The sequence below is a fragment of the Vigna angularis genome, chromosome 6 (genome assembly GCF_016808095.1).
Source record: "Vigna angularis cultivar LongXiaoDou No.4 chromosome 6, ASM1680809v1, whole genome shotgun sequence".
Lineage (NCBI taxonomy): Eukaryota > Viridiplantae > Streptophyta > Magnoliopsida > Fabales > Fabaceae > Vigna > Vigna angularis.
Genome location: NC_068975.1, coordinates 21699947 through 21762556, shown reverse-complemented (window position 1 = coordinate 21762556; position 62610 = coordinate 21699947). Strand labels below are relative to the sequence as shown.

The 62610-nt window shown below is 35.3% G+C and overlaps 4 protein-coding genes, 2 long non-coding RNA genes and 2 pseudogenes across 7 annotated transcripts; 2 read left to right on the top strand and 6 right to left on the bottom strand.

The window, feature by feature from the left end:
* Nucleotides 1-2671: 2671 nt before the first annotated feature.
* LOC108341466 (pentatricopeptide repeat-containing protein At3g09040, mitochondrial-like) lies at nucleotides 2672-8054 on the bottom strand (annotated as a pseudogene).
* Nucleotides 8055-8163: 109 nt separating this feature from the next.
* LOC128197535 (phosphatidylinositol-3-phosphatase SAC1-like) lies at nucleotides 8164-11942 on the bottom strand (annotated as a pseudogene).
* Nucleotide 11943: 1 nt separating this feature from the next.
* On the bottom strand, nucleotides 11944-18924 carry LOC108342556 (uncharacterized). The gene is made up of 4 exons (XR_008249874.1): nucleotides 18779-18924; nucleotides 14062-14313; nucleotides 13259-13982; nucleotides 11944-12775 (listed from the first exon to the last, which is right to left on the bottom strand). It is a non-coding gene; the product is annotated as an uncharacterized LOC108342556 (long non-coding RNA).
* A 187-nt stretch (nucleotides 18925-19111) lies between these two features.
* Nucleotides 19112-35113, top strand: LOC108318789 (pentatricopeptide repeat-containing protein At3g09040, mitochondrial). 2 transcript variants are annotated; one of them, XM_052879029.1, is made up of 3 exons: nucleotides 19112-22886; nucleotides 34167-34524; nucleotides 34627-35113. In XM_052879029.1, exon 1 carries the CDS (start codon nucleotides 19672-19674, stop codon nucleotides 22483-22485), a length of 2814 nt encoding a protein of 937 aa, XP_052734989.1. In that variant the 5' UTR covers nucleotides 19112-19671; the 3' UTR covers nucleotides 22486-22886; nucleotides 34167-34524; nucleotides 34627-35113. The 2 variants fall into 2 exon arrangements, with proteins under 2 accessions (XP_052734989.1, XP_052734990.1); XM_052879030.1 differs by lacking the exons at nucleotides 34167-34524; nucleotides 34627-35113 and adding an exon at nucleotides 23527-24526.
* LOC128197378 (pentatricopeptide repeat-containing protein At3g62890-like) lies at nucleotides 24947-29547 on the bottom strand. The gene has a single exon (XM_052879031.1). It carries the CDS (start codon nucleotides 29517-29519, stop codon nucleotides 27195-27197), a length of 2325 nt encoding a protein of 774 aa, XP_052734991.1. The 5' UTR covers nucleotides 29520-29547; the 3' UTR covers nucleotides 24947-27194.
* On the top strand, nucleotides 33418-34801 carry LOC128193296 (ribonuclease 3-like protein 2). The gene is made up of 3 exons (XM_052879591.1): nucleotides 33418-33537; nucleotides 34175-34524; nucleotides 34627-34801. The coding sequence occupies exons 1-3, from the start codon at nucleotides 33418-33420 to the stop codon at nucleotides 34799-34801; spliced, it is 645 nt and encodes a 214-aa protein (XP_052735551.1).
* Nucleotides 35114-50588: 15475 nt separating the features above from the next.
* Nucleotides 50589-53194, bottom strand: LOC128197377 (uncharacterized). Its single transcript, XR_008249873.1, has 3 exons — nucleotides 53027-53194; nucleotides 50774-51121; nucleotides 50589-50670 (listed from the first exon to the last, which is right to left on the bottom strand). It is a non-coding gene; the product is annotated as an uncharacterized LOC128197377 (long non-coding RNA).
* A 687-nt stretch (nucleotides 53195-53881) lies between these two features.
* LOC108341965 (cell division control protein 6 homolog B) lies at nucleotides 53882-58654 on the bottom strand. Its single transcript, XM_052879027.1, has 17 exons — nucleotides 58445-58654; nucleotides 58286-58355; nucleotides 57983-58203; nucleotides 57606-57680; nucleotides 57437-57537; nucleotides 57214-57320; nucleotides 57061-57120; nucleotides 56838-56911; nucleotides 56644-56694; nucleotides 56400-56449; nucleotides 55705-55840; nucleotides 55289-55378; nucleotides 54892-54954; nucleotides 54709-54804; nucleotides 54487-54576; nucleotides 54264-54363; nucleotides 53882-54151 (listed from the first exon to the last, which is right to left on the bottom strand). The coding sequence occupies exons 1-16, from the start codon at nucleotides 58547-58549 to the stop codon at nucleotides 54331-54333; spliced, it is 1422 nt and encodes a 473-aa protein (XP_052734987.1). The 5' UTR covers nucleotides 58550-58654; the 3' UTR covers nucleotides 53882-54151; nucleotides 54264-54330.
* Nucleotides 58655-62610: the final 3956 nt, after the last annotated feature.

Genomic DNA, 62610 nt, shown 5'->3' with positions numbered 1-62610 from the left:
AAACTTAAGGTAAGACATCCATATTCCCTCGTAAGAGGAAAATAACAGGACTCGAATCCTCCTATTGCCTTACTCAGGCAAAAAGGAAATTTCCTTTCTTTTAACTACCGAGAATAAGCATAAATCTTCCCCCTATGAAACTAAATAATCATCCAAGACTATTTTAAATAACTTAAGAAACTATCCAAATGACAATTCAAAATAAATCCCAAAAATCTTGTTCAAGACTGTTTGTTGTAAATTCTGACCTTTGCTCAGTGTTTTACTCATAACTCTTTCTACAGAACTCCAAATGAGTTGATTCTTGTTTTGTTGGATTCTATATTCAAATATCTTTCATAGGACACAAAAATCGAAATTTTTGGATTTTAAGGTTAGCTGCAGTAAAATATTTAACATCAACATTTTAATTACGTTTTTCTGTAATTTCAGCAATGACCTTGGCTGACTATTTTGGTAATAACTCTATTTACATAACTCCAAATGAGATGATTCTTTTCAGTTTGGAATCTAGATTGAAAGAACTTTCATTGGACACCAAATTCATAATTTTTGGACCATTGTACTAACTGCAGTGAAATTTTCAAAATTGATGTTTCTCTAATCTTCTAAGGTGAGTTTACTTTCAATCTCTCTTTAGTTCAAGTTTCTAATTAAGATTGAACATATGGTTTACGTTACAGAATGAGTTAGCAACTCAATTCTATTTTTACTAATTGAATGAGTATTATACTCTACACTTAAGGACCCACATCTTTTGACAACTTACAAAATTTTCTACATTGAGAGATAAGGTTGGACATGTTTGATTAAAAAGGGAATTAAAAATTCATTCCCATGCCTATCTTCTTCTGAACATTTACGTAATGTTTGGTCATCCAAAGTTAGAAAGGTCAAATTTTAAAGAAAAAACACAATCAAGTTTTATAAGGAAATAATTTAAAATTAAGATATGACTCATTGAAAAGGAGAGGATCAATAATTCAAAGGAAAACAATTTCCTTCACTTATATTTTTTTTTTAAGCTTGTCGTGAGTATCCTACAACACCTCAATTACAGAGAGAAAAAGGAATTTGCAGCATACAACATATTGAGAATCAAGATCTCTTTCTTCTTTCACATTTTGAAGTCAACAACACTTCTATCAAGCTATATCATTCATTCAATATAATCTAGTTCACACTTTCAAAGTCAAGATGTGTATTTCAACCAAGTTCATGAGGTAAACTATAATTACATGTGAAGAAATTACACTATCATGCATGTTGAAGTAAAGAAAATGGTTTAGCTTCCCTACCTATACATGTCTAAAACCTATAGTAAAAATTTCAAATCAATCTCACGGTTGATGAGATGAAACTCTTAATTTCTCCTTAGTTGGTCCAGGCATAAAACCATGCTGGAAAATTGGCTACTTCAAAATGCGAAATCTATATCTATTACTTTATAACTTTAATTGATAATCTAAACGGTCAAATTCAAAATCTATGTCTTAGGAACCTCATATCAAAATTTCAGATCCATCCGACGGTTAAATTGACAAGAATTTATGTTTTCCTGAGGGAACTTAGTAACAGAAAATAAAGTGATTATTAACTTATTCCATCATGCGAGACTTATTCCTCTAAATACAGGCTTCAAAATAACAATCCGAACGGTCAAGGCAAAATAATATATCTTATGGTCCATATATCAAAATCTAAGGTCGATCTAACGGTTCACTAGGTGGGAATGTATGTTTTACCGTGGAGACTTAGTAGCAGAAATAAAGCAGTCATCAAATTGATCCAACATGCGGAATTTAATTCTCTAACTACAGATGATAAAATAATAATCCGAACGGTCAAAGCAATTTAATATGTCTTATATCCCATATATCAAATATTTAGCTACATCTAACGGTAAATGAAGTAGAATTGGACAGTTTACTGAGGTAACTCGAAAAATAGAAAACAATAGGAAACTAAGATTCACAAAAGTAGACAGCTAGCTATTGTTAATAAATTCCAATATGCTTAGATTCATGATCATGAAATATGAAATTGTAATATCTAAGAGATGGTTTAGCTGCCCCTACCTCTTTTCCAGCAAAGATCTTGAAATTTCAGAGTGTTCTAAGTCCCCAACTATTCTCCTTTCTTCTTCAACCAAGAAACCCTACTCACCCTCACGATTCTCTCTAATTTACTTAGTACTTTTGTTATGATTTCAGTGAAGAGGAGGATAGGTTTTTATGCTTGTCCTCAGCAGCCTACGATGTCGGATGGTTTCAAAAGAGGGAACCTATTGAAGTAGCTTCTTTATAGCCTCGAAGAAAATTTGATAATGAAGCCAAAAGACATTTCAACTCCTACGATGGAAAGTAGACTACCTACTGTGTGTGGGGAAAGGAGAAATTGTTTTGCATCAATAATGAAAGTTTATAAGTTTGGATGTCTCTGTGTTATGTCTTATTTGACTATTCAATTAAAAAAAAAAATCAAATTTTTAGATATTCAATCAAGTGGTATAAATTATTCGGATGTCATTGTGAACTTTGAACATTACTATGTAATATAGCCGAATAATTAAACTAATATAATCCTATAATAACACACGATTTTATGAATATTGTCACACAACAAGAGATTCTTACAACTAAATTATATATAAACAAAATAATATTGATCGTAATTATTTTGGGTCTTACACGACACCATGTCGTGCACGTCCCCGAAACGTGTTCGTGTCAGCAAAGTGTCGGAAGCGGGGAAGCGTGGCCTCCCAGCCGTCTCGGAGCTTCATAGGGAAGGATGAAATGTCGTCTGTCATTTGGCCTTAATTAAAAACGAGAATAGAAGGTTCCATACACAAATTGGATTTTACTTATAACAGAAGAACAAAAGAGAAAGAATGTGCGGATAGTTGAAAGGGAGAGAAAAGGGAATCAAATCGAATTGATTGATGCGCGTGAGTGTTACAGTGAGAGGGAGAGGCTACCATGGGCGTTGGAGTGTTTAGAGTGAGTGCCAGGGGAAGGCGAAGGGGAATGCCAGTGCCTGGAATGCCCTTCTTCGCATGCACTCCACCCATGGATTGCCCCAAAGTGTCCTTCGATGTTTTGCTTCTTTTCTCAACTCTGGCCATTCCCCTGATCAGTTTACTTTCGTCATCACCCTGTCCGCCTGTTCAAAGCTACACAATGTTGAGTTGGGGAGGGCAGTTCACTGTTGCATAATTAAGAGGGGTCTTCAATTTGCCTCCTTCTGTCATGGCGCACTCATCCATCTTTACACAAATTCCCACTCTATCATGATTAAAGAGAATGTTCCTTTTAAACAGCGTTATGATCAACAGATTAGACAATGGAAAGGAACGTAAGAAAAATCAACTGGAGAAAAGAAAACAGTTTTAAAGTGTATCATCAGTGTGCAAAGAGAGGGAGAAAAATAATCATCCATGGGTTCAAATGTCAAAGGCAATGACTGTGTTGGTATTCAATTGCACTCTCAAATACAAGATAATTTAGAATAATTAAGATTGCAGAACATACACGATCATTTAAATGAGGGACAAAGATGATGAGAAACAAGAACAAAGAACTCTAACAGGAAGGAAGAGAGAAACATATCATTGTGTGTCTAACATGAATTAGGAGCAATGTAAATCTTCACAGACTCTCTAATAAAGTATAACCTATAGAGGTATTCATTATAATAAGAGAATAAGAGTCTAACCTGGTCTGTTGATCCTCCTCCATCAATCCTTCCTTGGACAAATCACAGCAAATAATTGTTTATGGGGCTAACTTACAGAATAAACTGTTTAATCTATCCAAAGAGTTGAGTTTGAAAGACACATAGATGTCATGCAATGCTTGGAACATGATGCAAGCAGAGAAGAATGTGTACAAAAGTTCCCCATTAAAAGTAGATGAGGATGTAGATGTCTAGACATCAAGGCTAAAAGTTCATAACAAATACGACCTATAGCACAAACAGTCTTCATGTGATGAAATTTGGTTGAATAAACTCCCCAACACGTTATGATTTGGGAAGAATCAAATCCTTAAAACAACCTTCAAGTAATGAGATTCAAATAATCTTGACGTCCAATCACATAGAATAACTACATGTAACTAACCCAGGAAATCATGGAATGTATTGTCTTTAATTAGTGCCGTCAGGTGCTTTAATGCTAGTGAAATTTCATCACAGCTAGGATGTGACTTATCACCCGCAACAAATAGGTTTGTATTTTGTCCTACAATGATCTCGCTACAGCCAGGCATTTTTTGGATATCTTTTTGCATCATTGTTCTCCTCAAAGATCTAGCTTCATCCCAAAGTCCAGATGCAGCATACAAATTTGAAAGCAGCACATATGAAGAAGAGTTTCTGGGTTCTAACTCAATAAGTTTCTTAGCCGCTCTCTGTCCCCTCTTTTCATCCTCATGTATTCTGCAAGCACTCAATAAATTGGCCCAAATCATAACATTCGGTTCAACTTCTATTTTGTCAATGAAATCTTCAGCTTCCTTTAGAAAACCCCACCTACCAAGTAGATCAACCATGCAAGCGTAATGATCCCCTCTAGGCTCAATTCCATAACAGTTTACCATGATGTGAAAAACTTGAAAACCCTTATAAACCCACCCTGCATGGCTACAAGCAGTGAGCACTCCAAGAAATGTTACCTCATCAGGGGTAATGCATGATTGAGCCATCTCATTAAAGACCTTCAGGGTACTTTCTGCATAACCACTTTTGGCAAATCCAACTATCATTGAGTTCCAAGAAATCACATCCTTTTTAATAGTCAATTCATGAAAAACTTGAACAACACTTTTTACATCGCCACATTTTGCATACATGTCTACAAGGGAACTACCTGTTAACTCATCTAAGTCAAAACCAGTATGGAAGATTAGAGAATGTATCTCTCTGCCATCATGCAGTGAGGATAAGAGAGCAGAAGCTCGAAGAGCAGTAACAAAAGTTGCTTGGTCGGGTAAGATACTGTTGCCACGCATTTCCTGATACAAGTTTAAGGCCACATCACTGCACTCATTTTGGGTATATCCTACATTAAAGCAGTCCACATTACCGTGCTTTTAAGGTTAGAAAACTCCGAGAAAAGAACGCTTGCATCTGCAAGCCTTTGTGAATCCATATACATGCCCAACAAAAAGGCTCCTAAGAATTCGCTACCACATAAGAGACCCCTCTTTACTACAACACAATGGATCTGCATGCCTAAAATTACCTTTGCACAACCCTTACAAACATCTATGACGCTCACAAATGTAATCTCAGATGGCCACAGTCCCAGTATCAGCATCTCATGAATAAGACTAATAGCTTCTTTTATGTCTTTTGGAGCATATCCTGCAATCAGAGCATTATAGGAGACCACACTCCGTTCAGGCATCCTAGAATAAATTTTTTGTGCATCTTCAATGTCTCCGCATTTTGAATACATGTCAATAAGAGAACTTCCAGCAAAAAGGTTAGTTTCTAAACCCAACTTAACTGACAGGCAATGGAGTTACTGTCCTACATCTAGGACCTTAATATTTCCACATGCACTAAGTATGCTGGCCAAAGATACCTCATCAGGTACAACGCCGTCCAAATTCATTCTTTGAAACAAACTGAAAGCAACAACCTCCTCTTTTTCCTGCACATAACCAACAATAATGGCATTCCAGGAAACATGATCTCGGCATGTCATGAGCTCAAACTGCTTAGCAGCTTCCGTCAAAGCCCCAGCTTTGGCATACATATTTATCAATGAATTGTTGACAAATAAATTGGAGGTAAAACCCTTCTTGATAATAGTTGAATGCAACTGGTGACCAATTCGTACGTATTCAAAGGATGCACACGAGCTCAAAATGCTTGTGTAGGTAAATTCATCTGGGTGAACGCCACATATTGTCATATCCGAGAACAACTCCATGACATTACTTAAATAGGCATTTTGTGAATAAACTCCTAGCATGGTGTTCCAGAGAATCATATTTTTGTGAGATATAGCATCAAATACTTGGCGTGCAGCATCCAGCATCGCACACTTGCCATACATATTGATCAAAGAACTTGCAACGTATATACTAGAATCGAAACCTTGCTTGATAGCCAGGGCATGAACTAGGAAGTCGTGATGGAGGGCGGCTAAACTGGCAATTGCAAACACTTGCGAGTGTGGATCTTGAGGATTTGACACCATGCTTACTCATTTGACGAAAGAAGGCAAGAGCCTCCTTATAATGGCCTCTCTTGGCATGACCAGAAATCATGACATTCCAGGCCACAACATTGCGGGTGGAGATGGGCATCTGTGCAAACAATTGGCAAGCATTGTCTAGCTTTCCTAAAGAGGTGTAAGTGTTTAAGACGGTGACAAGTGCCACAGGGTCTAGAAGTGGAAAAGAAGCGGGAGAAACAGTGGTGCGTATTTTGTCAAATACGTGAAGTGCTTGCTGAGGCAAGCCGGCTCGAACATAACCAGAGATTAAAGAGGTCCAAGAAACAGGGTGGAGATGAGGGGAGGGTGCAGCGTCAAATAGGGTGAGCAGAAGTGAGAGAGTGGGAATTGGCGTAAAGATGGATGAGTGCGCCATGACAGAAGGAGGCAGATTGAAGACCCCTCTTAATTATGCAGCAGTGAACTGCCCTCCCCAACTCAACATTGTGTAGCTTTGCACAAGCGGACAGAGTGATGGCGAAAGTAAACTAATCAGGGGAATGGCCAGAGTTGAGAAAAGAAGCAAAACATCGAAGGACACTTTGGGGCAACCATGGGTGGAGTGCATGCGAAGAAGGGAATTCCAGGCACTGGCATTCCCCTTCGCCTTCCCCTGGCACTCACTCTCAACACTCCAACGCCCATGGTAGCCTCTCCCTCTCACCACACCTCTCACTGTAACACTCACGCGCATCAATCAATTCGATTTGATTCCCTTTTCTCCCCCTTTCAACTATTCGCACATTCTTTCTCTTTTGTTCTTCTGTTATAAGTAAAATCCAATTTTGTGTATGGAACCTTCTATTCTCGTTTTTAATTAAGGCCAAATGACAGACGACATTTCATCCTTCCCTATGAAGCTCCGAGACGGCTGGGAGGCCGCGCTTCCCCGCTTCCGACACTTTGCTGACACGGACACGTTTCTGGGACGTGCACGACATGGTGTCGGACACTGTTTTTAGGGCTAGACACGGCCCTGTTCTCGGACGCGGCGAAGAAGATACGTCTTGGTTGTTGCAACCGGAAATCGAAAAAAGCAGAGTTGCATAGGAAAACTCTCTTTTTATGGAAATATTTTTCGGAAGCTTTTGATAAGGTGTAGGAAGCTTTAACCATTTTATTGTCTTATGTCCTTGCATCCACCCTTTGTGAGCTACAATAATTCAGTCTCTCTTACATGATTTGCATAACAAGGACTGTCGTCTTTCGGTCACATATTATAATAGTTAGAATGCGACTCATGTTATTGTTATTCCGATGGTTTACCAGAGGACCAAACATTTAGAGATATTTTCTCTCGATCCAAGAGGAACTTCAACAAAGTCATATGAAATTGTTACGCTTTTCTATAAAAGTTTCTCTCCAAACCTCTCTAGAATCAATATTCTCGCCTCCGATTTATGTGGGATATCAAAATACCATTAGTTGTCAGGTAGAAGAAGCGCATCAAGTTTGTCATACTAATTTTGTCAATTCTAGATGGTTCAAGAACTATTTGTCATGCTTTCTATTTATTTTGTTTTTTCCTTTCTGTTATGCTGTTTTGTCCTATTTAGTTAGATTATTTCCTATCTATCCAGTTACAAGAAAAATTCAGTCTGTGCATGCATCATTGTATCCCACTTTAAAATAAGGGAAAACAACATAGAACATTTCATCCTTAATAGTTTCATTCATCCCTAAATATCCAAAATGTCTGAAAAAGCAAAACAATAGCACTTCAAAGCAAATTCATTAGAACCCATCTCTATATATTATAAGGATTAAAACAATTAGAATAAAATTATAAGAACTAAAACCTAAGTATAGTAAAAGTACCGGAACTAAACTTCAGTTTGAGTATGGAATAACCAAGGCAATCCTATGGAGAAAAAATGTGCTCAAATTTAAAAAAGAAAAATTAATTATATATATATATATAAGGCCTGACCAAATGATAAGAAAACTGACAAAGTCTTTTGTATAAGGAACTACGAGTTAAAATAGTACAGAAACAAATGTTCAAATTATACATGTCAAAATAATAACCCATCATATCCTTTGTAGTTTTTCTTCCCCAGTTAACCATCTTGTAAGCCAACTCGGATCATCGGCAAAGAATTTACAAGATCTGGGAATGATCCCAAGGTCCGCACCAACTTGGTCATACTCCTTTAGAGCTGCTTCCATTTCTGTCGCAACGCTAGTATCATTAACAATTTCATATGAACTCGTGCTTAAAGCATCTGCGTAGTGTTGCTCCCTCTCAGAGTCATTTTGGAAAAGTTCCATGGCAGGTCCCTGCATGCATGCCAAGGATAAAGGCGGTAAAAACTACATTTTGGCAGCAAACATGCATATCACATCCTAATAAAGATACTATTTTATCTGCTTCATTTCATATTTATTTCTTTGTCATTTCTTATTAAAAATATAACATGCCAATCAACCCAGCATGTACTTAAACTAAAGGAGAGATTTGTACCTCTGACAGCGCTTTCTTTGAAGCAAGCAATGGTAAGTGTTTCATACCTAAGTCCAGATACAAAGTACTAGTTATGTGGGCATGTTTATATTTCTCACGGTTAAAGCACATACCTGACATAGCTCGGCATAATGTTTATATATCTCACTGCTTTCATCTTGATCGCCGAGGAGACTACCTCCATACAACCCATTCGCCTCATTTGCTGAGGTCATTGCAAGGTACCTACCAGATTAAAAGTATAAAAAGAGCATCATCTGTAAACTGAACAAGCTAAAGGCATCAAGTGAGAACAAAGATTGTGGGACTGTCTACAGTGTTAATATGCCGGAAGAGACAACACTGGATTCCCAACCAATGAAGAATGGGATTTCAGGTAGTTATAAATACAGTAGATCCTAAACAAGCACTTCATAAATTTTTAAAAGAAATCCTTCATTCATTATAATTTAAACCAACTGTAGCATGAACTTACTTCTTAATTGTAGAAAATAAACAAGTTTAGAATTATTCGTGATCACTTAAAATATTAAGAGCACCAGCTCAACTTAACGGATCAGATTCAAATGCACCAAGCCTGTTCCCCATTATCAGCATGGCAGCTCTGTCTAGAGCTAAAAAAATCACAACGCACAATGTAAACATACAAATGAGTTTTATAGGGACCTACAGTGCAAACGTTAGCCAACAGAAAAATAATCAAATGGGATACTGATCATCAAAGGAAAAATGGAAGGTGCAATGAAGTCACACAAGGATAATGAACTTTTAAGATACATACCTTTGGAAAACATCCTCTTCATTCATATCACTGCCAGAAGAAAGCCAATTCAAGTCACAAAATCCATTAGCATGAGATCCTTCAACGTCAGTTTCATGAGAAGCTACTTTTGCAGCAGAGGAACCCTCTTCGTACTTTCTCTGGCCAAAAAGCCAATTCGGACTTTTTAGCTGTATCTCACTGGGGATTAACAAACAATCATTGTCTCGACATGTGTTACCTCAAGTTACTTAGATCACTGAATAGCTTTTGCATCTCACACTAGTCAGAAATTCTACCCACTATTTCCATACAAAATGATGTACATGGTTAGGGTGGAAGGAATGGCTTAAATGGCAACTAAGTTTAAACAGAAATTACATTCATCTAGAAATGGTGATTCTAATCTTACTTTCAAGAGAGATTGTCTTCTAAATAATCTACCAAAATTATCAACCGGATTAATGGATTGCTTCTATTTGATGTTGTTTGACATCAGAGGAAGTTGATTGAAAGGAATCCAACTTTTTGCTGCTTGTGTTAGTTAGAATCTGAACTGAACATGCGGTGAATTATTCAATCATAATCACAAAATTTAATAGGCCTTCATAAACCAATCAAACAAAACTATCTCAATTAGATTCCTGAGCATTGATAGAAAATTAGTTGAAGGGACAGAAGCTAAAAAGCACAGGACAATATGGCATGCGGACCAATTATGTCAGAGACCCAAAAAGTAGAAGAAGAAACAGGGAAAATGAGAGAATATATGGATTATTTCAAAAATGCAACAGAAAATACAGTAGGATGGTGATTTCTACTGCCGCATCCTCTAGACAAGTTAGCACCTTCAAGCCATAACAGAATTCCACAATATATTTTCGTATCCTCTCTTCTCATTCTCCTCCCATTTATATTCCCACTACTTCTCACACCTTAACTAATTTTGTTACACCCTTTGCCACATCAGCATTTTTATTCACACCCTTGTTTCTCCTCTCCTGCACTCTCCAAATCCCGGGCCTAGTTTCAAAATGTAAGCCCACATTTCCAGTCCTAACAAATTATTTTTGAAATGATAAAACCGGTCAAGTAAGTACTAAGAAGCAGGGAGAGACAAAATCAGCTACTTTTGTCTTATAATAAGAACCAAAGCTACAGGAACTGGTCTTTAAGTGGAATGGCAATAAAATTTCTAATATTTACATATGCATGTCAGAAAATCACGAGAAAAGGGAAGCAGTCTATAAAAAGTACAATAAACGAGAAATAAAATCATTAAACAGCAACTCAGAATAAGAGAAATTACGCTGCATCAGGTGCCACTCCTCTGTTTCCAGAACTCCCACCTGGTCTTTGATCAGGTTCAGAGCATAGTCTTACATTTTTAATTGTACTACAGGTCTTCAAAATTAACTTGTCAAACGATGTCAACTTTATCCGTAAAAAGTCTTCTCTGCAAGCGGGTATTGGGGTGAATACTATTCCACCACTTTCAGAAGGCTTAGGATTCGGTTCAGAACTGAAAAATTCAGGAAGAAAATATGAACTGATAAGGAAAATAAACAATAGAAACTGTATTTACATACAAAAGAAATGAGAAAATCAATTCTAAATATCATAGAAGCATGTGCATGTCACTAATGGATTTTAATATCAGCCAATTTAACTAGGATGACTCACCACTTCTCAGGAATTAGATCATCCCCAACCCCAGATACATGGAGATAATAATCTGAATCCAGCTCCCACAGAGCAGGTTTCCCTTCATGTGGTTGGAAGTAACCTAAAAATCTGGAAAAAGAACAATATATTAAATATTTAAAATATTAATTATTTATTCAACACTAGATTAACCAAGGGACAGAGGAATAATACAAGTTTATTGCATCTTGCTTTTCACCATCTGTGTAACAATTGCTATAATATCCTTTTATGGACTTCAAAAACTCTCTTGATTGTGTTGTTGCTTTCCACTTTCCCTGCCTCTCCGGAAACACCTGTCATTCACCAAAATATACACACATGTATTACAGCAAACAGCAGAAGAAGACGGAGACTAGATATTTGTGAAGGAGAATCTCATAAAATATGTCATACAGTATTGTGAGCTGCTGAACCACCATACTGCTGAGCAAGAGCATCCCCATGCTTTGATACATATCCATTAGAGCTGCAGCGATACTACTATCAGGATCCACTTTGGGCACATCAGTCAAACCCATTGCATGGAGCTGGCGTCCTAAAGCTTGAAGACCATATGCATACTGGGCAACATTTGTACGGTCCAAGCAGTCAATGCAGTTGGTACGAAGAACTCCACTCTGAAAATGTGGTGCATCACTACTAAAATTATCTTTTTTATTCTGATGGTTAGTGTCAGTCTCTTTGTCTCGGTTAACCACAGAGTTTATCATTTCATTACTGTTCCCAATCCTCACAATATCACCAGAACTAGCTCTCAGATCTCTCAGTGAAGCATCCCTAACAAAATAAAGAATTAGTTGAAAACATAAATAGAACTTCCATTCTCTAAAGCAACATGTTGCACTTTTACAATTATGATAAAATAAAACTGCAGTAGCATTCTGTTGGGCTGTCAGCCCAGTACACAGACAAACCCAGTCAAAGATTGATATTCTTAGTAATAGGTTTGAGCTGTTAGTTCTACGGTTCCGTTTGTTGTTTGGTCCTAGGCCACACTTCACGTGATAAGGAATCTTCAAGTGGTACAAATTTGAGAATAAATTCTCTTCAAGAAAGAGGGTATGATAAAGTATTATCTCCTAAACATATATGAGAAGAATTTGAGGAAGAACATTTGTCATTCAAAGGATCTATGACAAGGTCAAAGATAACACGAAGGAGGAAAATAAAAAACATGAAGATCATGAACACAATTATAGAATAATTTAAGAAATTAAATAAATTTTAATTTTATTTTAATTTTACAAAATGTTAAATTTGTTGGGCGACCCAATCAGTGTTTGTTAGGCGAGTGGGCTTTCCTAAGTGAAAGTTTGCATCTTTCATTTTCTGTGATTTTTGTGTTGTGGACGTTATTTTAGGATTTCGAGGTATTTTTAAACTTATATACCTATATATAGAGATACTAAAAGTTGATGTAAACACTTGAGTCATATTATATTATGCATTTGTATTTTTTGAGAAAAGATTCTATTCGTTCTTGTATTAGAACTTTAATTCTTATCAAAGACTAAGATATTTGTGGCGAATCTTCACTTAACTTATCATTGTGCTAGATTAGATTGTGGCATCTCCATCTCTCTTATTCCGCATTCTTTATTCTCCATACTTTTTCCTAAACAAGATCGTATCATTGAGTATTAGAGCAAAGTTCTGGTTTGAATTGTTTCTCTTAGTTAGTATTGTAATTAGAAAAAACATCTTTAGAATCTTCCTAATTAGAGAAAATAGATGTATAATCTTCTATTTTATTTTGTTTTCTTAATTTTCCTATTTCTCTTTTTAGGAGAATTTGATTGTTATAAAAGAAGATATGAAAATGTATTTTTCATGATTAAGAATAACAAAATCAGTCCTATTTTCAAGATATCAATTCATACTTTATACTTCATATCAATATCAATTCATAAACTTTATACGATTCATATAAATCATTCATAATTATCAATAATCAACATAACGTTCAACCAACATTTATCATATTTATTATAACAACGGTCGTTCATAACAAACCAATCAGCATACGTTTCATGCATACAGTTCATATCATACTTTCATACATCATACAGTATCAATTAAATTAATAAGCTTCCCTTACCTCTAAAATGTGACCGGACGTTCTCAATGCAGAAACACAACCTCTCTACCACAGTTCCTTCGCTCGTTAAACCAAACGGTCCAGTTTCACAAACCGAACGGTTCTTCTTGAAGCCCTTGTCACCAGTAGTCCTTCTATGGTGTCGGAATCGTGATCGGAGGAGATGAAACGGTGGTGATCTTAGGCTGTGTTCGCATGAACGGAATTTACTGTTCATGCGAATTACAGAGCGATGATTTAAGCAAATGGTGATGTTCGTTTGAGATGATCAGCGACGATTTGCGCGGACGGATTTGCAGGATACCTCGCTTTTTCATCACTCGCAAAAGTGAGGAGATTTGCGATGATTTTAACTGAAATGTCCAGTGTGCCCTTAACTTTAAATTAAATATCAATCTGAATCCTATGGAAATGAAAAGGGCTGCAGCACATAATCGATTATGGTTAAGGGTAACCGATTACATGGTGAACAAAGTCCAAGTGCGTGTTGGAGAAGATGGTGAACAGTGCGTAACCGGTTACAAGGCTGGGTGTTGCGGTTACAGAAAACTGAAGAAATGCATGGTTTCCTGTAATCGGTTACGTGAAGTTGTAACCGATTACAGAGCTTCCCTGGTGCTGTTTGCTTGCTGCTGCCTGGTGATCTAATCGAACTTGCAGACGAACTTTGCGGTCCATGGAGACGGAAGAAGGATTGTCGTTTCCTTCTTCTTGTTCTTGGTCCCTGGCATTGATGGAAGTAGTCAGTCGGAAGGAGTAAGCAATAAAAATGAAGCATTAGAGAGAGAGAGAGAGAGAATGACCTGGTTTGAGTTTGAGGGGAGGAGAGAGCGGAGAGGGGCGGAGGCAACCGGTGATGTAGAGAGCGCAGCGGAGGGAGCGAGGGAAGAATGAATCTGAGATGGGTTTTGTAGGAAGAAGTGGAAGTGGAGGGATGGGCACACACACAGAAGCATGGGCGGATGGTAGACACATACACACGCACAGAATCCATTACGTAACACTATCTACTTTTATTAGATTGGTCCCTTGTGTCTTGCTATATCTTCAAGAAACTAATTGTCATGTATTAAAAAAATTAATATATTTTAAAGACATTACAGAAAAATTAAGGAGATAATCCAGATTTGAACATAGAGATTAAATTAATAATGAATACAATTTATTTTGGTAAAAATGTTAAGTGCTAATAGTTTTATTCTTTATTTTTTAGTTCTCTTTTTGAATTTCTTTCAAGTTTTTTTTCATCCTTTCCCCTCTTCTTTCACTACCTCCTTCTCTTTTCTCCTTCTCTCCCACACCACTTTCCACCCCTTTTTCTAGTCTTCCCCTACACACCAAACGATATTACCTTCATGTTACAATTTTAAATAAAATTATGATTTAATTAAGTAAAAAACATATTAAGTATTTATCTTCAAATATCACATTATTAATTGGAGTTATATTAAAATGAATATCCCGTAGAGAGAGAGAGAGAACAAATTGATTAATAATGAGTTTTATATGAGGTTTTCAAAAATGTTTAATTGATTTATAATGATGTCTTAACTATCTTCAAGATGTTAGAAATGTGTTTATTGTGGTTTGTATGTGACTTTGAAATCTTAAATTATGTTAAAATTTCCCTAAACATTTTAAAATATATTTATTTTACTACATTATAACTTTTTTAATTTTTAAACAATATTTTTAACAATTATTAATAATTTTTTATCTCTTTATAAACTTTTTTACAATTAAATATAACATTACAAAATAACATTTTATAATACTTTTATAAGAAGGGCAATTTGGTAATCTACATTTTCTACCAATTAAACTAATTTTTAAAATCATTCATATCAATCAAATCCTACACTAATTCTCACAAACTTTCCTTCCAAATCCACTCTCAATTAACCTCAAATCCACTCAAAAAAACAACAAAAAAATTACCCTCAAATCCACTCAAATCATCTCCCCCAAATCATCTCCCTTAAATCCCTTAAAAAGAACACAGCCTTAGAGAGAAGGTGGGGAAATCGTAGAGAGAAGGAGGAGAGAAAAGAATTCTCCAGAATTCGGAGAGGAGTGTGCGTGTAGAGAGAGAGAAGAGTTTTTCTGAGAACGCATGTTTTGTTTCCAGCGCCGAACGAACGTCCTCTCTTTGGCGGACACGTGCTTTCCACTACCGATTCCCGACTTCCCCCGGTATGACACCTGGCGTTCATCAATGAAATGCTACGTTCTGCGAGTGACACGCGGACTGCACAGCGCTGGGCACTCCAGGCTCCATGCAGCACGACACATGGTGTCCGCTGTTGAAATGCTTCTTCCTGCGGCTGCCACGTACGTTGTTGAGGTGTCTCGTTCTCCAGCTGCCACGCGTACTCCAGCGTACGTTATTTTCCAGGGTCTTACACTATTTTAAAAAGTTAATCTTATTTTATTTGTTGAAATTATTGGATTATTCGTTATTAGACTATTACTAAATTATCAACAAAATTTAATTTTATATTTGAGAAGTATATGTAAAAGTATACAAATGCTAGAAATCTTATATTCTTAAATAATAAGATAAATTTTCACATTTATTAAATAGCTATGCAGAATGAACTAAACTTAAAATTTATTTATTAAAATAGTGTATTTGTAAGATTGTTCTATCTGTTAAGATTTGATTTAAAACTTAATAATAGCGTCTTATCTTCTTCTTTTTTTCTGTACTGTGTATCGTGAACCAAGGGATAGTTGCAACTGGTTTTGGATGCATTGGAAATTCGAAGCCAAAGCAGTCCACGCCTCAAATAAGGAATCTTCTCGCGAGGTGACCAAAAAAAGGTTTATTTTATCTGAAAACCGAATAATCCAAAAAGAAAACCATCTACTTCAATTTTCAAATTGTAAATTTATAGATTGTGTTACGTGTAAGATCTGCTGTGGAATATCAAATCTAATTTATATTAGTCCACACAAAATCAGATTCTTCATTTAGACACGTGTCAACAAATAAAAAACTTAGAAATATATTAATCTAGCAACTCTGTCAACAAACTTGTACCATCAGGACCAAGCGTCCACCCGTGTCGAGCACCAAGGACGAGTGTTCGCCATGGTCGAGCACCGAGGTCGAACGTCCACCCAGGTCGAGCGGGACCGGGCGCCGTACGGAAGGACATCCACGTAATCGGATCACCTAACAGACCCGCCGCCCGCGTCACTGTATGTCACTCAAGGACCGAGCGTCCAGCCATTCAAGGAACGAACGTCCTCCCAAGATGGCACGTCCGTCCAAGATGGCGAGCGTCCAGCCATTCCATAAAGGAACGTCCGCCCAAGATGGAAATCAGGACCGAGCGTCCAGCCATTCAAGGAACGAACGTCCTCCCAAGATGGCACGTCCGTCAAAGATGGCGAGCGTCCAGCCATTCAATAAATGAACGTCCGCCCAAGTTGGAAATCATGACCGAGCGTCCAGCCAATCAAGGAACGAACGTCCTCCCAAGATGGCACGTCCGTCTAAGATGGCGAGCGTCCAGCCATTCCATAAAGGAACGTCCGCCCAATATGGCAACCAGGACCGAGCGTCCAGCCATTCAAGAAACGAACGACCTCCCAAGATGGCACGTCCGTCCAAGATAGCGAGCGTCCAGCGGTTCATGAAACGAACGTCCGCCCAAGATGGCAATCAGGACCGAGCGTCCGTCCAGTGTGACCAGACAGTAGAACCAGATGGACGCTCACCCAGGTTGACATCCGTGGCCGACCATCAATCCCAACCGACCCGCACTTTGTTGACTACCCGATAAAACGTTAATGACACATTAAAGTCCTTAATAAAGATTAAGGTATTATTGGGCCGTTTCCAGGCCCCCAAAAGGTAAAAGCCCATTACAATCAGTATAAATAAAGGTTTCAGGTATGATTTCTGGACAGAACACAACACATGCATGCATTATAGAACGCTCTGTCATATTACTGACTTGAGCCTCGGAGTGCCTTTGACAGGTATCGCCTTGTGAATATTGGGCACTACCGCTCGGTGGAACTTTGGGCACTACCCCAGCCACAGTCACGAGGTTAATCCGTTATCACTCACCTTGGATCATATGGAAGCACCCAAGACTAGGACCTCCTGCTACTCCTCACCACATGGTTCAATCCTCTCTACATGAGAAGAAAGACCATTGGAGTTTCAGGATGACCCCAAAACTGAGCTACCATGTAATCAATCATTCTAGACAACCCCAAAACACCACCATGTATCCTCTCCTTGAGAATCATAGAATTACGTCCATAAATCATATTGTTACTTTGAACCTTATCCCAAATCATGAATAACCAGATACCTCCATAATATCACATTAAATCCAACATATCTCATACATTCACATAAATCGCATCACAGTATATATTTTCCAAACATTTTGCACATAATTCAATTCAAGAGAAAATGAACTTAAAACCCAACATTTGCAAAATACTATTTGGACGAACGTTATGTGCCGAACAGTATTAAACGAACGCTATTTACCAACAGGCCGAACGCTATTTCACCGAACACACTATTAGGCCGAACACTGAGATTGATACTTAGGCCGAACGTTGGATCGAGTACTTAGGCCGAACGCTATGATCAAGCACTTCCTGATAATACCAATTTAAGGACGAACGTCTACAATCACTAATAACCTAGACCGGACGCCTGTGATCCAAACCTGAAAATCCTAATTGAGAACGAATGCTCACAAGCCGAAAATACCTCATTTAAACCGAACGCTAAATATGACTTTCTGAGAATACCAGTTTAAGATTGAACGCTTAAGATTACTATTTCACCAAGACCGAACGCTCAAGAATGAAACCTAAGTATCAATTTAAGACCGAACACTTAAGATCAAACACCATTAAAACGAACAGTATTAAATCAAAGCCTGACCGAACGGTACTAAATCCAATTCTTAACCGAACGGTACTAAACATTCAAGACAACTATAACAGATCGATACTTAACCGGACACTATTAAATCAGAGTCTCGACCGAACGGTATTAATTAAAGCCTGACGAACGATAAAATCAACACCGAACCGAACGATACTAAAATCAAGGCTTAACCAAACGGTAACAACTAACGACCGAACGCTACACCCATAATGAAGGACGAACGCTAACGCTCGCCGAACACAAAACCGAACGCTCATTTGAACTACCAATTTTTAGGACCGAACATTCGAGATTGACCGAACGTTCAGGATATTTTGGCCGACCACTAATTGGTCGAGCACTGTGCGGACGAACGTGCGTTTCTGCAGAATTCTGCAGAATCACACCAGATTTTCCAGAAACCCAGAGACCCCATTTTTCATCCCCTTTCTTCCCATATTTGCTTCAACAACATTATTCTACCACCACTCATACGGATTCATACTAAACAAGATCACTCTAAGCACAAATCGTTCATCAAATCACTTAATAACACAAACCTCAAATACATAAATTATTTCTACAATCTACAGAAAAGATCTAGCTCCCCTTACCTCTTGAAGACTTCCTTGGATCTTTCTCCAAAAGATTTGCAGTAAAGGTCTTTACTCCTCCGGATGCAGCACCCAATACCCTTCTTGCCTGCTTGAAACTCCAGCAGCTCTCAACTTCACCTCTCTCACGGATTTTGCAGCAAGGATTTCATTCTCCAAGTGCAGAACCCATACCCCTTTTATCTCCTACGTGAATTGCTTTTTGAAAGGTGCCAAAAGTGAGAGCAAGGCCCCGAACGTGTGTTGTCTCTGATTTGCCAAATAAAATAAAATCCCACTTCTTTCAATGGGACGGCTGGTGCTTCCCAGCACTGATTGTCCCCCCCGCCTTATCTTCTTTTAAATAAAGAATTATTTAGGTCCTTACACCACTCGCCTAGCAAACACTGATTGGGTCGTCCAACAAATTTAACATTTTGTAAAATTAGAATAAAATTAAAATTTATTTAATTTCTTAAATTATTCTGTTCATGATCTTCATGTTCTTTATTTTCCTCCTTCATGGAATATAAAGCTTCCTACACCTTCTCAAAAGCTTCCGAAAAAAAATGTTTCCATAAAAAGAGAGTTTTCCTATGCAACTCCGCTTTTTTCGATTTCCGGTTGCAACAACCAAGACGTATCTTCTTCGCCGCGTCCGAGAACAGGGCCGTGTCTAGTCCTAAAAACGGTGTCCGTGTCAGCAAAGTGTCGGAAGCGGGGAAGCGCGGCCTCCCAGCCGTCTCGGAGCTTCATAGGGAAGGATGAAATGTCGTCTGTCATTTGGTCTTAATTAAAAACGAGAATAGAAGGTTCCATACACAAATTGGATTTTACTTATAACAGAAGAACAAAAGAGAAAGAATGTGCGGATAGTTGGAAGGGGAGAAAAGGGAATCAAATCGAATTGATTGATGCGCGTGAGTGTTACAGTGAGAGGTGTGGTGAGAGGGAGAGGCTACCATGGGCGTTGGAGTGTTGACAGTGAGTGTCAGGGGAAGGCGAAGGGGAATGCCAGTGTCTGGAATTCCCTTCTTCGCATGCACTCCACCCATGGATTGCCCCAAAGTGTCCTTCGATGTTTTGCTTCTTTTCTCAACTCTGGCCATTCCCCTGATCAGTTTACTTTCGCCATCACTCTGTCCGCCTGTGCAAAGCTACACAATGTTGAGTTGGGGAGGGCAGTTCACTGCTGCATAATTAAGAGGGGTATTCAATCTGCCTCCTTCTGTCATGGCGCACTCATCCATCTTTACGTCAATTCCCACTCTCTCACTTCTGCTCGCACCCTATTTGATGCCGCACCCTCCCCTCATCTCAACCCTGTTTCTTGGACCTCTTTAATCTCTGGTTATGTTCAAGCCGGCTTGCCTCAGCAAGCACTTCACGTATTTGACAAAATACGCACCACTGTTTCTCCCGCTTCTTTTCCACTTCTAGACCCTGTGGCACTTGTCACCGTCTTAAACACTTACACCTCTTTAGGAAAGCTGGACAATGCTTGCCAATTGTTTGCACAGATGCCCATCTCCACCCGCAATGTTGTGGCCTGGAATGTCATGATTTCTGGTCATGCCAAGAGAGGCCATTATCAGGAGGCTCTTGCCTTCTTTCGTCAAATGAGTAAGCATGGTGTCAAATCCTCAAGATCCACACTCGCAAGTGTTTTAAGTGCAATTGCCAGTTTAGCCGCCCTCCATCACGGCTTCCTAGTTCATGCCCTGGCTATCAAGCAAGGTTTCGATTCCAGTATATACGTTGCAAGTTCTTTGATCAATATGTATGGCAAGTGTGCGATGCTGGATGCTGCACGCCAAGTATTTGATGCTATATCTCACAAAAATTTGATTGTCTGGAACACCATGCTAGGAATTTATTCACAGAATGTCTATTTAAGTAATGTCATGGAGTTGTTCTCGGATATGACAATATGTGGCGTTCACCCAGATGAATTTACCTACACAAGCATTTTGAGCTCGTGTGCATCCTTTGAATACGTACGAATTGGTCACCAGTTGCATTCAACTATTATCAAGAAGGGTTTTACCTCTAATTTATTTGTCAACAATTCATTGATAGATATGTATGCCAAAGCTGGGGCTTTGACGGAAGCTGCTAAGCAGTTTGAGCTCATGTCATGCCGAGATCATGTTTCCTGGAATGCCATTATTGTTGGTTATGTGCAGGAAGAAGAGGAGGCTGTTGCTTTCAGTTTGTTTCAAAGAATGAATTTGGACGGCGTTGTACCTGATGAGGTATCTTTGGCCAGCATACTTAGTGCATGTGGAAATATTAAGGTCCTAGATGTAGGACAGCAACTCCATTGCCTGTCAGTTAAGTTGGGTTTAGAAACTAACCTTTTTGCTGGAAGTTCTCTTATTGACATGTATTCAAAATGCGGAGACAGTGAAGATGCACAAAAAATTTATTCTAGGATGCCTGAACGGAGTGTGGTCTCCTTTAATGCTCTGATTGCAGGATATGCTCCAAAAAACATAAAAGAAGCTATTAGTCTTATTCATGAGATGCTGATACTGGGACTGAAGCCATCTGAGATTACATTTGTGAGCATCATAGATGTTTGTAAGGGTTCTGCAAAGGTAATTTTAGGCATGCAGATCCATTGTGTTGTAGTAAAGAGGGGTCTCTTATGTGGTAGCGAATTCTTAGGAACCTCTTTGTTGGGCATGTATATGGATTCACAAAGGCTTGCAGATGCAAGCGTTCTTTTCTCGGAGTTTTCTAACCTTAAAAGCACGGTAATGTGGACTGCTTTAATTTCAGGATATACCCAAAATGAGTGCAGTGATGTGGCCTTAAACTTGTATCAGGAAATGCGTGGCAACAGTATCTTACCCGACCAAGCAACTTTTGTTACTGTTCTTCGAGCTTCTGCTCTCTTATCCTCACTGCATGATGGTAGAGAGATACATTCTCTAATCTTCCATACTGGTTTTGACTTAGATGAGTTAACAGGTAGTTCCCTTGTAGACATGTATGCAAAATGTGGCGATGTAAAAAGTGCTGTTCAAGTTTTTCATGAATTGACTATTAAAAAGGATGTGATTTCTTGGAACTCAATGATAGTTGGATTTGCCAAAAATGGTTATGCAGAAAGTGCCCTGAAGGTCTTTAATGAGATGGCTCAATCATGCATTACCCCTGATAAGGTAACATTTCTTGGAGTGCTCACTGCTTGTAGCCATGCAGGGTGGGTTTATGAGGGTCTTCAAGTTTTTCACATCATGGTAAACTGTTATGGAATTGAGCCTAGAGGGGATCACTACGCTTGCATGGTCGATCTACTTGGTAGGTGGGGTTTTCTAAAGGAAGCTGAAGAGTTCATTGACAAAATAGAAGTTGAACCGAATGCTATGATTTGGGCCAATTTATTGGGTGCTTGCAGAATACATGGGGATGAAAAGAGGGGACAGAGAGCGGCTAAGAAACTTATTGAGTTAGAACCCAGAAACTCTTCTTCATATGTGCTGCTTTCAAATTTGTATGCTGCATCTGGACTTTGGGATGAAGCTAGATCTTTGAGGAGAACAATGATGCAGAAAGATATCCAAAAAATGCCTGGCTGTAGCTGGATCGTTGTAGGACAAATTACAAACCTATTTGTTGCGGGTGATAAGTCACATCCTAGTTGTGATGAAATTTCACTAGCATTAAAGCACCTGACGGCACTAATTAAAGACAATACATTCCATGATTTCCTGGGTTAGTTACATGTAGTTATTCTATGTGATTGGACGTCAAGATTATTTGAATCTCATCACTTGAAGGCTGTTTTAAGGATTTGATTCTTCCCAAATCATAACGTGTTGGGGAGTTTATTCAACCAAATCTCATCACATGAAGACTGTTTGTGCTATAGGTCGTATTTGTTATGAACTTTTAGCCTTGATGTCTGGACATCTACATCCTCATCTACTTTTAATGGGGAACTTTTGTACACGTTCTTCTCTGCTTGCATCATGTTACAAGCGTTGAATGACATCTATGTGTCTTTCAAACTCAACTCTTTGGATAGATTAAACAGTTTATTCTGTAAGTTAGCCCCATAAACAATTATTTGCTGTGATTTGTCCAAGGAAGGATTGATGGAGGAGGATCAACAGACCAGGTTAGACTCTTATTCTCTTATTATAATGAATACCTCTATAGGTTATACTTTATTAGAGAGTCTGTGAAGATTTACATTGCTCCTAATTCATGTTAGACACACAATTATATGTTTCTCTCTTTCTTCCTGTTAGAGTTCTTTGCTCTTGTTTCTCATCATCTGTGTCCCTCATTTAAATGATCGTGTATGTTCTGCAATCTTAGTTATTCTAAATTATCTTGTATTTGGGACTGCAATTGAATACCAACACAGTCATTGCCTTTGACATTTGAAGTCATGGATGATTATGCCTATGCCTATGCCGTTATCACAGTTTGTGTTTCATTCTCTTTGGGAATACTAATATACTGCATCCCTGTCTGGACAAAGGGGTTTAACATTGACACGTAGCAATTGAATAAGGCAACCTTGTTTAGGCAACGGATTTTCTTTTTCTTTTTTGCTGAGAATGGGTTGGCAGTTCAGAGAAGCAGAGTAATGTGTCTATGCTATTCTTCATAGTGAGATCTGTCAATTTTATGATTGGCTGTTAAACGGGAATTTGAGCAGATAGGTCACTTCTTACTAATATAGATGCCATTTTCAATCCTGTAAGAAATTCATCATTAACTTGAGTTTTCACAAAATTGTGGTATTGTAGGAGTAGATACAGCTGAATGGAAGGTGTTCATGGAATCCGTATTGTTGACTATTCAATCAATTTTTCTGCATAATTAGCAAAGATGCTACAAGTGCCAATCATTCTTTGTTGGATCGTTACAATAATATCACAGGCTTTGATTAGTGCCCAAGAAATGTAATGGTATTGAGATATTACAATCCAAATGAATGAGAAATATTTGAATCACTAAAAATATGCATAGATGAATTAAGAACTGTCAAACCACGGTAGAATGATCAAATCTGCACTCAAAACCCAGAACTGGACAGCACCAGTCCAACTCTAGCGTGACAGCTTTGACAGTAAGGGTGTTCGTGTGGTCTGATATGCAGAATGGCTTTATATGCTATGCTATGGATTGAATCATGATATGAACATGCAAATAGGTTTATAACAATGCTAATGGTACTTTAAAACAGAATTTAACGAAAAAACCAAGTGCAGACTTCCTAAATTCAGAAAATCATCTAACCCAAAAAACTGGAAAATTGAGTACTAATCCTAGAATCTAATGTAGAAATAACCACAAAACATAGATTGAAACTATAAATAAGCAGCAAAAACTAAAATTGAACATTTAAACCAAAGCTAGAGCCGAGTGGCGCGAGAGTTAACTGTAAAAATTGATTAATCTGAACTAAAACTGAAATCTAATGATTGGAACAAATTTATTATTACGAAAGGAAGTAGAGGAATGCAAATTTGATGAAAAACATATTAAAGAACCAAAAATCACAAAACAGGTTGAACTTCAGCGTAGCTAAGTGTTTGCTCTAAACCAGAAAGTGAAAATCCTATTCAAGTTCATTTAACTCTCAATCTTACTTGCTAATGTTAATTTCTGAAATCCTTGGAGTATAGAAATCACTTTGGATTCACCAGTATCTCAGCATGGATCCATAACTGTTAGGACCTTGAGGGTTTATGAAAGGAGAAAGATAGTAGAGAAATAAAGATGAGTACTTAACTGTTGAGCAGTTAAGGGGACGGGAAAAGGTCTATAAAAAGGACATCTTTTGTAGTTACAAGGAACAGTGATTTTACTCTTGAGTTACAGACCAGTTTAGACTTGGTGAGGGAGGTTAAGCTCCTGGTTTCCCAATTGTATTCTTGATTCTTTGATGTGAATACAAATCATTTCTTTTACAATTGCTTTCTGTTAGAGTAATGAGGTGTGAGAGTAAGAGAGATAGATAGGATTCTTACAAAGGGTCCTAACAATAACCGAGGCTAGTAAGGTGCAAGAATGAAAATCAAATGTTCAAGAGTAGAAAATTTATATTCTGACTCAAAAGTAAGGAAACACATCCGAGACATTGAATTACAATTGCAACTGAGTAAAAAGCATTAAGAGATTAATATGATTGAATTGCATATCAGAAAACAATGCAAAACTGAATTAAAAGCAAAATTAACTTGAATTGAATGAAACTTGATGCGAACAGTACAATCACCGAAGCCCTTTGGTGTCTAGCTCATTTTGGAGTCTTAGACAACCAGAAATCTCCAGAGAAAACTATTCTAAAAACTGAGAAATCTAAAAATATGATTCGTCCCTCTTTCAAGTTTAAGATCCAAGCCTTGTATATGCTTCTAGAAGTCCAAGCCTATAAAACTGGAAAACAGCCTAGAACTGGTCATAGGAACTGCCAATAGCAAGTAAAAATTATGTACAAACTACCTAGCCTAGCCTAGCCTAGTCTAACTATACAAGTAACTAGAACAGTACAAATCACCTAAGTAGCAAGTAACTAGAGCAGCTCTCCTCAAAAGCTACTGGCTGGCACAGGTTTCTTCAAAGTGCATAATCTGTCTATTGGAGTTCTTGACAGCTGGTAGAAGGTCATCACTTCAGGATCAGCAGGTTGCAAGTCTTGGTTAGCTTCTCTGCTTCAAAATTACCTCTGCCAACACGTTTCTCTAACAAGTCCAAACTCCAGCAGGTTAAAGCTCCCATGGCAAGCTTCTCATGTGAGCACATTCAAATACAGCTGGTCAGGTTCAGCACACTTTCTTCAACAACTTACATCACCGGAAGACTGCTCACTGTACATACTTTCACAGAATCAAAACCACCAGCTGGACATATCGTCTCAAATGTACTGCACCTTCAATTATCAGCACCTAAAATCTCAATTTAAACAATTGAATTCTACGTAAAAAATAGAAGTAAAAGCTGGCTTGAAATACTCATATTGACTAAAAAAAACACAAACTAAAATCTACATTAAAGATTAAGAATCAAATCTAACTTTTACTATTTATAAGACTACAGAAATCTATTAATTCAGAAACTAACTATCTAAAACCAGTGAGTTCAAACACTAAAATCACCAAGCTGAAAAATGATGAAAGGCTATCAAAACTAAATTCTACTAACCACAGAACTGAATTCTACAATTGCAATTAAAATTGAAGCTAAGCTAAACTGAAAGCTACACTATATTACTTACAAAGACTAGAAGTCTACCAATTTAGAAACTAAACTAAAACTCCTATCTACAAACACTTATTTAACTCATTTTAAGAAAAACTAAGAATTAAGGGAACGAAACTAAATCTGAGAAATTAAAGACAAAAGGTAACATAAAGAGATGCATCAAACCGAGACTCATCAGCCTGTCCACAAAATTGTTGTTTAATCTTTGTTTATTTTCATCTAGTGAAACATTTATTTTGCATTTTTCATTGATCATTAGATGTCACCAAAAGAAAGTAGTATTTATTTGCGCAATAATACTCTCGTACTACATATTCTTTTAGATTTTAGACAAACATGTACAACCATGTATATTTTCTTGTGGCGTAAATAAATGAGTTCAACACAAATAACAGTTCTGCCCCCATAAGCTTGCACCTTTCGGTTTCCTCCTTCCATCTTGATCTAGGATTGGGTAAACTTCCCACCTTGGCTGCCAAGAACCACCACCAACCTTTATAGAAACCACCCCACCACCTGAAAACCTCAGTTACCTTGTTCAAATACCTCCAAACCTTCATCAGACTCCAAGAATACCACCCTTTTGTCGAGGCCCTCTTGAACCAAAAGAAAACCAAGAACTAATCCGAGAAGCCATCCTTGCTCCTTTCCTAGTCATGCCTAATCCGTGTGCTAGTTTATCAACCAAGGAACCTGTTCAAAGGGTCAGACCCACCCTCATTGGTCCAAGAAGGTCTCCATCACTCACCCGGAAAACCTATTCCATTAGTCCAAGAAACCTATTACAAGCCTAAGGAAAGAGCTTGCTTCAAAAAACAAGTACAATAGATGAGTTCCACTATAAACTCAATTGCTCAGGAATAGTCACTGAACCAAAGACAATGGAGATTGATCGAGATTTTTTGGATTTTTGCAAACTTTCCCAGAGGCCAACCGCTGAATGCAAACTCAATTAACATTGGCAGAAGTATCATTTCTCTTCAGAATCTTGGAGTGATATTATCCTGGATTGTAAGGTATTCTCTACCTGTCATTCTTTGCCAACAAGATCACAAAAATGAACAAAATTTGATTTCATAGCAAGGCAAACCAAATCGTGAAAATCTTAAATTCCACATGCTTTGATATTTGAGTCAACAATGAAAAAATTGAGTACATGTTCCTTACACGTAAAATACTCATTCACTTAATAGCCACTACGGTTTTGTTACCAAAAATCCATGCAGGAACAAGATCCACGCTTAAAGTGGTGAAAGCGATGACGATCCCTTACCACAATTTCGCGATCAAATGCTTTGGAGATTAACTTTACAACAGCGTGGCAATCATTACAAATTCGCAAGTTCTTCATAACTCTAATTGGAGTTGGTGGAGCAATAGTGATAAGTCCAAAGGCGACTGCAAGTTTCTCACTGTGCCTGAAAAGTGCAGTTTCCTTCTCTTCATCGTCTATGTCTAGTGAAATCTCACTTGTGGTTGGTACATAACCCTCAATCTTTAACTTTGCTGACACTTCATCTAACATGTGCTCAATATCACTTATTTGTGGGTGGGTCTTATCTCCAGCCAAAAATTCATGAACTATCCCATTTGCTTCAATCATGCTACAACCAGGTGTCTTTACCACCCCATGTTGTGCCATAATTCCCCGAATTTCAAGAACATTGCTCCAGTTTCCTTTTAAAGCATATATATTTGACAATAATACATGGAAACCATCATGGTTAGGCTGAAGCTGAATAAGTTTTCTTCCCACCCTCTCTCCCATTTCATTGTCATGGTGTTTTCTACAAGCCCCGAGCAAGGCACCCCAAGTGGCAACATCAGGTGCCATTGGCATACGCTCAATCAGCTCCGCCGCTTCTTTAAGCAAACCTGCCCGTCCAAAAAGATCAACCATGCATCCGTAGTGCTTAATATTAGGCTCTATTTTGTGTTCGTGGATCATGGAACTAAAGTAGTGACGCCCCTCATTGACTAGGCCCATGTGCCGACAGGCCCCAAGAACTCCCATAAAGGTTATCTCATTAGGAAGTGTCTTCGTTTTTTTCATATCTGCAAACATGCGGAGTGACTGTTCTACCAAACCATTCATTGCCAACCCAAGAATGATTGCATTCCAGGTAGAAACCCCCTTTTCCTCCATCGCGTAGAAAACCTCCAATGCATTTTCCACACACCCGCATTTCACATACATGTCTATAAGAGTCGTGCTCAGAATAGTATTAACCTGTAATTTATTTATATTTATATAAGCATGAATCCATTTCCCTATGTCCAAAGCAGCCAGATGGGTGCAAGCCGAGATGGCACTAACTAAAGCAGTTTCGTCGGGCTTGACTCCATGAAGCTGCATTTCTTGGAACAATGCCAAAGCCTCTGAAAAACATTCATGTTGAGCATAACCAGATATCATGGCACTCCAAGACACAACGTCCTTCTCCGGCATGGAATAAAACAACTTCTCAGCATCTTCAATCGAACCACACCTCAAGTACCCAGAAATCATCGAGTTCAAAGATATTTGATCCAAGAGAACACCACCATCATCAAAAATTCTTTGCGCATCCACTATCTCCCCACAACTAGAGTACAAATGAATCAAAGCATTCTTAAGACTAACATAATCCTCAACCCCAACTTTCGCCGCCAAACCATGCACCAACCTCCCCATCTCAGCATTCAAAATTCGCGAACACGCGGATACAACACTAACCACAACGATCTCATCCACTGTCACCCCACTGGCCTTCATCTCCACAAACAAAACCAACGCCTCCTCACACATCTCATTCTGCTCATAACAAGAAACCATCGCACTCCACGACACCATGTCCATATCCCTCCATCGAACCTCATCAAAAATCCGCCGCGCCTTCTCCACACACCCCTTCCTTCCAAAGAGCACAATCATGGAATTCGAAGCAATGGTGTTCCTCTCCGGCATTCCCCTATACACACGTTCCGCCTCTTTCACATTTCCCGCCTGAACATACCCCGCCAAAACAGTATTCCAAGATACCAAATCCCAGACAGGACTTTCCTCAAACACCTGGCGCGCACTGGACATCCTCCCACATATAGCATACAAGTTGATCAGCGTGTTCCGGACGTACACATCTTGATGAAAACCAAACCTCACGACATGTGCGTGCAGCTCCCTTCCCTCGAAGTCGGACACCCGGGCAGCGCAACATTGAAGAGGAATTGGGTAGGTATAGTTATCGGGTTTTGCGTGTTTCGCAAGGAAGAGCTTGTAGAGTGTGATGGCTTGGTGAGGGTTGTTTTGGAGTTCGAAGTGGGCGCGCATGATGGTGTTCCATGTGAAGGGGTTGGGGTTGTGAAGATGGTTGAAGATTCGGAGGGAATAGTCGAAGGGAACGAGAGCAGAGCGAGTAGAGAAGTTTATGAGTCTGCTTGCGGCGTAGGGGTCTGAGATGAGGCCGGTGAGGATCGTTTGTGAGAGAATCTCTCTGAAGTGCCTCGGCCATTGGCACCGCTGCAATGCTGCGTCTAACGTCCACACCTTCATGCTTCGTCTCCTGCTTCATACTTCAACTCACACACATCTTCATTTGCTGCATAACTTCATCAGGCTGTTGTTTTCACAATAAATAATTAAATAATTTTTTTCATAAATTTAAATGTAGTATATTAAGCCAACAAATTATAAATTATTCATAATTTATAACTAACATTGAGATTTAATTAAATTTAATATTTTGTTGTCATCAAAATTATTTTGGTTTGTCTTAAAAATGGATAAATTTTTATTTTTATTTGTCTTTATATGTGTTATGGATAATGTTACATATTATATATATATTAGAAATATATGTTAGAAAAGCTAACAAAATCACGAATATAATTTTTTGAGATGTGTAAATTACCATTCTTAACAACTTATATGGAGTGTGTTGTACAAGTTTGTACGATACAACAAAAACTTCTTAAAAATATTTTAGAATCTCATAGAAACTCTAAAGGGGTATAAGAAAAATTCGAGATTTTACTAGAAAGAAAGATAAATGAGAGAAAATGAGAGAATGAGAGATGAGAGAGTTCTTTTCTTTGTGTATTCCTTGGAGTGAATAAAATGCACTACTTATGTAGCTAAAGGGAGCCACGATTCCCATTGATTAAGGAGAAATCTCGTGACTTAAGGAAGAGCGCAACAGCCAACTCAATCCTGAGTCTTGCAGGAAGAGAAGCAACCTCCACTTGCGGAAGAAAACTGAAACGACACTTTCGGAAAGAAAAAATAATGTCAATGTTCATAAACAAGATATTTTTACAATATTATATTCAATTTTTATCCCGCATATTGCAAGAAACAAAGATTGAAAAAGAGAAAAGAAGAAAATTTATTGGGTTTTATAAGATATAATGCATCAGAGCTAGTGTAACAAACTATATTAACCAGTTCGAGAAACTTAACTCACACTATAATTGATATAGGATGCTGTATAAACCAAAGATATTTTAATATGTTAGAAATTTATAAATCACAATACACCTCCACAGTCTTTGCTGTTATCACTCCAATCCGTTTACTAAGCGTGCTTACTCGATGTTCATAAATACTCTAGAAATCAGGCCATGTTATTAAATGAGTGTCAACCCAATATATCTGGATATGTCTCTTCCTTCAAATCTTGCAGTGCCCAGCACCCCTTGAATAATCTGAATAATGTATCTAATTACTTTAATATAATAATTTTACTTTTTTCTTTTCTCTCTTCCTTGCACAGCCGTTCCGGTTCTCCACTTCTCCTTTCATTTGTTCGTTTTTCTTCATCTGCTCCTTCTCCTCCATCTCTGCATTGACACCATCAGAGACAATCTTCTTGATGGCCCACGTGGCTCCAATTTTTTTTTATTAATTTTCGGGATGGGTATTCCGTATTCTGGATTGGTTCTTGGAAGAAGAAATTGAACATTGAACATATACTTCAGGATGTTGTTTTCAGAATGTACAAGATAACATCACTATTCTAGATTTTCTTTTTTATCTGGAATATTCCTCTAACACTTCGTGAAACATCAATCCGAAAACACATATTTCGGACTCCGAATTCCAATAACCTGAACTTCACCATTTTGAAACGTAAACCACCATGAAACACCAACACGAGTTCCACCACACCTTGCCACCATAACTCTCTTCCAGATTCAGTCACCAGCACAACAAATTTTTTTGAAACTTCCAAATAAAATAACAAGGGTAAAACAGGAATTCCAAATATTGTGGACCTGCAAGGAGGAATTGGAGGAGTGTAGTAAGCAAATTCCCAGATGGAGTTAGAAAGAATAAGATTCTGAGTTAGCCTTAGCAGAGAAAAAGGGTTGAAAGAGATCAGAGAGAGATGGAAGCATCTGTGATTGAGGTAGAGAGAATCTTGAGCTACGGATTCATAGATGGGAAGCTTCTAGAAGAAGCTCTCACCCATTCATCTTCCACAGGTGTTTCTTATGAGCGACTTGAGTTCGTGGGCGATCACATTATAGGCTAGCCATCAGCAAACACCTCTTTCTCGCCTACCCCCAGCTCGATCCTGGCCAACTATCTGACCTACTTGATGCCAACGTCAGCAAAGAGAAGCTGGCACGAGTTGCCATCCATCGCGGCCTCCACCGTTTCATCCGCCAAAGCTTCTCATCTGTGCTCAGGGATGAGATCGAACAATTTGAGAAAGCTGTCACCCTAGAGAAATACCCCGTTGGGATACACGGTGGATCCGTGGGGCCCCCAAGGTCCTTTCGGATATCGTAGAGTCCGTCGCAGCAGCTGTATACTTTGATCTGGGATTCGATCTGGAGAAATTCTGGGAGGTGCGTATTAAAGTTTATTTGTAAAGGTTTTACTTTTACTTTTTGCTCTGGTGTTTTTGCATTGATTTTTTTCTAAGCTGATAATGAATGATGGCAATTTTTTTGAGTTTCGAAATTGCAATCCAGGATTTCGTAAGTGATTATATCATAAAGTTTTACGTTATTTTCCATGTTTTGAACATGAATTGAGAAAGAATTATAACGTTCGTAATTTTTTTGGATGAGGTTTTCTGTAAGTACCGTTCGTTTTTTTTTTTAAAAGAAAGTGGTGGGGGAGGGGGCACGTTTGAAAGTGGTGGGGGAAGGGGCTTCATGTCCAACAAAGAAGTGGCAACAGCAGCTGGTGGGTGGTGGGTCATTCCACTTTGAAGTGCTCCAACCACCAGGAAATATCATCATCATCTTCTTAATGGACACTGCACTGAGGAATGGAAGGGGACGGCTGAGGTTCGTCCAGCTGGCACCAGTGCACGGTTCTTCTTTCCCTTTAAGGGAAGAGCCCATGGGTTGAAAGGAGAAATTGGGTTCTGTATTTGTGGGAGTGGAAGCCTTGCAGCAAAATATGAGAGAGGTGAAGAGGAGAGAGAAAGAATAAGTTAGACACTGTAACAGAGGGCTGGAACGGCAGAGGAGAAACACAGTGCAGAGATTGATTCAAGGTTTGCAAAGGAAGTCTTCAAGAGGTAAGGGGAGCTAGATCTGTTTCTATAGATTGTAGAAATATTAAACTGTGTTTGAGATCCCAAACAGTTTTCCACCTGATAGGGTTCACTCTGTAAACGTCCGTTCAAACAGTATTCGATGTGACAGTGTTCGTCTAAACAGTATTCGACCTGATAGTGTTCGGTCGGTAGTGTTCGGTCTTATTATGTGCTAATGATCATTAGCGTTCGACCTGGATCAGGTATTCTGAGGTTTAGCTTGTAAGCGTTCGGTCTTGGTGTATTAATGATGGTTAACGTTCAGTCTTGATGATGTTTATTCTCAGTTAGTGATCGTCCATAGTGAACGTTCGGTCTTGATGAGGTTTATTCTCAGTTAGTGATCGTTCTCGATGATGTTTGTCCTCAGGTAGAACTTGTCATAGGTAGCGTTCGGTCTTGATGAGGCTTGACCTTTGAGCGTTCGTCCAAACAGTATGCGATCCATTATGATTTTCGGTTTTAGCGTTCGGCAAATTGTGTTCAATCTAATATGGTGTTCGGTTTTGAGCGTTCGGCCTAGAATTGTTTGATCTCACAGTGTTCGTTCAAATAGTGTTCGACCTCACAGTGTTCGGTTGATAGCGTTGGGTCTCTTTGCGTTCGTCCAAAATAGCGTTCGACCTAATAGTGTTGTAAATAGTCTTCGGCCAAATTGTGCTAATAGCGTTCGGCAAATAGTGTTCGGCAAAATAGTGCTCGGCAAATAGTGTTCGGTTCTAAGTTTCATTTGCTCTTGTACTGGGTTGGATTAAGTGTGCAAAATGTTTGGAATGTATACTGTGATGTGATTTGTGTGAAAGTATGTAAATGCATGTGATATGTTAAATTACTGTGATGATATGACTGCAAATTTAAATGATGAATTTGAGTATGAATTGGACATCTCACGGTGAGATGGATGAAAGTGATATGTGGGGTGTTGTGGTTGTTCTGTATAACTGTAGTGAACTTTGGATTCGGTCTGTCTATCCCTACACTCAAAGCATTGTTCATGCTCACATAGAGAAGAACCGTGTAAGTGGTGAGAGTAGAGGAGGTCCTCGTCTATAGTCTTTGATGGTAGACATAGACAGGTGGGGGATTTACCTTGCTAGTGTTGGGGAGTGCCAGCTGAACTATGCAAGTGCAAAGACGACTGATAGTTCGACAGTTATATAAATCCGGATGAGTCGTGTGAGTGTGTGAGTTGTGGTTTAATGAGTATGCTTTAATTGTTCTTTTATATGTAACTATGTACGATGACATGAATTAACTGTTTGGGTATGTTTCTTTGGCGATGATCATCTACTTGGATGGGAGCATACGTTGATGAGGAGATTCCCTTGGAGCAAGAGCTAAAGGATGCTGATGTTGCGGTGTAGTCTACTTAGGAATTTTCCTATTTGAATGCTAGTAGTGTTCAAATACTTTAAACTGTTTAAAGTTTAAAATTTGGTCTTTTATTTGACTGTTCTCTTTATTTGGATGTTGACGTCCTTATTATATGATGTTGGTTATTATATAATTGGCATGTTACATTTTCGATTGGCTCAAGATTATAATGCAGGGGGTGATGGCTTCAAAATTTCAAGTTGCATTAAAATCAGTACGAAGAGATATAAAACCTTATTTGTGGATTGTGACTGTGATTATGATTTTGACAGAAATTTAGAGTAATTTTGGAACCGATAGTGACACTGGTGATTTGGAGCAACAGCCTCATCCGGTGAAGGAATTATTTAAAATATGCCAGAAAATGGGGAAGCTCCTTAATATTAAATCTGTGCGGAAGGAAACAGATAGTATAGCTTATGTCTTTGTTGATGGAAAGTTTATAGCCTCTGCTTCCGCTGCCAAAAAGGATCTGGCTAAACTTGAAGCTGCCAAGATTGCGTTGGATACACTTGCACCTCTGCTTCCTCCCACCAGTATGAGGCCTTCCATTACTGACATGCAGCTAAGAGCTAAACAAAAACTAAACGAACTCTGTCAGAATAAGAAATGGCCTAAGCCAGAATACAGGTACTTCTTTTAAGATGGGTTATTAAATGAGTAACATTAATTTTCAGGTTTAAAACTTTTGATATTTTGAGTAACTAATTATTTCTTGGCAATGGGTTACAGTATTGCAGAGGAGTCCGGTCCCGCTCATGGGAAGAGATTCGTTTGTTCTGTTAAGATAACTATTGAAGAAGAGGAGGGGGGTTTTCTGCTAAGGAATGGCTGCGAAAAATCTAAGTTAAAGGATGCTGAGAACTCTGCTGCTTCCATGATGTTGAGAACTCTGCTGCTTCCATGATGCTGAGAACCTTACTTGGGGTGTAATGATCACAGATAATGAGAGTGACGTTGTAATTTTTTCTGGAAAATGTTGTACTTGCAGCAGTTGACAATTGATTATGCCTGACTCTAGTTTTGCAGGGTAAGGGCCCATATATCATGAATGGGTTAAAATGTATAGGATTTAAGCTCCACCATCGTGTGGTTTTTCACGCCACACCCTATATTGGCGCAACCACTTGCGTGGCGAGATATTAGGATAAGGATAGATCAATACTAATTTTGATGTTTTAAAATATATTAAAAAATTAATATATCAAACATTAGAATATTTTGAATCTCATCAAAGAACAGTATAACCAAATTAGTGAAAAGTCTAAATTTTGTATTTATAAATCTCATCACTCTTGCATATTTTACATCTTTAAATTATTTGATAGTAAAGATATTTAAATAAAGTGGAAGTTAAGAAGTTGAGATATGGACAAGTATTAGACTTATTGTATGAACATTATTTTTTAAAATAGATTTTCTCTTTAATTTAAATTGTAACAATCGAGAAAAAAAATCTACAATGCTGTATAAAATATTTAAATCTTTAAGCTCTAGAAATGATTTTCTTAAATAAAGTGTTAAATTATAAAATAAATGATGATGCAAATAATACAAATATACATGCGTGTTTACATAGGCAAAAAGGACAGAAAAAATGAGTCATTAAGAATGTTAACTTAGCATGTGCAGCAACTAATCTGCACTTTATTTTCTTCTTCCTTATACATATAAACATCTAGATTATGTTTTTATATATAACTCAAATACAATACATTTCTACCTAGTGTGAACATTTTCTTCTCTATCTTTATTCATTCTTAAATCTTAAGAAAAAGTTACAAACATATTATTATATTTTTTCCCTATTACACATACGAAACTATAAATTAACTATTTGCCCAAGTAACGGTATAAAATTATATATTAATTATTAATCTCTAGGGATAATTTATTAAACAGGGTTAATTTACTTTTGTAAAGAGTTATTTTTTATTTTATCAAGGTGAAGTAAGTCTTACAAGTTAAAGTTAAAGACTTCAAAAGATAAATTCATCTTAAGTTATATATAAAGCAAAGTATTTAACTTTACCTTTTGAAGTCTTAAGCCCGATTAAAACTTCACCTTGTTTAGTAAAATTGTAAAAATTCAACCCTTTTAAGTGATTAATATTATATTAGTATTATTAAATCTATATTAGTTAAAATGAATTTACATAATAAAATTGCAAGATACTCTATTGGAGATTCTATGTCAATTAATGATATAACAAATTTACATAATTTTGCATGCATAGAATATTTTTGGAGGAGGATGCTAAACCAGTGAGACAACCTCAAGGAAGACTGAATCCTCAACTGATGGGGGTTGTAAAGAAAAAGGACACCAAGTTGCTACAAACAGGTCTTATATATTCAAATTCTGACAGCACTTGGGTGGGCCCTATACATGTGGTTCCCGAGAAATATGGAATCACAATGGTCAAGAACGAGAAGGACAAGTTGACTCTTATTCAAGACAGAAGTGGGTCACATAATTTAGTAGTTGACCATCTTAGTAGGATTGAAAAGGGAAAAGATAACATTCCTATCCAGGATGACTTTTCCAATGAAGTCCTACTAGCATTCCTTCCACCATGAAGGAGGTAAGTTCCCTCATACTTTTTCTTTGCATTTTATATATAAGGCATAATTGAGGACAATGCATAGTTTAAGTGTGGGGGTGTGGGGAAACAATTAATTTTGTTCCCTATTTTGTTTGTCTATTTTGTTTGTTTTTAATAAATATTTGCATTGGATATGAGAGTTTGAATCAGTAACTGGAATGATCATGAATTCAAGAAGAAGAAAAAAATGAGTCATGTTGATATGAGTGGATTGCTTTTATGATTTGCTGATTGAGTTGACTTGAGAATTTCCTGATTAAATCTTTTGTGAAAGAAATTTGAAACCATGTGAGTTTTGGGCTTAATGTTAAGGATGGACCACCATGTGTCATACCTATTTTTCTTTGTGTGATTTGCCCATGTTTTGTTGATACTCTAATAGTTAGCTTGATTCTGTGTTGTGCAACTAAGGAGAATATGCATGATTTGATATGATTGAGGCATTTCTTGTTTTAGCTACTTGGCCAAATAAACTTGTCCTAACATTAATCCATTGGAACCCTCTTTGAGTCTTAAGCCTATTTTTCTTGTTTTCAGTCATTGTCAAATAAAAGAAAAAGAAGAAAAATCATATGTTCCTTACCATAGGAAAGAAGAAGGAGTAATGGATTCTGTTAGAAGTAAAGTAAGGAATAAGTGTGTGAGTGAGTACCTCACCCACAAAATAACAATTAAAAAAGCAAAAAGGAAGATGAAAAGTTGGAATTTTCAAAAAAAAAAACTTCCTTAAAAGAGCAAGAAATAAAGTTGTTTTTGAAATCAAGTGTCACTCTTTCTATATCAATTTCAAAAGCTCAGAAATTCCAAGAAAATTTCCTACCTTTGCCTTGGCCTCAATACAACCTTTAAAAAGCCCTCATGATCAATAATTGCATGTTTTCTGAAGTATGTGAATGATAGAGTCTTGTTAATATCAAGGGTGTCTACTTATATGGGTATTTTGAGTATTAACACAAGCCAAAAACACTTGAGATAGTTGGAGAGGAATAGATACATATTGACTTGAGTGTTATCTTTCATATTTTATTTTCTTGGGAATTAAAAAAAAAGTTAACTCATGTGTGAAGAATAAAGTGATTCCATTTGCATGTCCATGACAAAGTAATGCCTAAATGATTGATCTATGTCTAGTGCTACTCATTCTTTTGATCCAAATGCAAATATGGAATAAAATGACTCAGAACAAAGTCTTGGAATTAATCAATTTTTCCCAGGAGTGGAAAAGGATAAGTGTGGGGGTGTGATGACTGCATATTTATGCCCACATTTATGCTTTAAAATTCAAATTTTTGATGGGATAATTGTGCTTAAATGGTTGATTTTAAGTGAATTTGTGATGATTGGAATTGTTGGGTTTTGGGAAATTAAGAGACTTAAAAAGTGAGGGGTGTTGCTCCCTCCACCACCACACCTTTCTTCCTTCACCTCCCCAATTTTTTTTAATTCCAATTATATCCTCAAATTAAAATTTTTTATTTTTATTATTTAAATTTATTCCAAACCTAGTTCTCCTACTTTACTCCCTGTACCCAATCTTTCCATCTCTCAATTCCGTTTAACAATTTGCCTTCTGTTTTACTTTACAACTCCATTTATCTTCTCCGTTTCACTTTTTCTCATCTGTTTCTTTCTTCTTCATTTTTCTTACATAATTAAAATACATTAAAAATATATTAAAAAATAATAAATCAAAACATTTAAATTAAATTATTAAAATATTTCCAAAATAAAAATAAACTAATAAAACAAACCCTAAAATTAAAAACGTAACTCAGAGTCCGTTTAACGGATGTCAACATCCGTTTATGGAAAGAACGGATGTCAACATCCGTTTATGGAAAGAACGGATGTCAACATCCGTTTATGGAAAGAACGGATGTCAACATCCGTTTATGGAAAGAACGGATGTCAACATCCGTTTATGGAAAGAACGGATGTCAACATTCGTTTATGGAAAGAACGGATGTCAACATCCGTTTATGGAAAGAACGGATGTCAACATCCGTTTAAGGAAAAAACGGATGTCGACATCATTTTACCTTAAACGGATGTTGACATCCGTTGAAGGATTTTGACATCCGTTGAAGGATGTCACCTCCGTTTAAAGGTTACGTTTTCTATTTTAGGGTTTTATTTGAAGGTTTATTCGAATACGCACCTTGAGGAAGCAACACACGCACTGCACCACTCCACACACTGCACCACGAGAGGGAGACTGCTTGATAATTCTTTCCACCATCACCAACCTTTACAATTTGTAGTATCTCACCGCGACAAAAGAAAGAGAAGAAGAAATATAATGTTAAAATAAAAGTATTTTACTCATGTACGGGGAACTAGAATAGGTTATTAGTGGAATAGGTTGTGAATGGGTAAAATTAAAAAATAACTCTAAAAATAAAATTTTACTTAAGGACAAAATAGTAAAAGGGAGGTGGAGGGAGAAAGGTGTGGTGGTGGAGGGAGCAACACCCAAAAGTGAGTTTTAGTGCATAAATTATTCTTGGATGTTCTAATGTTTATTTGTGCAGCTCAAAATATAAGTTTTATTGGTCCAAATGGCAATTCAAGGCCCAAAATCAGATTTTATTTGGAAAATTCAGAAGGGGCTAAAGTGCAGATAGAGGAAATTTCAGGGTATTTGTGCAATTTTTGAAAGTCAGAAAATCTAAAAGATAAAATTCAGTTGTTGAATTTAATTTGGGAAGAAAATATCTTCCAAATAATTTTATCATTATCTAAATCTTTTAGTTATTTGGAAGATATAGGATATAAGATAATTAAGTTAATATCTATCAAATATTCTTTAAAACTAATTTAATCTAATGAATATTTGAAAGATATAATATATCAACAGAAAATATCTTATCAACAAACTATTCAGAGTCCAAGTCCAATCAAGCCTATATAAAGAGACCCAAGGGAGGCAGAAAAAGGGACTTCACTTAATTCATTCTCTCATACTCCTCTCACTTTTCTTTCATCTTGTATTCAACTCCATTCATGGAGAGCTAAGCATCTAGGGCTATTCTTCTGTAATTCCATTATGGATTCTGAGGTTAGATTGAGTTAATGCAATTGTTTACTTTGGTTATTGATTTAAGTTGTTCTATTTATGTCTTTCATCTCTCTATCTTGTTAAAAGCAAAGATTTTTGCATCATAATGTGTTTGAATCTACATGCATACTGATTATGAGTTTTAGGGTTTCTAGGTTTAAATTGAGAATCTACTTTGATTTAATTTAGGAACTTTCATATGATTAAATGGTTTTTACTATCAATTGAGAATGTACTTTGATTGATTAGTAATAATTTCAAATATAATCAATTGAGAATTTACTTTGATTGATTAGCTTTTAATTTGGTTAGGAGATTTAAGAATAGACATGATTAAACACAATAGAATTTGATTGAGAATGTACTTTGGTTGAATTTATTGTGAATAATCTAGAAAGGTTTTGCATTTGATTGAGAATTTACTTTAGTTAAATGCATGATCGCCCTCAAATTAATTAAGAATATACTTTAATTAATTTGAAACTTAAACAATAATCAATTGAACAATTATCCGTGAATAACCGATGACGAATCTACCTTGGAAAAGCAGTGGAATTAGCCTATTTCATTGTAACTGTTTTTAAGTTTCTTATTCGTTATGTATACATTCTCCAAACATACTTTTATCCATAAGCATTGCATAGCATTCGTAAGAGTTAGATATTCAAAAGCAATTCTGTGTTCTTTGATAGACGACTCAGGATTACTTTAGCCCTATCTATTTTCTGGAATACTACTTGGCAATACTGAAATTGCCTTGAAAAGTAGTGTTAATTTGATAGCTTCAACGACAGCTTATCAAGTGTAACAGAAATACTATTCAATGTCTGGGACGGGTTCTACAATACATAAACGACAAGTAAGAAAAAACTATTCAGTTAAAATAAGATGATTAAATTGGATACCTTTTCCAAATGAAGCAGAGGAGTGGTAACAGAAATGAATTGCTGCGAAGATGGAGGTGATGTTTTCTTACTACTGACTCCACTCTCCATTGATGTTGTTGTACATGAATTGCAGTTACAAAACAGAGAGAAAAAATCGAAACTTTAGTACGATACAGCTTGTCGTGAAATTCATTAAAATATTCATTTGACACGTAATTGTTGCTTGAACATGTACTATTAACCAAATATTGTAATACTAATGATACAATTATGAAACAATACATCTCTTTATCTGATGGTGACATATTAACGCATCCAAAATATCTCTCTGTTGTGTTTGTGTCTATATATATATATATATATATATATATATATATATATATATATATATATAGTTTACCCGGATAAAAGAAGAAAATGAAAATGTGCAAAACCAAATATAAATTAAGAGAAAATCTTTTTATTACGTGTGAAGAAAAAGAATAATAATAAATTATAATAATATAATTGATTATATTTTTAAATATTTTATTACTTTTACATTTATATAACTGACTAAATTATAAATATTATTGATAATTTGTTTAATCATAAATGTATAACTGACTCATTGGATTTTCTCATCATTTACTATTCTTTTAAAACTAAAAATGAATTGAATCATTAGTGAGTAAAATTTTCATAACTTTTCTCATCTTCCTTCTCACTTTTATCATTAGATTAATCTTATATTTTTAACTGAATATGTGTTATTTGCACACATAACTTCCATTTTCTCACTCTTACAAAATAAATATATTATTTTATTATTCATCAATATACTTAATTTTTAAAATAAAGTTTAAGACTAAATTAATTTATCACAATGTAATCAAAAATTGAGTGAATATAATTATTAAATAAATCTATGATAATCAAGATACAATTTAAAATGAATTATAAAAAAAAATTATATATAAATTTTTTCTTATTATAATAAATAAATATTAGAAAACTTATGAGATGAAAATAAATGTTAATTATTAAAATATATTTTACTATCAAATAAGACAAGAAAATTAATTATCTTCGAAAATGAAAGATATGAAAATTAAGAACAAAAATAATAAATTTATGTCTTTTTTTTCATAAACATAAAAAAAAAACCCATGAGAATGAGAATCAAGTATTATTAAAAAAAAAAACTCAAAAAGTAATAAAAAAGAAAATAAAAAATATCATAATAATACTTTTTATTTTATCAATTTAATTTTATAATTTATTATTTATTAATATTAAGTATTATGCTCTATAAAATAATAAAAAATATATAATTTAATTCACGGTCAATTCTCAGTACATACTGTATATAATTTTAAAAAAATTTAAATATTTGGGAGATGATGACACCCGCTTACCACAATAATCCAAAGTGTAACAGTGAAAAAGTTACGTCAATCTTCCTTATATAATTTATATATCCGTTTTAATCATTTCAAATTATTAATCATAAATTATCAATGTTATTTCAATTATTATTAATTTCCAATGACAAAATTATATTATCATTAATAATTTATAAAAACATTTTCAACAAAACAAATTTAGCTTTAATATTTAAAAGAATACTTAACGTTAATTATCATTGCAATGTCTTTCTTATAGTAACTTTTTACGTAAATCATTAATAATAATAATGGAGTACAACCACGAGCCAAGCGAACGACGACCACAAACCAGGTGATCGGCGAACGCGAAGGCGAGCCAACAAAGTGCGACCACGAACAACAGCGAAACACGACGGCACCTTAAACTCAAAAGACTTCCTTTTTCTTCGTGTAGAATCGCGATTCTAACCGATCCCACGAAGTTTAGTTACAATTCCACTGAGTTAACTCAGAAGCTAGGACTGGAAATGCAAACTCGTTTGATGATACGATCTTGTCCAGGAAAAAGTATGGGGATTAAAGAATGCGAAATAAGACAGATATGGGGACGCCACAATCTAGCAAATTGATAAGTCAAGTGAAGATTTGCCACAAATATTAATCTTTGATAAAAATTAAAGTTTTAATCTAAGAACCAAGACAATCTTATCTGACTCAAGTGTTTACATAAACTTTTAGTATATTTATATACAGGTATATAAGTTAAGAAAACCTCGAAATCCTAAAATAAAGCCCAAAACACAAAAATCACGAGTTTACTCGAAAACCGAGTTTGCTTCCGAGTTAACTCGGAAGCCAGGACTGGAAACGCAAACTCGTATGAGTTAACGAGTTAACTCGCGTTTGATAACCTTGATTTGGTATAAGTAGAAAATAGGACTGATTTGATTATTCTTAATCATGAATAATACATTCTCATTTCCTTTATTTGTAACAATCTAATTTTCTTAAAAAGGGAAATAGGGAAACTAGGGAAACAAAACAAAATAGAAGATTATACGTCTATTTTCTTTAATTAGGAAGATTCTTTCTCTAATTACGACACTCCCTCTGTAGTTGATAAATGAATATTAATCATTTCTAACTTGTCTACAAAATCTTGAAATCTACTCGGAGAAGCCCTTTTGTAAAAATATATGCTATTTGAAGTTATGTAGGAACATGAGTTGTAATTAGAAAGCCTCTGTCAAGATTATTTTTGATGAAATGTCTGTCAATCTCAATGTCTTTGGTTTTTGGTTTTGTCACGTTGTATTGGATTATGGGCTATGCTTATGGCAGACTTATTATCATAATGTAATTGCACCGGGTTCTCCACTTTGACTTCAAGATCATCCAAAATGATTTTCATCCAGAGTTCTTCACACATTCCTTGAACAAGAGCTTGAAATTCAGCTTCTGTACTAGAACGGGATACTCTATCTTGCTTTTTTCTTCTTCATGTTACCAGACAATCTCCAAGAAGCACACAATACCCAGAAGTATATTTTCTGTCAGTAATAAAAGCTGCATACATCAGTATATATCTTCATAGTCAATGTCTTCCCTTTTGAATAATAACCCTTTTCCTGGACTTGACTTCAAGTATTGGAGATTTTTGTCAATTGCTTGCATCTGTCTCTCTCTTGGATCATGCATAAATTGGCTCACTACACTAATTGCATAAGCAATGTCTGGTGTTGTGTGTGATAGATAAATCAATTTTCCTACCAATCTCTGATATTGGGACTTCTCTACAGGAGCACTTTCTTCACTTCCAATTTTGTGATTCTGTTTTAGAGGAACTGTTGAGGTTCTACATCCTACTTTTCCTGTTTCTTTGAGGATATCAAGTACATATTACCTTTGGGAGATGAAAATTCCGTTCTTGAAGTAGGCAACCTCTATTCCAAGAAAATATTTGAGTTTTTCTAGGTCTTTCATTTCAAATTGAGGTGTCAATTTATCTTTTAATGCCAATTTTTCTATTTCATCATCTCCTACAATAATCATATCATCTACATACACAAACAATAGAGTGAGTTTACTTGTAGAAGAGTGCTTTATGAATAGAGTGTGATCTCCTTGGCTTTGTTAGTATCCCAAGGAAACCATTGCTTTTGTAAATCTTCCAAACCATGCTCCAGTGGATTGCTTAAGCCCATACAATGCTTTCTTCAGGAGGCATACCTTGCTTTTTTCATTTTTTACTTCAAAGCCCAGGAGGCTCCAGTGACCTTTTTTGAGACAACGACAGCCTGTGGGTCACACCGAAAAAAAAGGAGCAGAACTTAAAACTCAGATCTACTCAAATATAGGCCAAACGGGTCGTCACCGACTCTAGGAACAGACTATATATATATATATATGTATATATATATATATATATATGTATATATATATATATATATATATATATATGTATATGTATATATATATATATATATATATATATATATATATATATGTATATGTATATATATATATGTATATATATATATATATATGTATATGTATATATATATATGTATATATATATATATATATGATAAAGTTGTTAGTGAATTAGGTCTACTAGAAGGATGTTAAGGCTTCATTTTCCTTAACTTTGTTTAGTTTTTTATTCTTTATTAATGTTAATATGATTACATAATTTCAATTGATTTTAAATTTTGGTATAAGATGATAATATAAGAACCTAATATAGTGATGGTTGAAATGATTATGAAATTGAATTTTCAGATACGATCAATTTTTTATTATTTATCATGTAGATATTATAGTAGTCAACTTTGAACTAGATCAGTGAAATATGAGTCTATATGAACTGTTAGCAAGGTTTAAAGTATAGTTTAATTGGGAAGTGGTAAAGTTAGGAATGAATAATATAATAGTTGTTATTTAGAACTTAGCTTGGATAATATATCCACTTGGAATCGGATATAGTTTTTTTAGCTACAAAGACATTATGATGTTATGAAAACGTAAAAGCATTGTATACTGATTTTGATTCTTGTTGAAAAAGTTAAGAAATGTTTTCGATCAACTTTAGGTTTTATGGAACCTACTTTAATATTTTCAATGTTTTTAATTTTTATTAGTTTTACTAACTTGTTTGTTCCTATGATGACAGATTCAAGCAAAGAGAGAATGTATCAATTATTTTTACTCAAATAATATTATCCATGTTGATTTATATATAAATGTAAAAATTATGTCTATTTTATAGCTCTCATAAAAAATGTATTTTATGACATATTCGTACTTAATATATATATATATATATATATATATATATATATATATATATATATATATATATATATATATATATATATATATATATATATATATATATATATATATATATATATATATATATATATATATTAATGTATAAATGAACACTATACATAAAAAAGCCAAATATAATTCATCGAAAACAACCAATATCGTCAATAATATCCTATTTACTATGAATTATCGCGATCATTAATTTGTTGGAAATTTTGTTGCCAATAATGTTTATCAACGGATACCATCTTTCGATAATTATCAATGATCTATTTTCTCAATAATTACCAATGACTTATTTTCTCGGTAATTAAAGACGACATTTTCCTTCGCTAATTATTAAGGGAAAATGTCGTTGGTAATTACCGAGAGAAACGTCGTCGGTAATTATCGAAGAATAGGATTTCAATAATAATTGAGGAAATAATTTGTTGGTTAGTCCGTCATTAATGACATGGTAGATTTATATTGGTCAATCGCACAATCAAACTTGCACAATTATATTCAAATTACCATGACACAATCAATGTTTTGATAAAAATGCAACCCACAATGATCTAATCAAACTACACAGTATATGTTAATGTTCAAGTTTAACAACTTGCATTTCAAATCAAACATGTTAATCGTTACAAAGAAATTATATGTTTGTAAAACTTCAGATTTACAGGAAAGCTCCATCATAGTTATTCAAGAAGAAGTATGTTCATTAACAAATAACTAATAATTTATATAGTCATCATCAAAATGGTTTTGTTGTTCATCATCCTGTTGTTGTGAAGGTAGGTGGTTTGTGTGGGTGGACTGATCTAGACTGATTTGGACTAGAATGGATTGGTGTGAGTTGGACTGATGGGGGGTGCTCTAGACGTCGGGTGATGAAGAGGGTCGTAGCTGGGTCGGAGGGATAATGGACTGAAGTTGTGAAGTCTCAAGCAGGAATCTCATAACCAATTGTTTAAAATTGGTAAAGTCGTCCCTCAATTCGTTGTATTCCTGGTCACATTGTTCTAGTTGCTATGTAAGGTGGACAACGGTCTCATCAACACTGATGGAAGAAGATGGCTGGTGCTTGAGAGTACCTTTTCCTGCTGTGTAATTTGCAGCAACTGTCATGTAAAGTAGACTCGTCCTTTTTTAGTTGTTATGTGAGGTGGACAACGATCTCATCAACACTGATGGAAGAAGATGGCTGGTGCTTGAGAGTACCTCTTCCTGCTGTGTAATTTGCAGCAACTGTCATGTAAAGTAGACTCGTCCTTTTTTTTCCACCAACGACATTGACCCAACACTTTGTCCTACAAATGTCATCGTCATCATTATTCTCGTTATCCATAGTAGGACATGACCCATGATCGGATCTAACTTGTGAAAGTCTAGTTGAAAATTCTTCATGTTTAAACATTATGCACAATGTTAGTAGAGTCATGACAAGCCACGGGCTTTTGGAAACTTAAGTCTAAACAGAACACGAAAAAGGGTCGTAGTAGGGTCATGTTTTGCCCTTTTCAGAAATAACAACATGTAATTCAATATCAAGGCAAAAAATATGACCAATGTAAGCCCCAAAATGCAACCCAAACACACAATCCATAATAAACTTCGACACAAACAAAGAACCCTAACCAAAATCCAACCCAACGTGCACAAAAAACACATCAATTAAGGCATGACACCCAAAGTAATAAAGGGGTACATCTGGTCTCCCAATAAGGCTTCGCTAAAGCTCTAATGCACCACAACAATGGCCTCAAGGAGGTACGACAAGAAGAATGTCGAGACTAGGAGGTGAAGCAACAAGCTCTACCAATGAAGCGCAAGAGGAGGCTCTTCGACGAACTTCACAAGCTAACACCATGTAGAGGCTGATGAAGGAGGAGAACAGAGCACAAAGTGTTTAGAGGCAAAGGGAAAGTAAAATTAGGGGATGAAATTCCCAAATTTTATAACCTTTCATAGAAGAACTTACAAAGACCTATGATCCGCCAGTAAATATAATCACCACACAATACTAACAGACAAATCTGTCGGTAAATGAAATAATTCAATTTATCAACTGGTATTGATTCATCGATAATACTCAACTTGTTAGCAATGAGAAGCATCTAATAATAATGTATGTTGTTATAGAAAAGCTGACAAAATCACGAACAATAGTCCCTGAGGCATGTAGATTAATTGTCTTTAAGGACTTATCCGTTGTGTATTGTGTAAGTCCCCAGAATATAATTGAAATTTAAGGACTTATCCGTTGTGTATTGTGTAAGTCCCCAGAATATAATTGAAATTTTTCGAAATATTTGAAGATCTCAAAACTAGCAAGAAACTCTACAAGAGTTTACACTAATGATATAAGAGTTATAAATGAGAAAAAAAGAGAACAAATAAATTAAGAGGAAGAGCTAGAAGTTGAAAAGTGTTTATTTTTTCTTCTTTTTTGAATGATGGAGGTGTTCTGTTTATAGATCTAAGGTGAGAATGCAAAATGATTGTTTCTAACATAAACTGAACGTTGCATTACACTTATGAATGCTAATGAGAAAATAAAGTTATTATAAACTCAAAACAATCGAGACAATATCCTTTAATTGCATTAGTGATAACCTGAATACTCGAGTATAGACATATCTAGCCGAAAGACTAGTGTAATATATATACGAGGACATCTCGACCATCTACTCCTTTATATATATTCTTTAATTTTAGAGTTTTAATTTTTTAATAAGATTTTATACTTCTTATAATTTAAGTTATTAATAATATAAGAAAGTATTATACTGTATTTAGAAGTCATAGAATAATAAATAGCATAAATTATGTCATTAATTTTGTATTTTATTTAGAAATACTTAATTAAAAGAATATTTATCATATTAATTTAATTTAAACTGTTGTAACAAATTTGTTAACATTCAACATTTATGGTAAGGGTACGAAATTTGTTGCAAATGATCGAAAACAAAGCTTTTAAAGAAAACCGATAGTTGAAAATAAAAAATGACATTATTATATAGGTTAATTTTTCTTCCTCCACACTTCCATTATTTCTTCTTGGCTTAATACCTGTTTTTGTCCCTCTTTTTAAGGGAAATGTTCACTTTCGTCCTACCTTTTTCAAAAAGTTCAATTTGGTCCCACGTTGTGAAAAAAGTGTCCAAGTTAATCCTTTTTGGTCACGGCGTTAAATATTTAACGATTCTGCTGCCAGCTAGGAGTGCGGTGTGCAACGTGGCTTTTTACTTGCGTAACGTGGCAGTGACAGTTTAGGGTTTAACTGAGAACGTGGCAGTGGCAGTGAGATTAAAATTCTGAGTGTTAGGGTTTGATTTGGTTTGGGTATTTCGACCAAATGCTTTCATCATGTTTTGGTCAAAGCTTGTATTTAGATTTCTAATATGTGCCATTAGTCACTTCTTAAAATGCATTATTGGGTGTTAGAGGACGAGCGTCCTCAGCTAGTGGAGGCAACAGGGCTGAACGAGCGAAGCGAGGACGACCGTCCTCAGCTAGTGGAGGCAACGAGGGCCGAGGACGAGCGTCCTAATCGCGCGGAAGCGGAGCGAGCGGGGCAACGAGGGGCAAGGACGAGCGTCCTAAGCGAGTGGAGGCAACAGGGCTGAACAAGCGAAGCGAGGACGAGCGTCGTCAGCTAGTGGAGGTAGCGAAGCGAGGACGAGCGTCGTCAGCTAGTGGAGGTAGCGAAGCGAGGACGAGCGTCGTCAGCTAGTGGAGGTAGCGAAGCGAGGACGAGCGTCCTCAGCTAGTGGAGGTAGCGAAGCGAGGACGAGCGTCCTCAGCTAGTGGAGGTAGCGAAGCGAGGACGAGCGTCCTCAGCTAGTGGAGGTAGCGAAGCGAGGACGAGCGTCCTCAGCTAGTGGAGGTAGCGAAGCGAGGACGAGCGTCCTCAGCTAGTGGAGGTAGCGAAGCGAGGACGAGCGTCCTCAGCTAGTGGAGGTAGCGAAGCGAGGACGAGCGTCCTCAGCTAGTGGAGGTAGCGAAGCGAGGACGAGCGTCCTCAGTTAAGTACCATTGTCAATAGCGAGAGGCAAGTTACGTACTCAGGCACGTAACACTCAGCCATATGCATTATTGGGTTGACATGTTTCAACATCTTTAAACCAAATGGAGAGCTTGTATTTAGATTTGTAATATGTGCCATTATTCGGTTCACCTGTTTCAACATTTTTAAACCAAATGGGGGACTGATTCGAACATTTTGTACATTGCATTGCATAACTGATGTTACACCAACCACAACACCTTCCCATTGTCAACGTACTTCTTTCAAGCATCCAAATACATAACAGGTATTAAGCCAGCTTATAACAAAGACCCAAATTCACGATCTAACTAAATCAACCTAACCACAACTTCAAAATTACAAGGTCAACCACAATAAACACACACAAAGCTATAACTAACAACTTCATCATTTTCTGGATTTTTTGCAAATCCTTCACTGCATTTTCCAGCTCGCTTATTCTCTTCAGAATTGTGCAATCTTTTTCATCCACGTTGTCTTCACAACACCACTTGAAAAAGTTACAGCAGCTCCCAATTGAAGATCCACCCTGTTATTCACCATGTTAGGGAATCTATGAACAAATGCATCAAATCAACTAAAGAAAACATTAACTGACAAGGGTATACTTAAAACCTTGTAATGAGGACAACCCCAAAAATTTCTCCCAGCATTCTTCGTGGTTCTGGCCACTTTCATTACTGCAATATCACCACAGTAACAAGTAGGGATTAACCCACCTCCCCTAGAAGCACCACCATGGGACGAACGAGAGGATCCTTTGGCCCAGCTTTTCGAAAACGAAGAACACCCTTGGGAACCCATTCTCAATCCTCAAAGACCAATTTCGAAATACCCAAATCAAACCCTCTAACACTCAGAATTTTAATCTCACTGCCACTGCCACGTTCTCAGTTAAACCCTAAACTGTCACTGCCACGTTACGCAAGTAAAAAGCCACGTTGCACACCACACTCCTAGCTGGCAGCAGAATCGTTAAATATTTAACGCCGTGACCAAAAAGGATTAACATGGACACTTTTTCACAACGTGGGACCAAATTGAACTTTTTGAAAAAGGTAGGACGAAAGTGAACATTTCCCTTAAAAAGAGGGACAAAAACAGGTATTAAGCCTTTCTTCTTCTATCTCAATTTAACACATTTCATTAAAAATACCTTTATTATTATTTAATAGAAAGCCACACCCCATTGAAAACTTTTTAAATTATAAGTTTTGGTTTCAATATAGTCTAATAGAGAATATATGCATTATTAATTTGTTGTTTCCGAAAATGTAATTACGGATCAAACATGACAACAACACCCCATAACAGAAAACATACTCATATAAGAAAGGTTACAGAAGATTTAACATATGAAAACGTAGAATCTTAGAATTGACAATTTTTCAAAACTCAAAACTCTTTTATTTATTAACTGTTGCTACATGTATGACCAAACACCCATCTCTTCCCACAAATGTAACAGAAGTCGCATCCACACCTGAAAAGATAACAGTGGAGATAGTAAAATAATCTCTTCCCTGATAGATATATATACAAAGAATGCAAGTAAAAGACCAGATGATGAATGATAACAAAATAACCTGCATGCAATGTGTTCACATCCACCAGTATTTTCGACAAAGACGGTGCACTGGGACATCTCTGCCACTTTTTCTCTATAGCCAATTTCAAAAGCATCTTATCCAACTCTTTTGTATCCATTAGCTTTTGAGAATTGGACAAACTTCTTTGCTCTGTTATCGTGATGGGTTATGTAGAACTAAGAGTTCAATATGCAGTGAACATATATAATACGTTGCAAGTCTGTTCACATTCTATTCTAACACTGCTACGTATTCATTCGTTGTTCACGTTAAACAAACGGTAAATCAATTATCTTTGTGATGCGTGCAACGTAACATTCTCTGTGACCCTTTGTCTTCTTTAACCTTGGAAACAAAAATCACAAAAAATATGTACTTACCAATGCATAAGAAATTCAATTACCCGCTTTCAAAAGTTTTAAAAAATCAAAATCAACTAAATATCTATGTTTTTGTGGGAAGTAGCTTATCTGATTACCTGCTTCAAATCAGAAAAATATAATCGCACATAAAGTTGGAAGTCTCATGTAAATGTAAAGATAAAATGATTTTATCATATATAACTAAATTAACTTTATTTTACAAACTGTTATGAAATTAAATTTAAAATTTATTTCTTATCAAAATATCATAGTAGAGTTAAGTATTAAAGTGACAAAAGTTATCAAAATATTTCAAGGGAATTTAAAGATTGTTGCAAAAATTCGTGAAGTTAACAACAATCTCATTTTAAGTTATATATATATATATATATATATATATATATATATATATATATATATATATATATATATATATATATATATATATATATATTAAAGTTGTTAGGGAATTATGTCATCTGGAAGGATGTTAAGGCTTCCTTTTCCTTAACTTTGTTTAGTTTGTTATTCTTTATTGAAGTTAATTAATATGATTACTAAATTTCAATAGATTTTAAATTTTGGTTTAAGATGATAACATAAGAACCTAATATAGTGATGGTTGAAATGATTATGAAATTGAACTTTCATATACCATCAATTTTTTATTTATTTATGATGTAGATATTAAAGTAGTTAACTTTGAATTAGTTAAATATGAGTCTATATCAGCAAGGTTTAAAGTATAGCTTAATTTAGGAAGTGGTAAAGTTAGGAATGAATAAATAATAGTTGTTATTTTGAACTTAGCATGGATAATATATTTACTTGGAATCATAAATACATATAAATGTCACACGTTTAACGTTTAGAAAATTCAACATAAGATCAGTGACAGTTTTGTAAATAAAATATCCTTATAGACGTTATTTTACCATGGCCAAACGTTAAATGATTTATATACAAAACTGAAAAGTCATTATTTTATTGTCTTTAGACATCGGTTCCCCCTCCACGAATGTCAAAAAAGTCCGAAAATACCTCATTTTAAACGTCAATATTAATTTTTTTACGACACAGATATCGCCCCCACATCAAACGTCAAATCCTATGCGAGAAGCTATAAAATCAGACATTTAAGATTTTATCAACGATACACTAGAATTGCCTATGAGTCAGGTTGACACCTCCACTTGAAGACACTAAATATAAACACCATAGTGACATCCTGAAGACTCAATATAGACATATCGAATCTAAGGACTAGTGTACAATATACATTCAAGGATATCTCGGTCATCCATTCTTAAATAGAGTAGAACCTTAGAGAAAAAAATATTTTATAAGAGTTGATAATTTTTAATTTTAGAGTTTTAATTTTTTTAATATTTTAATAAGATTTTATAATTTTTATAATCTACATTATTAATAATATAAAAAAGTATTATACTTAATATATTTAGAAGCCATATATGGAATAAATAGCATAAATTATGTCAATAATATTGTATTTTATTTATATTTATTTTTATGTATTAAATATAATATTTTATTAATAAAATACAGATTCACGTGCAAGGAAGAGAAAAAGTTTTTTCTATAAAATTTATTTTTCTTCATAATTTATAATTTTCTGTTCTACTGACAAAATATCTCATAGATCATAAGTTCACCATTTGTTGAGATTATTTTGATATGAAATTTTGGTGGATTGCAAGTTTTTGAGAGGGCCCACAGGATTTTCCATTTTCCGTTCACGGCATTTAATATTTTCTTCTTCGTTTTTTTTTTTCAAACTCAAACCTAAACCAATTTAACATGTTCAAAGGTTTATGGCACCTACATATACATAATAACAGTAACCATTATACGAAAAGGGCAAACTAACCTGGTGTCCACGAAACCAATCAACGCATCTCTCAGCAACCAAACACACCTCAGCAACCGAACACACCTCTCATATATGTGGGGTGGAAGAATGGGTGCGGCGGGGAAGCGTAAAAAGAAAAAGGATTTAGGGTTTTGAAAAAAAGTTAAAAGTTAAATGGTAAAAGTAAAAAAATATTTACCAAAAACAAATTTGGGGAGATGCGTGTAGAAAGAAATTTTTAACTGTCAAATATAATGGTACAATTAAGTTACATTTTAACATTTGGTTTCATCTGAAATTTGAATTATTTAAATGGTTATTAAGACAAGAATTACTTGAGTTATTTTAAACTAGGATGAGATTGAAAAAAAAAACATAAGAGAATTAAAAATGACATTGGATAAATTTAAAAAAAAATGGAATATTTAGATAAAAAAAATTTATAATTAAAATGATTGATACAACCAAAACATTTTATTTGTATTTTAAAATTATTATATTATGTATTCATTTTATTATAATGAATAAAAATATAAAAATTAAAGACATAATCAATTGTTAAATTACATAATCAATCATATTGAAATAGATAACCAACTTGTTTTCATAAGTATATATATATAATCAATTATGTTGAACATATAATCAATTATTTTCACTCAAATCTTAACTTTTATGCATATATCTGTCATTTTTATTTTGATTTACGTGAATATTCTTTTCGTTTTTTTCTCTTTGAGCATCACAACACATTTCCTTAGTCCAACTCACCTATTTTACTATATTTTCAAACTACCTTTGGCTTTAGTACAACCATTTGATGAATTTTTTACCATGTGCTACTTCAATATAAAATAATGAAAGATAGACATCTGAATAAAATTAATTTATTAGTATGAAATTAATGTATCTGTTGCTATTTTTTTTCTCCTGAGAAAATACAACCTTATCACACAACTGCCTGAAGTAAGCTACATAAATCATACTGCCCGAACCAGTTCTGAAAAAAAAAACATAAAAAATATACTCGAATAGCTTTTGCTGAGCAAAAAATCTGCCGAAGTGATTTCAACTCCATGCTTTAATCGAGTATACCACTTCAATAATATGATGCAGACACCGGTTTGAACCAAAAGAACTTGTCTGCATATGCACAAGGAAAACAAGTTATTAAAACAGTGTGTAGAGAGAAGACGATAGACACGTTTAAAATTGATCTAAGGAAGAAAAAGCACGTTAAACAAAAGCTTCCAACCTTTATCCAATGAAGAATCTTTGATCTCACGTCATGTTGAATGAACACTAACAGTCTATCATCAGAATCATTTAAGACAGTTGTGAAAAAACCGTATCCCCTGCGTCAATGAATTCAAATGGCAGAGAACAATTTAAGATTAACCACGAATCTCCAAATGTATATTAAATTAAGGAATAATAAAAATGAAATGATACGAGATCTTTGGAGACTGAAAGACTACCTGCAATGCAAAAGTAATATCACCCTCATTTACTTTAGGCGACACTCTTCTTAATTTATCCTCTCGAGATTGTCCTAGTTTAATAAGACCCTGCAGTTACAATATTTTATCATTTTACTCATTATCACTATCCCTCACTGATCCAACACTTGAATATGAAAATTCATCAGTTGCAGGATACTAAATCTACAAATACAAAATCGAATCAAATTGTTTAAATACCTGGTCACTTAGCACTCTGCACATGTTCGAAAATTCTAAGATTCCTGCTGGAGGAATTAAAGATGATCTGCATATCCCCACATACGATTGATACAACTGCAACATTCCATCATTATTTTTAAATTTTCGCAATCAGTATACGGATTAGAATGGATCAAAACCTTGTGAGCGGGTGAAGCATACCTCTCCTAGGAATGTATCTTTCTTGGCTTCTCGAAAGTGATTCATAGAAGAGCAGAGTATAATCTGCAAATAGTACATATCCAGAAAAAGTTAGAGCCAAGACCTAGTATGAAAGGTGTTTATGCATTTAGTTTAGTTTGGTATTCGACTAAACATGTTTTTTCAAAACACATCCTTAATGTTATACAAAGTTACCATCCCTTCAATGACACTTTCCATTCATATTTTGCTATTCAAACTTTTGAATACTTTCTAAGACTTTTGTGATAATAATTAAGATTGAAATTAGCCGATCTATACCTACACGAGCATAAAAAAGTATATGAAAATATCTTAGTTCCGGTAATAGGGGAAGCCTTAGCTCTACAGTTCATAGCACATTCATTTTTCAACTTACCTGCTGATGATGTGGCAGAGATTGTATCGTATCCACCACAGGTGATCTATAAGTCTTGGACAAGGCTCGAGCCATATGATCAGTTCTCACCTGAAATTTATTTTGAAAACTTTAGGCCTTTAGTCAAAAAGTAGGATGAATAAATAATAGAAGAACTATACTTATTTAATAAATCTAAATTTATTATGTAGCCGTTTTCAGATGCCTTTAACAATGCTTTAATAACAATAGACTCTGGTGAAAGTAGATAATGGTAAATTGCCTATACCTATGATGACTGATAATCAGACTAAAACTAATGTATCGATTTCTTGACAACACCTGAGCTACCACAACCTAAAGTTTGAACACAACTTAACGAAATATATTCCAACCTATTAATGAATCAAATGAGGAACGAATTATTGAACACTTACAATATCAAATTCACGTTTTTTCATACAATCAGGAGCTGTGGGAAGATTTTGTTTGGAGAATGATATCTCTTCCAATGAAGTGTTCAAATTGCACGCAGATTCTCTAATTTCTGCTTCAAGCATCTCGATTGCACTCCTGGAAAGAGAAAAGCACAATTAAAGTTGTTCTGTTACTGGATTTTTCTCTAGCTAAATTGACAAAGAAAATTGAGACATAACTTGAACTTCCTCAATCCCTGGCTACGTACCAAAAAGATACGAGAACGCAAATATTGATGAAGAATCTAATAAAAAATGCAACGCTTCAAGTACTAGAGAGCAGGGAACTTTAACTGAAACCTCAATTTAATCACAAAACCCCAACTGACTTCCCTTACCCTGGTTTATTTCCTCTTATCGTATACATTTAACTGTACTGATCAGTTATTATTTTAACTAACTAACTGGATTTTAATCCCCTGCACCTATTCCATGTTAAAGTTCAGATACGGTTACTTAAATTTTAAACTAAACAAAAACTAGGTAGGATTATGGATTTGTAGTAAAAGTACCATTTCTACTTTTTCTATAAATAAAAATGAACATTTTAAGATGAATAATTTTGTATACACGTATACATTATCTCACGGGAATAAAGAGAAAATAATAATAATAATAATAATAATAATAATAATAATAATAAATAAATGACTAACCAGCATATAGAAAGGGCATTCCGCATGTCTCCAGAAGATGCGGCAACTTTCTGCAAAGTTCAGTGCTAATTAGGCTCCACATTATTTCAAGATGAATTAGGAAAGCACTGTTGTTCACTTGTCGTTTGCTTATTTATTTCAACTTCAAATTCGTAAGCAGTAAAATGGGACTTGAATCATTTTACGTAAGGAATAAAAAAGGTAACATGGTCTTCAGTTATTTTGTCACGCATATTTGACTCACCCTAGCACATAGTTCCAGGGCCGGCTGTTGAAAGACAATGTAAGGAAGTTCCTGGTGGTGAAATAAAAATTTGTTAAGAAAAATATTGAACAAGAAGAAATGCAGGATTCACTTCACATTTTTTCTTCCACCAAGTGAGTAAACATTTTAACAAACACAAATCTATAACCCAATTTTAATAGCAACAATCTTACCTTTAATCTTTCTTCAAGAATCTTGAGGATCTGATCTTTCGAGTAAGCCTGGAAATTTACAACCACAGGCTTGCCTAGAAAAAAACAAACAGAAAAGATTAAATAAGACAATAAAAATAGTTTCTAATGGTTTACACAAGTAGGATAGCTCCATTGCTCTGGTAAATGAGATGCATATAAAATGAGAAATCTTTACATAAAATCATTGACTTAATTTACTCACAATTTAATGATGTAAGCCTCGGAAGAAATCGATCAGCTAAATCAATTGCATTCGCTACACCTGTATAAACAAACATGATTAGTCTTGAATTACCCAGACTGATTTAATAACCACGAGTTGGAAATAACAGTTTTTCACTTTTGAGAAATTTACCTATCAATATACATCTAGAAAATGGAAAGGTAGTGAGCATAAAAAGATCATGAAGAACGGCTCTGTCTTTGGTTATCAAATAATCTAATTCGTCAGCTACTATCAATCTGTTACAATGAAGGTATATTACTTCCTTGATAACAACCAAGTAGAAAAAATATATAGATGTCGATTTATATTATATTTAGTTTGAAAAAATAGTGGGCAGGGATATATTTCTTACGTCATGTTGTTGATAGATGATTTCTGAGAATACATGTTATGAAGTTGCTGTAAGGGCGAGGCTGAAACCTTTTTACCCTGTGTTTGGTTTAACCCAACCATCTGCTAGAAAAGCCACTATGTCAGTCAACTGATAAAGTTAACTTCAGTTCAATTAAATGTTTTCCCACCTTTGTGAAAATATCCGATGTGCTAGCAAGAGTTGTGCAGTTCACGGATAAAACATCTGGCAGCGGGAGACCTGCCTGAAAATCAGATAGGCAAGATCGTATTAGGAAAAGAACACAAAACACACTGTGACTCCAGATTGAATAATCAAAGTCAAAGATCAAATTTAATGTTTCTTCGGTCAATTATATTCAATGGGCAAGCATGACACATGATTCTTCTTCATGATTAGTAAGGAACATATCAAACAACCATACCAGATGGCATATTAGGCATAACAATAATCGAGGGATAATTAGCTTCCAATATTTATGCAGCATGCGAGCAATCATCAACCCGTAACATCACCAAGAGCATGGCACCAACAATTACACCATACCTCCTTAGACCAATTGAGTAATTGCTCTTTCACTTTCTCCATAGACAACGATTTCCCGGTTCCGGGACACCCGCAAATGTACAGACTCCCGGCCTTTTTATGCTCAACGCACCCTTTGCAGAACTCCAAAACAACATTCTGCTCCTCCTCACGGCACACGACCGAAGACGGCGCAGTGGACAAGTGCAATGCTAGCTTCACCGCCTTTATTTGCTCACCATCTATTATTCAGTCAACAAAAAGAAAGTAAAAAACACCACTACATAAGAAGACAGTGAGAAAGAAAAGAATCTCGACCCTTACCTTTGGGATTCCACCTGGGTTTCACAGCTGCCGGATCAGCTTGGTTTTCATCTGTGCCGAAATTGTTTACCTGCAAACGAACGACAAGCAATCGGTTGATCACAGGAATTGAAAGAGATGAGAGAGCGTATGTAGGGGAATTAGGGTTTTGAGAATTACATTGCGGGAAGAATTGGCGGTTGCTGCGGTGCATCGGCGAGGCGATTTGCGGGGAGGCGAGGAAGGATGAGATCGCAACGAGCGTTTTGCGGCGATGACGGGCATTTTTGTTGCGAGAGTGAGAGAACAGTGAAGGGGAATTTGAAGGTTGAAGAAGAAACTGTGAATCTGCAATGGGGAAACGGTGAAGAGAATAGATCTATAAGCTTTCTTTAGCGGGAAAAGTTTATACAAGCGCGCCAAATTGCGAGCATCTTCTTTCAACCTTTTCCCGCGTCACCCTTCCCTATCTGTTTTAGTGGTTGCTAATAAGTTCAAATTTCAAATTATTGCCATGTTAAAAGTTGATGAAGTAAAATAAAGAAAAAGATTAAAAACTAATATAAGAGCTTATATTTCTTTATTTTCTACTAAATTAATTATTTTGATAATTTTCACAAAACAATTTAAAAAATAAATGAAATAAGGAGTGAATTAGAAAAAATAAATGTTACAATTATAAAGAATTGATAAATGAAAGAAGATTTGAAATTTTTAAATTAATAACTCAAATATAAAAATATTTTTTAAATTTCTTGATCTTTAGTTTGTGCACATCATATGTTCTCTTAAAAAGAATGGCTTTCAATTTAGTTTTTTTATTGTCTACCAATAATCAAGCAAACATATATAAGAGTTTAATGCATGCAAATGTAGAACAAATTAAAAAAATATATCTAATATCGATATATAAATATCGTAAGAGTTAAATAGTTTATTATAAACATATGGGGTGAGATTACTTCATATCAAATATATTATAATCTATGATGATATAAAAAAATATATACTAGTAAACTGATCTTATTATTCATTCTATTTTATTTCCAAGTATTTCAAAAGTTAGTTTATTTAATTACTTAACATATGATCATTTTTTATTTATATTTATTTTGTTAAAGTAATTTTATTTTTATTATCTATTATCCGTTGTAATATAAAGAAATAATATATTAATAAATCTACCGTTTTACCCATTTATTTATATTTATTTTTGTTATTACATTTTATAAAATTTATTTTACTTCTATTATTTTCTATAATATAATAAAAGATTATAATAGCAAATTATCTTATTACCTGTTTTATTTTGTTGGCAAGTGTATCCGAAGTTAACTTTTCAGTCTTTTCGAATTTTTATTTATTTTTTGTTTATATTTATTTTGTTGTTATATATGCATTAAAGTTATTTTATTTTTTATCTACTTTTTTAAATGATTTTAATAACAAATATTGACAATATAGATTAAACAAGTTCATTTATACACAAATTAAATAAGTTTATTACCGTATATTATATGAGTTTGTCTATTTACTAATTAGACGACTTTTATCATATGTATTATACGAGTATGAATATATACTTATTAAACGATTATAACAATATATGTATATATATATATATATATATATATATATATATATATATATATATATATATATATATATATATATATATATATATATATATATATATATATTATACAAATGTGTTTGTGTACTCATTAAACAAATCTAACCATGCATATTATGTCGTTGATGTATTAATTAGACAACTCTATCAATGCATATCACATGAGTCTTTCCATACATTGATTAGAATAGGCTTAATTACCTACTTAGTCCCCATGTTAGGAGGTAATTTTCTGTTTAGTACCCGGTTTTAAAAATGTAGGCATTTGGTACCTATGTTTTGAAATTTGTATCAATTCAATCCTATCCAGTTAACGACGTTATAATTGATGCGAGAAATTAAGGACGTTAATGAAGATGCATTCAAACATTTGATAGCTATTCCACCCAGGCTATCATTAACGTCCTTAATTTCTTGCATCAATTATAACGCCGTTAACTGGATAGGACTGAATTGATACAAATTTCAAAACATAGGTACCAAATGCCTACATATTTAAAACCGGGTACTAAACAGAAAATTACCTCCTAACATGGGGACTAAGTAGGTAATTAAGCCATTAGAATAATATAACAATAAAAATACACGAGATTGAGCATACAATAATTGTATGAATATAACAAAAAAAATTATTGACAAATTGATTATACGAGTATAACAAAAAATTTTGGATAAGTTTGAGAATACACTGATTAGATGAACAAAACAAACAAATTATTCGAGATTGTCAATATATTGATTAAACGAGTCTAGCAATATACATTAGATAAGTCATTCAATGTTTAGATAACTCTAACAGTATACATTAGACAAGTCTTTCTAAACACAAATTAGACCAATCTATTAATAAATATTATATAAATATGTTCATTTACTGCTTAGACACATTATACGAGTATGTTTATATATTGATTTGATGAGTATAACAAAGAACATTATACACGTTTAGCTATAGACATTAGATGAGTTTATCCATATACTTATTAGGTTTAATTGCTTAATTAGTACCTAGTCTCACCGTAGTATGTCAACTTGGTAATTCTTCTTAAAAAAAAGTTTCAATTTCGTCCACACATTGTATAAATAATTTGCATCAATCAAGTTTATTTCGTTAATTATGTAGAATCAGAGTTAACGGCATGCTGACATGACAAAAAATATGCCACTTTTTTTCTCTCTCCTATGTGGGATACAAACCCAACTTTTATAATATTTATGATGGCATGGAACTCCTATGCTCTCTGCCACTTTTCATATTCTAATTTTTTTCTCCCTTTTGTTTCTCTTTTTTTTACTTTAAGAAATAATTAATTCAAATCCTAAATAATAATAATAATATAATAATAAGGGTTAAGTATGTTTTTGATCCCTTAACTTTTAGTGAAATTTGGAATTAGTCCCTCTTCAAAACTTTGGCCTAATTTAGCCCCCAAACTTTAAAAATGTGTGAATTTAGTCCTTTTAACTACTTGCACTCAAAAAATACAACAATTCCGAAATGATAAAAAAATTCAAATATTTAAAATAAGTGAAAATCACCGAACAACAATAAGAAAAGAAAATCAAAACGAACAACGGAAACTTACAAACTATGTTTTTTCGTCTTGATTTTCACCTACGACAGTGCTTCCAAAGGGAGGTTGTAGCGTAACAAACGACGGGAAGCTTTAAAACTCATGTCAATGGTGGTTTTGACGTTGAACGGTGATTCGAAATGGCGGAACCTTCGGGCAGAACGACGACGAAAACAACTGCGGTGAACGGCGACAATTCGGTGAACGGTCCTTTGTCGGTGAACGGTCGGTTGTGGTCAAGGGAGGTTTGTGGGTGGGTGAGGGGCGTTCTCTCTCTCGTGGGTTCTCTCTCCCAAATGAGATAAATATAACGTTGCGCAAGTTTCGTGCAGTTGCCAACGTTAATTTATTTTTGTTATGCAACGTGCTGTTTGTTATGCAACGTGCTGCCAACGTTTTCCGCAAGCAAAGGTCTCCAACGTTTTGCAACGTTTAAATTAATTAAAATATTATTTTTCTAAAAGATATTTTGGACTTTTGGGATCATGGGCTTGATCCATGAACTCTATAAATAGGGAGCTCCTCCTCCATTCCAATACACACAAAATTTCATTCTTTCTTATTCTCCTCTTTTCTGAGTTTCATTTTCTAGCTCTTTTTCTCTTCTAAAATTATTCTGAGTTGTTCTTATACTCTATTTAGAGTTCCTTGCTAGTTCTGAGATCCTCAAAAATTCTGAGAAGTTCCTGTTGTATCCTGGGGGGCTTGCGCAATACACCGCGGATAAGTCCTTAAGGGCAGTGATCTACACGCCTCAGGAAGTATTTTTGTTCGTGATCTTTATTCTACTTTTGTCAGCTTTTACAACAATCTTAAGGACTTATGGCTGACAACAACAACAACTCAATCCCGAAGAATCAGAATAATGTTTCCAGAACTCAGACGGTCTTCGCGAAACCTTTCCCAGATGTATCAAAAATTGAAGTCTTCTCTGGTCAGAATTTCCGGTGCTGGCAAGAACGCGTGTCAACCCTCTTAGACATGTACGGAGTCGCTTTTGCTCTTTCATCTTCAAAACCCGAATCCAGTCTCCCTCCAAATTCAAAACAAGTTGAAGATTGGGTTCGTGCAAACAAGGTATGTCGTCATACTTTACTTAGTGCACTCTCTAACGATTTGTTCGATGTATACTGTTCCTA

What these genes read in the sequence shown, in the direction of transcription:
- LOC128193296 (XM_052879591.1), top strand. Translation starts at nt 33,418, where the DNA reads ATGGATGAAAGTGATATGTGGGGTGTTGTGGTTGTTCTGTATAACTGT. An exon ending in CTCACATAGAGAAGAACCGT is followed by an intron (nt 33,538 to 34,174) that starts GTAAGTGGTGAG and finishes ACAGAAATTTAG; the next exon opens with AGTAATTTTGGAACCGATAG. An exon ending in TGGCCTAAGCCAGAATACAG is followed by an intron (nt 34,525 to 34,626) that starts GTACTTCTTTTA and finishes AATGGGTTACAG; the next exon opens with TATTGCAGAGGAGTCCGGTC.
- LOC108341965 (XM_052879027.1), bottom strand. Translation starts at nt 58,549, where the DNA reads ATGCCCGTCATCGCCGCAAAACGCTCGTTGCGATCTCATCCTTCCTCG. An exon ending in TCATCTATCAACAACATGAC is followed by an intron (nt 57,321 to 57,436) that starts GTAAGAAATATA and finishes TCATTGTAACAG; the next exon opens with ATTGATAGTAGCTGACGAAT. An exon ending in AAGATACATTCCTAGGAGAG is followed by an intron (nt 54,805 to 54,891) that starts GTATGCTTCACC and finishes GGAATGTTGCAG; the next exon opens with TTGTATCAATCGTATGTGGG.
- LOC128197378 (XM_052879031.1), bottom strand. Translation starts at nt 29,519, where the DNA reads ATGAAGGTGTGGACGTTAGACGCAGCATTGCAGCGGTGCCAATGGCCG.
- LOC108318789 (XM_052879029.1), top strand. Translation starts at nt 19,672, where the DNA reads ATGCGCGTGAGTGTTACAGTGAGAGGTGTGGTGAGAGGGAGAGGCTAC.